The sequence below is a fragment of the Papio anubis genome, chromosome 18 (assembly GCF_008728515.1).
Source record: "Papio anubis isolate 15944 chromosome 18, Panubis1.0, whole genome shotgun sequence".
NCBI classification, from domain to species: Eukaryota; Metazoa; Chordata; class Mammalia; order Primates; family Cercopithecidae; genus Papio; species Papio anubis.
In genome coordinates, this window is record NC_044993.1 from 38702655 (window position 1) to 38773936 (window position 71282).

Consider the following 71282-nt stretch of genomic DNA (forward strand, 5'->3'; position numbering starts at 1 on the left):
GAAAAATAAACATTCACCAGCACACAAACACATTTACACCTTAAAAATAAAAGATTTAAGAAGCTAAGAGAAAGGTCCTTTACGGGAGCGCAGTACGGGTCCAGAGTACCCGAAGTCGGCTCGTGAGACTGGTGCCCACTTCGCGCGAACCGACCGTGTCACCAGCTAGACTGAAGGGCGCTCGCAAATTGGGGCGTCCTTATGAGCGCTCTCCTTTCCTGATCGCGAGATAGGGCAGGGATTGTGTATCTGCACCCCCCTCCTCCCCCATTACTCAGCCGAAGTTTAGTTTAGTTCTTCGGGCGCAGGACTTCGAGAACCTTGGAGCGAGGAGACCCAGAGGCGCGAGGGGAAAGAGCTAGGCTGAGCCGCGTACCGAGTCTCAGGTTCGCGGGCGCCTGAGCCCGGCAGAGGGATCGGGCTCCCGGCTCTGGGCCCTGGGGTGCGGGTAGGGAGGTTGCATCTCAGCTTCGGGGAGATGGTGATAGAGCGAAAAGTTTGGGCGAAGCGCTCGGCAAGTGCCCGAAAAGTGGAGGCGAGCTTCCGCGCCGCCAGGCAGCCTCGGACAGAACACCTTCCCACCGTCACCCCCCAACCCAGTTTCCCGGCTCTGGGCCGCCACCTCGTCCCCGAAGGTTGGGGCGCAGCTCCCCCCCCAGGGCGGGGTGCCCAGGGGTCCCGGGGCCTGGCCCAGTCCAGTGCCCCGTCCGGCCGGGCTGTGTCTCTCCAGGCCGGGGCGGGCTGCTGCGCTCAGGGTGAGCGGCAGCCCCTCCCCTCCCCCCGGCCGGAGCTGAACTCGCAGCCCAGGCCGGTCCCCGCTCTCCGCCCGCCCGGGGCTCTGCGGCGCCACCGCTGCCGCCGCCTCCCCGCGGAGTGACGCGCCCTGCAGCCAACCGGGGCAGCCGGGGGGGAGGTCCGGGAGGGGTCCTGGGCGGAGCCGGGCCGCCCCCTTATCCCACGGGCTCAGGGCTGCTTCTCCCGAAAACTTCAGCCCTAATTGTCCTGGGAATGTCCGAGGTAGAGAAAGGGAGCGAGGGAGCAAGCAAGAGGCTGGAGAATCAGGGCCCCTGGCGGGGAGGGGATGGGGTGGCGGGAGAACTGCCCCTCCCCCCGGCCACAAACCCATCAGGTTCCCAAACCTTTCCTGGATCCTCTTCTCCGCGCCCCCGCGAGCCCGGGATCCAGGGGATGGAGAACTCGGGGCTGAGGAGCGCCGAGCCAGGCGGGAGGGAGGCCGAGCCGTGGGCGGGAGGCGGACCGGCGTGGGGCTGGCTCTTCCCCACTCGCTTATTTTTTTTTTAATGGGGGTGGGGGTGGGCTGCTTTCTGGTAGCTCTTAAAGAAACGAAGAAACACTCACGAAACGGGACGCCCTCCCCCCAAATCCCGCCGCGGGACTCCCTCCCCCCGCGGGCCGGCGCGCCTCGCGCCCGAGTTGGGAAGTTCGCAGCGCGCCGCCAGCCTGAGTCCCCAGCCCCCGCCGCCCGGCCCCACCCCCCACCCGGGGCGGCTCAATTCCGGGGAGGGCATGCTAATTTGGGTCGGCCCAGCCCGGCATAGGGGGGCGAAGGAGGGAAGGGAGAGGGAGAGGAGAGAGAGAGCGGGGGGCGCCGGCCGGGGCGCCGGGCCCGCAGTGGAGAGGAGGCCGGCCCCCGGCGGCCTGGCCGCGGAGTCCCGGGCGGTCGCAAAGAGGGTTAACCCAGTGTCGGGCGGCGCGGCGTGCAGAGCCAGCCCCGCGGCCGGCTTATTGGGCCAGCGCGCGGAGAGACAGGGGTCTGCAGCAAATCACGAACTAATTGATTAAGGCGAGCGGGTTTGAATAGCGCTGGCCCGGTGCCAATCGCCTTTCAAAGAGCCCCTCTATGATTAATCGCAATGCATTATTGATAATCATAATTATAGCAGGACACATGCGCGCTGCGCCCGGGGCCGGGGAGCCGGGGAGGGGGCGGGCGGGCCGGCGGGCGGGGGGAGCCGCCGCCGCCGCCGCCGCTCGATTTCCGTAATTTTGAGAAGATTTTTTTTTAGTAATTTTTTATTCTGCCCCAGCTGATGTTTGAGCCAGCATGTCGCGGAGGAAGCAAGCGAAGCCTCAACATTTCCAATCCGACCCCGAAGTGGCCTCGCTCCCCCGGCGAGATGGTGAGTGCTCCGGCCCGCGCCGTGGACACACACACACACTCACATTCACGCACACTCGGACCCACGCACACGCGGCTGGCCCCCGCGCCCCCTACCTCGCCGCCGCCGCGGCCCCGATTGCTTCTTCCACTCGGCGTAATTTTTTTTTTCTTTTTAATTTTCAATTTGCCTTTGCTGGGCTTTCCCCCGCTGCCCCGGCGAAAGCGAGCACATCTCCCGGCAGGATCTTTCCGGAGTTGTTGGGTCCTCCCGGGGGAAGGAGGGCGGGCATGCCGGCCTGGCTTCTCCGTCCCGGCTTTCCCGGGGATCCCAGCCACCGCCGGGACCCGGGAGCCCCATAAGGCGTGGGTGCGGGCGGAGGTAGTCCCAGCCGGACCGCAAGGGGCCCCTGGCGCTCCCCGCGCCGCGCCCCGGGGCCCCCGGCCCGGCCTCCGCCTCCCGGCCCTGCTGCCAGCGGGAAGGAAGTTTACTTCGGGCGCTGGGCTGAACTCCGAGCGTGGGGGAGCTCGCTGCACCCCCCCTCCCCGCCCCACGCGCACACTCCCCGTCGGCCCGCGCTAGAACGGGGTGCCTTTGGAGGTTCAGAGCTGCAAGAAGATGGGGACTGGTGTCGGGGCGCCCGCGCCTGACCCGCTGGGGTCGCGGCCCGGGTGGAGAGTGCCGCCGGCCGCCAGTTGTTCCGGAGACGGTGCAAACGGACGGGGAAAGTGTCGGGGTCTGGCTCGCAAAGTTTATCTCCGCATCTCTTCCCCCAACAATTGCACCCTCTGCCCCCCAAAATCTTTACGGTCGGTATGCGCCCTCTGCGGATCGTGGTGCTCCCTACTTCCAGGGGGGTCGGGGAAGAAGTCGTAGGATAGTTTTTCAGGTTTGCGGGTGACCAGCCAGAGTGGAATCCCCCCTGAAACAGGGGCACTCGCTTTCTCCGATGGAGGCGACAACTGTGGGTCCCGAAGGGGCTGAACAAGTCCAGAACAAAGTTTGTGTGTGGGAGCTCTGGCAAAGAGTGGAAGATATCCGGGCAGGGAGTTGGGGTACAGAGGGAGGACACCTGGAATCCCTCCTTGCTCCTAAAGGTGTTTCACTGTACCGGCCTCAAAGCTCCCAGGCCTAGCGCCCGAGGCGATGCAGCCGCGCCCGGGCTCGGGTCCCCGGGTCGTCCCGGCGCGATGCTGGCCTCTCGGCTGCGGGAGAACGGACAAGGAGCAACCTCGGCGGGTTCTCAGCGGCTCTGGATGCCGCTCGGGATGCCCACGTCCTAGGCGGCATTTTGGGGTGTGGAGGAGGGAGCTGGGCCCCGACAGAGCTCCGAAGCGTGCCCCTGATCGGCACCTCAGCCCACTAAGCTGCGGCCGCCCGGGCCCCCAGGTCCCCGGCTCGTTTCCCAGAGGCCTGCCTCTCGGTAGAGCTGGGGCACAGTGAAGCGAAGGGACCCCCGCTCCCTTTACCCCTGCTGTCGGGAAAGGGGAGTCCTGACTTGGGGTTCCTGTAAAAAAAATGGGGGACTTGAAATCAATTAAGAAAATGCTTTACAATAACCCTCCTCCCGGCCCCCAGTATTTCCTCAAGCTTGAATCCTTACCCATGGCCTCTGCGATTTCTCAGTCCACTGAAAAGAGCCCCTGAACCCCGCTTTCCACCCCAAGCGAAAGCAAGCACGCGGGGTAGATCGAGGTGAGATGACCCAAGGCCGCAGCAGCTGCGTCGAGTATTTTTCCGGGTTTTCTCAGCTTAGTTTCTTCTGCTTCCCGCACCCACACCCATCTTTCCTAAAGTTTCTGGTGAGACCTTTTGCACCGGAAAACTGTTCAAGTTAACAGTTTGTACACAAAAAAAGCAAACTAGAGATAAGAGAGCATTTTCTAGTGTGTTTTGTACATTTGTACTGGTTTTCTACATTTTCAAAAAAAAAAAAAAGTCTCGGCCTTCTAGGAGAAATGATGCGTGCTAGATCTTTGCCTTTCGCCTTCTGTATCAGGAATTTTTAATAGTTAAGTCTTCTCATAAAGCAATAGTATAAAAGGAGTTCACTACCTGTTACCATTATTCTTTATTAGTACTAATTTTTTCAGTTTAGTTTATTTGAGCTTGGAGGTAAGTTAGTTAACTCCATCAAGTTTCCTTCCTTTCTCTTTTCTCTCCTTCTTTTGATTTCTCTTCCTTCCTTTCTTTTTTCTTCCCAAAAGCTGGTACATTGTCCTAAAGAAGCGGTAAACTGTTAGGGGCTCCCTAGGAAACACCCCCTCCCAGCCTTCTTTCCTCACCTCTCCCCACCCCCTCCTCTTTTTCTTCAGTAGTAATGGTTTTAGGTTATGACTGTTTTTACATGGTTGAACAATAAGTTTGGGAGAAGTTGCCTAGAGGGTAGATTTTGTAATAGGGTTTCAGGATTTAGTGTGTTGTAATAATATTAGTACACAAGTAATCCTCCCCCAACGCTGGACATACAGGAGGGCCTAACATACTCCAGTTCTTTTTATTTGGAAGTAGTTCTGAGATAAATGGCATTGAAAGTTCATGACATAACTCAAGGTTACCTTTTAAAAGTCACCTTTTCTGCAGCAAGTTCAGCAATCTCATTCTTCTCCCCACATATAACCCCTACTTCTAGGAGTAGCTGGGTTTTCTGTTTGGTTTTGTTTTTTAAGTAAAGAAACATTGTTACATTTTTAGATGGCAAGCCCCTTTTCAAACATTCTGATTACTTTTTCTTATGTCTTGAGATGGTCTTTGAAATATGACAAAGGAAATATGAAACATACCAAATTAAATCTAGTTCATGCACTTCTCGTTTACCAGCACCTCTAATTGTATGACTTCTACCCAGAGTGAGACCTAGAAAAGTTTGTAGACCCAAGTTACAGGAGCCCTGAAGAAGCGGCTCCCAAAGCTGAAAGCAGCGAGGGCTGCTTGGTGGTGTGTGTCTTGCCTGTGTGTGTTTGAGTGTGTGTGTGCTTACAAAGAAAACCCAGACCATGCTAAGAAGCCACACAGACAGCTTCATCTGAAGCAAGTGCAAACAAAAAACAAACACAAAAACCAAAACAAAAAAAAACGAGTATTTGGTCTATTTCAGGATGCTGGTATTTTATTTTACTTTAGTGTGCAGCTGCTATGCCAGAAACACTCTAAACTTGGTAATTTTTCTGCTTCTTATGAAACCAAGATTATGGCAAATATGACTTATCTCCTCAATGATATGCAACAAGTCTTGAATTACTTGCGGAAATATGACTGCTACTGGAAAGATTGTTTATCAAGTAAATAATTCCGAGGAAAGGGAATATTAGAATCTAATGATTTGATTTGTGGGTTCTTTACTATAAATTGGGATTTCAGTTGTGTGTTGTATGTGTGCGGGTTGGGGTTCTTCCTTTGGTGGCGTTTTTAAGATTCCTGTAATTTCTACATGGATGGCCCATTTAGACTCCATTCATTTATTTAAAAAGTATTTTGGTGCTCAGTTTTTTCAAGGAAAAGATAATATTGGAAGAATGAAACACCACGAATTGCAGCTAAAACACTAACAATCATATGAAGTATCATAAAAATTCCTTATTTATATTAATAATGAAACTCTATTATTTACCAAAGTAATTTGCTCATTTTGAGCAGCTTCATAGCAACACATTGATCTCTGGGCCCAAAAGGTTAGCGAGAACTATAATTAATTGCTTTTTTAAAAAATACCAACACCTGCAAGATAAGGCAGTTGGAAAGAATTCATGTTTAATCAGAGCTGTTTTAAGTTTGTCATAATGGAAGATTCTGAATGAGAAAATGCAAACCGGTGTTTTGTGATTTGCTTCAGGCCGCACATACTTTGTAAAATGTTAAAAAACAAACACACAAACGAGCAAAGTCTAGTTAGGCATGAGGGTACTATGTGTGAAAGTGAATATGTGATACTGAATGTTTGTAGTTTATTTTACGTCAAGTTTCCCCTAGAGTTCATTGGCACAAGTGCCAATGTATAGATTCTTCTTTGGGGGCTCTATTTCTTTCTTTATACTTTTGGAGGTAGCAAGTTGTCTTTACCAACAGAAACTTTCAGAAGGTAGAACTCCACATTTTTGTGGTGGAGATCTTACTGGGACAGAAATAGGCAGACTGGTTAAGTTTTTGAAATTGTCAAAAGCCAAACTCTGTGTAGGAACCAGAACAAATTCCTTCTGCAACCTCAGCTAGGTTTTTCTGAGACACTTCTTGGTGCAGATAGCACCAGAATATTCCAAAAATATTCTTAGATTATTAAAACTGAAGTAGTTTGGCGAAAGAGGTGGAAAGTTAACCGAAGAACTAACACTCCTCCCCCCAAAAAAGAAAAAAGTTTGTGTGCCAGGCTTTAGAAAACCTAGATGTGTCAAGCTGTTTTAACCTTTGCTAGCCTCCTCCCATGCAAAGGTGACAAGGTCCAGATCATAATATGTCCTTCAGTATCTTCCCAGTGACCCCCAAATTGAATCCTGCTAGTCACTTAGCAGGAAGTTAGTAGTTTATTTTAGTTTCACCTTATCAGCTTGACTTCTTTTCCTAACCTTATTCCCCTGTCACCCTCAGATGCCAGACCCCCGAAGGGGAAGATTGACAGGTAGTTCCCATAGCTCAGTTTTACCCTCAAACAACAGGGATTTAGTTTCTTGTGCCTTTGCCAATGTTTATGTAGTCAAAGTTTAGATCTTGCCTTAAGGAGTCTCTTTTTTACGCGTCACTGCAATAGGAAAGCCACAAAGAAGTTTTTGAACAAACCCTTGCAACTGGAACCCCATCTAGTGTTCAGTTTGATTCATCCATGGGAAAGACATTTCCCCCTTTCATTTATTGTGTACATTAGGTGGGCTTGGATCACTATTTTAAAAGCAATGCCTCGTCCATGTTATTTTTTCAGAGATTTCACTTGTATTCTTCCACTAGAGAATACGCTAATCCCGGTCAGAACGGTGAGTGAACTTGGAGGGTATCAGGAAATTTGTCATTTGGTGGCATATCACATCGAGGAAACTTTAGACATCACAGAAAATATGCACAGCATATGTCGTAGTGTTTAAAATTTCTTTGGAATCTTAAGTCGGACATTTGGATTCAGACTTTTCCCAGGTCGGTGCAGAAAAAAAAAAAAAAAAAAAAAAGATAAAAGACCAATCAATCAAATATGTTTGTGATAAGAAAAGGAACAGGCTGTTAAAATTAAGGACTCCAAAACCACTGTCATGAGCAATTCTATTAAGAAATGTAAATGCAATTTTAACATAATGGGAAGTACAGTGAAGTGTCTTTCTGCAGAGCTCCAAAAAAGAAAACTAAATCTGGTAGAGTAAGGTGGTTGTGTTTGTTTTTTGTTTTGTTTTTTTCCTTTCCTGGCTGGCTAAACCTTTCTGTGTGGGGCATAGTTTTATTTTTATTTTCTCAGTAGACAGATATGGTAGAACACTTGAATTTTCTGCTTCCGATTCTGCAGTTTGGTTCAGAGGATGAAAAACTGACAGATTTGAATTAGGCACCAAGTAACTAAAAAGTACAACAGGAACTAAAGCATCTAGGATTTTAATATAAATTTGGTGGAGGTATAAGATCACTCTTCTCCCCCCCCACCAAAAGGCCCAGAAAATTCCAAATATCTGTTTGTGTGTACATACTTAGAAAACCACTGCTTCTTAAATTTTGGTATCTGACTAGGGTTGCTTACAAAATTAATCTGCATGCAAAATCCATAGAAAAGGAACAGGAATGTTATTTTCACCATAGTACAAGGAACAAGGCAACTGTATTTACTATAATGGGGTCACCAGTTGCAATCCTGTGTAACAGATTACTGAGAGAGATACAAGATAGCAGACAATCAGAAAAATGAATTAGAACTGTTCGTGTGTGTGTGTGTGTGTGTGTGTGTGTGTGTGTATGAGAGAGAGAGAGAGAGAATGTGTGTGTGCGTGTGTATCTTACTACAACTTAAAATACTCCCTTTGGTAAAGAGTCCAACTAGTCCTCATGTTTTGTCTTTTTTTTTTTTTTTAAATAAAAGACTGTTTCCTTGGAGTTTTGTTCTTTATGCAGATAGATTTAAAGTTAAGAATTATTACAGTGTAGCGACACCTGCTTTTGAAATAAATCAAAATAGATACCAGTATTTTGGGGGCATGGGGGTGTTCATAAACATCAGGAAATTAAATTAGTTCACTCTACAGTGAGATCAAATGTCAGCTTATTAAAAATGTTGTGAAAACCTAAGCTAAAATATGGGCAACTTTTTAACACAGTCTCTTAAAAGCAGGCAGGCATTTATTTTTAAACATCTATATTTTCCATCCAGTTAGCACAATCCTAAATATAAAAATGTTCAGGTTGAAACACTTGAAAATTCTCAAGTGAGTCTTGAGGCAGCACAAATGCAGAATTCGAGTGCAGGAAAGTAATAATCAGCTAAATCCTATAAAGTAACCTGCCTTTTACTTTCTCTATTTATTATGAGAATATCAGATGTTTGCAAGTTATAAAGAATTAAAATCTCTTTTAATCGTGAGCACAGATGTGCTAAATATTTGAAGCAACTACATTGTAATGTGTACAATTGATGAAGTCAGTTTTCTGATTTCCCTTGCTAGTTATTTAGTTCTGAATCTGTCATTATTTGTCTAAGCCCAGCTGACCAAGCAAAACTGTGTTTTAAAGTGGCTTTATGTTTTGATAAATGTGAGCTGGTTGAAAAGTATTTTCCACTGAATGCAGAGCTTAATAGAACATGCTGACATAATAGTTTTAATGCATTTTGTTGAAAATGTGTGAACAAACAGAATAGCTTTTGTTCCTTCATAATTGGCTGTAAAAGTAGATGGAAACATAACCATTACATATGGAAATGTGCAAAGAGAAAGAAATAACATTTCTGTTGAATATATTAGGAATTGCATTTCCTAGTTTAAAATAAGCATCTGAAATGGATGCATCATTTAAAATTGGTTGTCAAAATAAGAAGCTTTAAAGAGAATTTTTTGTCACATTATTTTTGTCCCAAGTTAAGCAACATAACTTTAGCAAATTTCATCTAATATTTTGTTTATATGATTTTAAGGCAGGGGGAGAAGCAGAAAGTGCTTAAAACAGCACCTTCCATGTGCATAGGAATCCAGTGCCAATTAGGATGATTAAACATTAAATTAAAACCAAATCATTATTGGTATTTTCTGCTACAACTAAGATTTGTTTGGTGGTGTTAATGCATTTTGCACTATACCCTTGTGGAGATTAAAAGATGGGTATTAGGAAAGCTGGCTTGTTAAGTATAACTTAGCTACTCAAATAACACTCCCAGTGAATAAAGTGTGCGTACATTTGGCATACTTCACCAGGGATTCTAATCAACTTCGGCATCACTCAAGGCAAATAGAGTTAAGGAATTTCCAGAAGTTAGTATTTAGGTATTAATTTTATTTTCTGGAATGCAAAACTAGTCAAGTTTTTAAAAATATTTACTACAAAAAGGCAAACAGCTGACACTTTCCAATGGACTTTAAGTTTACTGAAAAAAGCAGCATTTTGATTTTACATTTATTCATATCTGCAATTACTTTGTTTTATGCAAGTTTTCTGGGAGATTCAATTTGGAAGTCATGGAAACTACCTATTATCTGATTCAGTTCTGCAGAAAAGCATGCAGGGAGGTAATCCTTGAATTAAACAGTTTTTTTTTTTTTTTTTCCACAGCCTTCTTAGATGACCACACACCATTTGTACAACAGAAGTTGGTGTTCCCCATGCTGGGCAAACAATGGGAAGCCATCCTGTCTTTGAATAGGATGTTAGCTTGGAGTTAGAGATTTTTCTGTTTAATTTACAAATGGATCTTAGTGAGAAGACATCTGAGCAACCAATGGAAACAAACATGAAATAAAGGGATTTTTATAATAAAAGGTTCAGGACAATCTGTTAAACAATTGATAACAGTTAAGAGCAAACTGTTTTTAAAGGCATTCAGACAAGGAGAGCTGCAAAGCATTTCAAACTCTAAACCAAGAATTATTTCTTAGGAGATGGGAGCACTTTTCAACTGCACATCCTTCTTGAAGTTGATGTTTAATCAGAAATGTAAATCTTGTGCCAGATTTTATAGACATAGAGAGCACTTTTGATGAAATATTTAGAGGCATAATGTTGCCATTCGGAGCACAGTGGCATATATTCTTTGATTAGTGGAATGGTAGCCGGAGTTACATCTTTAATTTTAAAAATAAACATGCCAGGGAGTGATATATAGGTGCCAGGCAAGCCTTGTAACGGATTATGATCATTGTGTTTCTCTTCATTGTGTGTGTTGCCATTCCTTTTGTGTTCAAGTGAGTTTTGAGGAGCGGTCTGGAGGATTTGTTACTGATGTGACTAAAGTGTGTTTGTCACGGATCAGACTTAGCGCAGGTTCGAGGTAGGGGCTTGAGGTGATTTTCAAGTTGTCAGTCTACAGCTTGATGATATGCATTTTTTTCCCCCCTTGTCAACAAATGATTGGAACCTGAATGACTACAAATTAGTTTAGTGACAGAACAAACTGTCACAGATATCTTTGAGTCGGTTGAAAATGAATAAGGTTGACAGAAACTCAAGAGCCTAATAAGTCCTCAGAATGGTTTGTGGACCCTCTCTGGACAAGTAGACAATAAGGTGTATAAAAGATTGGAAATCAATATTTTGCTATGGAATTTCATCATGCACCAGTGTTTCCCATTTGTAGTATTTTGTATTTTGATGAATTATCTGAAGGCCACGACTCTCTGAGATACCGGATGGATAGAATTCCTCCATACCCTTAAAAATTAATTATGGATGTTCTTAGGTAATATTGATTGGTTTTCAGGGGCTACAGTTTTGAGTTTTGCAGGTAAAAAACCATTGATTAGCCTTTTTTTTTTTTTTTTTTTTTTTTTAAGTCATAGGTGACTGTGTGTCCTGGCCCCTTTACTAACCCTGCACCTTTTTGACCTTTGTAGGAGACACAGAAAAGGGTCAACCGAGTCGCCCTACTAAGAGCAAGGATGCCCACGTCTGTGGCCGGTGCTGTGCCGAGTTCTTCGAATTATCAGATCTTCTGCTCCACAAGAAGAACTGTACTAAAAATCAATTAGTTTTAATCGTAAATGAAAATCCAGCCTCCCCACCTGAAACCTTCTCCCCCAGCCCCCCTCCCGATAATCCTGATGAACAAATGAGTGACACAGTTAACAAAACAGATCAAGTGGACTGCAGCGACCTTTCAGAACACAACGGACTTGACAGGGAAGAGTCCATGGAGGTGGAGGCCCCGGTTGCTAACAAAAGCGGCAGCGGCCCTTCCAGCGGCAGCCACAGCAGTACCGCCCCCAGCAGCAGCAGCAGCAGCAGCAGCGGCTCCTCCACAGGTACCTCAGCGATCACAACCTCTCTACCTCAACTCGGGGACCTGACAACACTGGGCAACTTCTCCGTGATCAACAGCAACGTCATCATCGAGAACCTCCAGAGCACCAAGGTGGCGGTGGCCCAGTTCTCCCAGGAAGCGAGGTGCGGCGGGGCCTCTGGGGGCAAGCTGGCCGTCCCAGCCCTCATGGAACAGCTCCTAGCTCTGCAGCAGCAGCAGATCCACCAGCTGCAATTGATCGAACAGATTCGTCACCAAATATTGCTGTTGGCTTCTCAGAACGCAGACTTGCCAACATCTTCTAGTCCTTCTCAAGGTACTTTACGAACATCTGCCAACCCCTTGTCCACGCTAAGTTCCCATTTATCTCAGCAGCTGGCAGCAGCAGCTGGATTGGCACAGAGCCTCGCCAGCCAATCTGCCAGCATTAGTGGTGTGAAACAGCTACCCCCAATCCAGCTACCTCAGAGCAGTTCTGGCAACACCATCATTCCATCCAACAGCGGCTCTTCTCCCAGTATGAACATATTGGCAGCGGCAGTTACCACCCCGTCCTCTGAAAAAGTGGCTTCAAGTGCTGGGGCCTCCCATGTCAGCAACCCAGCGGTCTCATCATCGTCCTCACCAGCTTTTGCAATAAGCAGTTTATTAAGTCCTGCGTCTAATCCACTTCTACCTCAGCCAGCCCCCGCTAACTCGGTTTTCCCCAGCCCTTTGCCCAACATCGGAACAACTGCAGAGGATTTAAACTCCTTGTCTGCCTTGGCCCAGCAAAGAAAAAGCAAGCCACCAAATGTCACTGCCTTTGAAGCGAAAAGTACTTCCGATGAGGCATTCTTCAAACACAAGTGCAGGTTCTGTGCGAAGGTCTTTGGGAGTGACAGTGCCTTGCAGATCCACTTGCGTTCCCATACCGGAGAGAGGCCGTTCAAGTGCAACATCTGCGGTAACAGGTTCTCCACCAAGGGGAATCTGAAAGTCCACTTTCAGCGCCACAAAGAGAAATACCCTCATATCCAGATGAACCCCTATCCTGTGCCTGAGCATTTGGACAATATCCCCACGAGTACTGGCATCCCATACGGCATGTCCATCCCTCCAGAGAAGCCAGTCACCAGCTGGCTAGACACCAAACCAGTCCTGCCTACTCTGACCACTTCAGTCGGCCTGCCGTTGCCCCCGACCCTCCCAAGCCTCATACCCTTCATCAAGACAGAAGAGCCAGCCCCCATCCCCATCAGCCATTCTGCCACCAGCCCCCCAGGCTCAGTCAAAAGTGACTCCGGGGGCCCTGAGCCGGCCACAAGAAACCTAGGTGGGCTCCCAGAGGAAGCCGAAGGGTCCACTCTGCCACCCTCCGGTGGCAAAAGTGAAGAGAGTGGCATGGTCACCAACTCAGTCCCAACGGCGAGCAGTAGCGCCCTGAGCTCCCCAGCAGCAGACTGCGGCCCCGTGGGCAGTGCCACCACTTTCACCAACCCTTTGTTGCCGCTCATGTCCGAGCAGTTCAAGGCCAAGTTTCCTTTTGGGGGACTCCTGGACTCAGCCCAGGCATCAGAGACGTCCAAGCTTCAGCAACTGGTAGAAAACATTGACAAGAAGGCCACTGACCCCAATGAGTGCATCATCTGCCACCGGGTTCTCAGCTGCCAGAGCGCCTTGAAAATGCACTACAGGACACACACTGGGGAGAGGCCCTTTAAGTGTAAGATCTGTGGCCGGGCTTTCACCACGAAAGGGAATCTTAAAACCCACTACAGTGTCCATCGTGCTATGCCCCCACTCAGAGTCCAGCATTCCTGCCCCATCTGCCAGAAGAAGTTCACGAACGCTGTGGTCCTGCAGCAGCACATCCGAATGCATATGGGAGGCCAGATCCCCAACACCCCAGTCCCCGACAGCTACCCTGAGTCCATGGAGTCCGACACAGGTTCCTTCGATGAGAAAAATTTTGATGACCTAGACAACTTCTCCGATGAAAACATGGAAGACTGTCCTGAGGGCAGCATCCCCGATACACCTAAGTCTGCAGACGCCTCCCAAGACAGCTTATCCTCTTCGCCTTTGCCCCTCGAGATGTCGAGCATCGCTGCTTTGGAAAATCAGATGAAGATGATCAATGCTGGCCTGGCAGAGCAGTTGCAGGCCAGCCTGAAGTCAGTGGAGAATGGGTCGGTCGAGGGGGATGTCCTGACCAATGATTCATCCTCAGTGGGTGGTGACATGGAGAGCCAAAGTGCTGGCAGCCCAGCCATCTCAGAGTCTACCTCTTCCATGCAGGCTCTGTCCCCGTCCAACAGCACCCAGGAGTTCCACAAGTCACCCAGCGTTGAGGAGAAACCACAGAGAGCGGTCCCAAGTGAGTTTGCCAATGGTTTGTCTCCCACCCCAGTGAATGGTGGGGCTTTGGATTTGACATCTAGTCACGCAGAGAAAATCATCAAAGAAGATTCTTTGGGGATCCTCTTCCCTTTTAGAGACCGGGGTAAATTTAAAAACACTGCTTGTGACATTTGTGGCAAAACATTTGCTTGTCAGAGTGCCTTGGACATTCACTATAGAAGTCATACCAAAGAGAGACCATTTATTTGCACAGTTTGCAATCGTGGCTTTTCCACAAAGGGTAATTTGAAGCAGCACATGTTGACACATCAGATGCGAGATCTGCCATCCCAGCTCTTTGAGCCCAGTTCCAACCTTGGCCCCAATCAGAACTCGGCGGTGATTCCCGCCAACTCGTTGTCATCTCTCATCAAAACAGAGGTCAACGGCTTCGTGCATATTTCTCCTCAGGACAGTAAGGACACCCCCACCAGTCACGTCCCGTCTGGGCCTCTGTCTTCCTCTGCCACATCCCCAGTTCTGCTCCCTGCTCTGCCCAGGAGAACTCCCAAGCAGCACTACTGCAACACATGTGGCAAAACCTTTTCCTCGTCGAGTGCCCTGCAGATTCACGAGAGAACTCACACTGGAGAGAAACCCTTTGCTTGCACTATTTGTGGAAGAGCTTTCACAACTAAAGGCAATCTTAAGGTATCTTGCTCTGTCTGCACCATACCCACTCCATCAACCCTGTCCCACTGCCATTGATTATCTATAGTGCATGCCCCCAGAGTCATCAGCCCAGATATTCAGGGAGAGAGCTCTTGCAAGGGAACCTGCTGCACATGGTTGACGGGGGAGAAACGAGGGTGCCTGGGAGGGTCAGGATCGTGGCAGGGACAAGGGCAAGCTGCAGCTCACTGAATGTCAGTGCACATTGAATAATTTGGTACCTAAGCGAAGGAGCGGCCTCTGTGTTGTCTTGCTAAGTGCACCAAATGAATTGCTTTACCTACCAAGGAAGACAGCCTGGCGTTGCCATGGGATATTGATTAAAGACCTCCATGTGGCCTGTGTGCTGGCTGTATCACTTAATAATTAGGGCTCTCGGCGTTTGCATCTATTTTTCATAACTATGCAGTCCAGCATGGTTTGTTTGTCTAAAAACAATAACGTCACTGCTCTGCTAATGGGCATTATGATAATTGATTATACAGCATTTCCTACTGATATGTGTTGGAAATAAAGCAAATATGCTTAAGTTCTAGAGCAACAGTTGAGTGCTCTTAGTATGTACATTTTTCTGTTGACAGAGTATTTCTCTGGAGATTGCTCCCAGTACTGTGAGATGAATAATTACTTTCTGGCTTTTCTCTCCATACGCAGGCCCTCCAATGGGCAGTCAGGGAGGGATACCTTCTTCCCATCTGAAAAGGACATTTATAGGGTAAAGGGTGTCAGATACAATACTTACCATTGCAATGAGAGTGGACATAACAATTCTAACCCTGAAAGGAGCTATCCGCCACTGCCTGGCTTGCTTGAGGCCATTATAAGCTAAATATGGGTAATAAAAAAAGAGTAAGTAAGGCATCTTTTCCCAGGAAGAGGGGAGACAGCCCAGGGCTGCAGAGAGTGAGCACGTTATTACTAGACAGGAGGAATGCATGGTTCCTGTTGCCTTCACTGTCTGTCACATGATGAGAATAGGCATTTAGGCCACTTGCTTTGTGGACATTTGGGATATGAGTTGAGACAGATTCAGCTATTAAGCTTCTCTCCCCCTCCTCTTTTCCCCCCTCCCTCTCTCTGTCTGCCTGTCCTCCCCATATCTCAGGTACACATGGGCACTCACATGTGGAATAGCACCCCTGCACGACGGGGTCGGCGGCTGTCTGTGGATGGCCCCATGACATTTCTAGGAGGCAATCCCGTCAAGTTCCCAGAAATGTTCCAGAAGGATTTGGCGGCAAGATCAGGAAGTGGGGATCCTTCCAGCTTCTGGAATCAGTATGCAGCAGCGCTCTCCAACGGGCTGGCGATGAAGGCCAACGAGATCTCCGTCATTCAGAATGGTGGCATCCCTCCAATTCCTGGAAGCCTCGGCAGTGGGAACAGCTCACCTATTAGTGGGCTGACAGGAAACCTGGAGAGGCTCCAGAACTCAGAGCCCAGTGCTCCCCTGGCCGGCCTGGAGAAAATGGCAAGCAGTGAGAACGGAACCAACTTCCGCTTCACCCGCTTCGTGGAGGACAGCAAGGAGATCGTCACGAGTTAAAGCAGCTCGGGCTGGAGACATAGCATTCATTCCTGTTCAGAACGCGACCTATGGTGGCCTCCTACTCCTTGCCCTCCCCCCCATCCCGCCCCTTCCTTCACGTTCCCCAGATCTATGAACTACAACATTATGAAGACATTCTTTTGTACCTTGTTCAACTTTAGAGTTCTAAGAAAGCTTATTTATTAGTGATATAACCTTGCTTTGCAAACAGAATGCAAGCGTTAACTTTGGTCTTCTGTATTTTGGACTAAATACTAATTGACTAGAGTGCTGTAAACTTGCTGTAACATTTATGGCAATTGCAAGTTGCCCTGCTAGGCAGTTGTAATCTGGCATTAACTTATTTTCTATATCCAGTTTAATATGAATCTGGTGTTGATGCAATGCCTCAGTGATGCATTAGATCTCTAATAAAGTCTGTATATACATGTACACTTTGATCCTGCTGGAAAATTTTATCAGCAAACACATTGTCTAATCTTTCAAAACAGGTTTAAGGAAAAGACTTAAAGTACAGACTGAACAGTGTGGGTCTTTGAAAGGTTTGGTTTTTTGATTTTTACTCTAAAATTCAACCTCTTTTTTTTTTTTTTGTAGATTTAACCATTTCCATTTTGAACTGCTATTTGTATCGTGCTTTTTACTTGAGTCGTCTTCAATGTTAATAAGTTTCTGTACAGTAATAAGCACGCAGAATTCTTTAGAGAAAAAGAAAACAAGTGTTGTTTTGGTAGTTGAAACTGAGACGTAACATTTTGCCTTGTAGGTATATTCACGATAGAAAATGTGTGCTGGAATTTCACAATGCTGCTAAGTATAGCATCTTGAACAACCTTCAGTGGAGAAAATGTAGATGCTCTTGTATATACAATAAGAAATATCACTTTCATTCAAATGTACATATGTTCCTTACAAGAGCAAATGCTTCTTGATCAAGAGAGCAGGTATAGTGTTTGTTTATTTTGTATTAGGTATGGAAGAAAAAAATTGGACTGTTACATGCACTTTCTTGGAAAGTTGAAAGGAAAGGGGGGGGTCCAATTTCTTTAACATTTAATACTTACTAACAACAGAGATACTGTAATTTTACTCAAGTAATCAAATACATTTTTTTTGCAACAGATAAAACAGAATACTGTGTCTGTGTTTTTAGAGTGCATTTCCCTTTAGCCAGGCCCCTAAATGCATTTTAACATTTCCCCAGGCAGCAGTCAATTGTGTATGTGAGTGTGTATCCCTCTTTAAATGAGGAATTGTAAAAGGCATAACAGAAATGGCTTTGCACGGGCCTGCGTTTTCTTTTATTTTGAAATTTGGAGGCCCTAGATATTTTCCCAGTATCCCATGACTTATTTAGGAATGGATTTTATAGACTCCACTACCCACCCCACCCCCAAGAAAAACAAAACAACGAAATGACACAAAAAGATGTTGGAGGTTTTATCCCAACAGGTAAGTTTCTTTTAAGCAAAATATTTATGCCGATTTAGATTTCACTTTTACTATTCTGGCTTTATTTCACTTAAAGCAGTCACGTTTTTTCAGACAGCTGAGAGCCACATTGCTGGGGAGTTCCTGATGCTGCTGGGTTATATAATCTGACTCAAACTGGGCCTCAACCCAGAGAGGTCAACATGTTCTTTATTTGATTGGTCTTTTAGGCATTTAAACGCACATGCATATTTGAAAGAAAAAGTCCATTAGAAAGGTTAGGTAGAGTCAGCTTGAATATTTCATCATGCAAATTCAAATGGATTCTTCCCCTCTCCCGGTTGTTCTGGGGTGGAGTAGGGGAACAGGCTTTCTTCCTCCTGAGCACTATTTTGAGGTGAGCAAACGACTGAAGGGAAAGCTGTGTCCAAAGGGGTCGCCTGATTTTTTTACTTTTAAAAAATTTTTTTTTAAGTTGTTTAATGCTGTGAACCGCGCATCTGGCGGTTGTGCCCAGGTAAGGTAGAAAGCGTCAGGCCACTTCCCGCAGAAGTTTCCACCAGGGCGCGGCCCACTCGGGGCCGCACTACCCCGACCCTGTCGTTAGACCTCTGTGCTGAGGGGTCGCCCTCAACCCCTGCTTGGCCTCCGGGTCCAGGTCCGGCGTTCCGGAAGGTGGGCGCTGACCTGGGCCGTGAGAGTTCAGGGGAGGGGATAGGAGCCCCCAAAGACAGAGAGGGAGGCGGTGGGGGGGAGGTGAGGGAAGGGGGTTGCGCGACGTCGTGAGTGATGCTGAGAATCACCCCGAAGGCTCCGCACCCGAACATTTAGAGGGGCAGATTTCTCGGTCTCCCCTCTCCTGTCCCGTCCCCTCTGCTCCAGGAGTGACCATTTTTCCCCAAGAGTGGGGACACGGATTGAAGGCCGGAGTTCCAGCCAGAAGCTCTAGTTCTGCGCGGGCCAGATGGAGCTGTTTCCGTTGCACAGACGACGTTCACACCTTCCCATCGCTGGGCTTGGCGAGGAGGGGCTGCCCCGGGCTGCGCGCTCTTTGCACCCAGGGACAGGGCCTGGGGACATCTGAGGGAAGTGATCCGGGGGGCTGCCGCCCACCGAGAGGGGCAGGCTTCGACAGTGCCCCCCTGCTCCACACGCCCGGCGACTCGCCGGCCCTCCCTGAAGGCGTCCAGGCGGCTGTCCCGCGACACCTTCCACCGAGCGTCCGCCAGCAGCTGGACCCCGCTCTCCAATGGTCGTCGCCGCCCGGTCCCCCGGGTTCCCACCCGCCAGACCAGGCGCGAAGGTCACCGCCTTGCACCACCTTGGGCTGCCCGTCCATTTCCAAGAGGCAGTCGGTGGGGAGAGGGGAGCGGGGGCGCTGTGTTCCCTTCCCTCTCATCACCACCCTCCCACCTTCCAGCGGTTTCTGAAAGTGAGTTAAGGGAAGCAAAAGTCACTCTTCTTTCCGGAGGCATCAGAAGCGTTTAGGAAAAGGTCGGAGGGTCTCTCTGTCTGTCTCTCCGTCTCTCTCTCTCTCTCTCTCTCTCTCTCTCTCTCTCTCCAACCCCCTCTTCTCCTCCTCTCTCTCTTTCTCTCTGTCTCCTTTTGTCCCTGCTTATCCATTTATTGATTATCTTTCTAATGTATTGATTATTACCTGCCCACTCATTCCCCTTTCCATCCGTTTCCGAAATAAGAAATCGCCCTCTGCCCTGCTTCTCCTCCCAGTGTGAAACATACACTCAGCCTTTGGGCTCGGCCCGCAGAACAGAACTGGATTTACATTTATAAAGCAACAGGGTTGAGGTGAAGGCAGCCTAGGGGCACGCACCCCTGCCTCACCTACTCCCTGACCCTTGCCCCGCTATGCCTCACTAGAGGTGCCTCGTGGTGGTATTGGAATCACCGAGAACCGAATTCACTGAATTAAGGAAGGATTGTGGCTGCAACTAAGTTCACAGAATTTTTTAACTAAAAATACTCACTTTGGTGACAGTTTCCCCAGCTTTTTTTAAGAAGGGGGAATTGTAAAAATACAGAACAGCCCAGAGAAGAACTTAAGAAACTCCTTGTGCCTATCACTCAAAATTTACAAACGTTAGGAACTTGTAGTTTATTCGAGGTGTTTTTGTTGTTGTTGCTGTTCCCCCACCTCTCCCCAGGAACTGCGTTTCCTGTTCTTCCTCTCTGCCTGGGTAGCGGTCATTCTCTCATTCTCTTCTCTCTCTTTCCTTTCTTATATTTCGTCGTCCTTTTTCTTTTTTCCTTCTCCCACCATCTCCACTACCCTTCCTTTTCCACCCATCCCCCACGGGCTTCCTTCTTTCTGGAAAATATACTTGAAAGAGCAGTTTGGTGATTGACAGGGACCTGGGGAGGGAAAAAAGAGAGAGAGAAAGAGAGAACCAATGACAGACCCAAGCTGCCCGAGATGACCCCTCCCCCCCCGGGTCTGGTTGGGGGAAGGATGGGTAGCGTAAGGGAGGGGTCCTGCAGATCAACTGGAGATACCTGAAGCTGACTTTGCGCTTTGAGTTTTCACATCCCAATCTTCACAGGCCAGGTCTATTCAAATGGCTTTTTAGGGAGTGGCAGGAGGGCTTTTTTGTTTTTTTAATTATAAGAGAAAAAGGTCTTCAAACAGAAAATTCTAAATGATTTGCAGTTGACATAAATTTCTAGCAGTAGATTATTTGCTTATTATTTTTGGCATGTCGTGAATGTCAAGAATGAGAGAACCAAAAAAAAAAAAAAAAAAGCTCCCACTCTGTTAAAACTTAGCAGTCCTGTTAGAAAAATAAAGCAATGGATTCTTTACTAGGAGTTACACACTATACCCCAAATGAAACAAATGTCAGAGGGGGTAACAAAGTGGAAAAAGTGTAAAGTGAATTTCAAAGGGCTCCATAGTAAAGCGCAATCTGAGATTCACAGAGAAGTAGAGACGGATAAGACAGGAATTAGGTCATCTCGTCCAGACCCCAGGAAATATGTCTAGATCAAAGCCTGCTCTGTTAGAATAAACAAAACGGGACCCATTGGGCCCTACCAATATTTTCATGTCCGTGCTAAGAGCTGCTAATCTAACCAGCTCTATTTGATGAAAGGGGGTAAAAATTACAACTGTAAAAATGACGACGTAATAAATGTCCTCTCAACTCTTAAAGGAAGATAAAGATTTAGATTGGAGCTAAAAAGTAACAAGATCCAGGCCCAGATCAACACAAACTTCCTGGAATTTTAGCAGTAAGTAAATTATCTAATCCTAGCCATTGTTCCCTCCCTGCTGCCACCCTCACGCCCACCCATCCCGTGCACCCCATGCAATTGAGTATGCCAGATGATTTACATTAAAAATTTGTTAAATTTTAACTGCAGTCTGAGGACATTGCAGGAGGCCTTTGGGGTTCACTTCTTTTGCATTCCTTAAAGACCCACCGGTTTTCTGTCCCCTACCAACCCCAACGTGGCCTGCCCCCCAGGCAGTTGTTGGGGTAGCAGGCTGGACTTCTTTGTGTGGATGCTTTAGTTAAGCCCAGTCTTAAAATTTGGGCTCTCTTTCCACTGTGAAGGGCAGATGGACAGAGGCCTGGCGTGTGTGTCCCATCAGCCTGGCTTGGGGTCCACACAGTTCGGCAGCTCGTTGATACTTTGGCAGCTAAGCTCAAGTACTGTGTAAGTACTAGGTAAGGCTTTCTTTCACCACTGACTTGATGGCCTTCAACCAACAACCAGGGAACATTCAATAGATAGAAACATCTACAAAAAAGGACAGGAAATCCCAGAGAAGGAAAATTGGCCCAGGCTAAATCCCGGGTTGTAGTAGTTTCTTACTGAGCCGGGCTTCCTCTTAACTGTTTAAACATAGGACTTGGCTCCTCTCATGTTTCTGTGTCCATCTGAGCTCAAGTTGAACAAAGACTAGTGGGCTGCGTGTCAACCTGGCTCCAGTGCTTTCTGAAGCTAGGGACTACGACAAAGGAGGTGGTGAGTGTGACTGGCTTTTCTGAAGGCCACCAGGAACAGACCATTTTCTGTGTGTGGCCCCTGGCTGCTCACCTAGCCAAGGGCAATTCCAGGATCTGCTTTTTACTTACATTCTGCAGAGGGCTTTGAAGACAAGTGAAACTGCATTGGAGGCCACACACAAGTCAATCCTTCCTTATGAGACCCAGACTGGGACCTAGTCCAGCTGCACCAGGCATAGCTGAATCCTGACACAGTACAGTCTGTTAGGTCATGGATGACATCATCTTGTCATCACAACTACGTTCAGGATGAGGTCCTGGAAGTCACTTGGAAACATGGGTAAACATGTACACATGGTAGACCCCTGCTCCTGAGATTAGGGCCAGACAAAACATAACTATACTAATCAGCCTGCAGACCTGCTTCTGTATTCACAATTTGGAATTCTCCGTGTCTCATCTAGCTTGTGATCATAACAATCCCTTTAACAGATGACAAAACTAAGGCCCTGAGAGCAAAGAAGGAACATTTGGACACCAGGAGACCTGGAGCTATCACTAGCCTGAATGCTAACTTTGGGCATTTGGCAATCATTGCCTGATCCATGGTACCATTCCCCAAACTGTACCATGAGAGGTTAGACTTCCATCAATAGGCTCCAGTAGCTTCCTTCAAACTCGTGCCATGTTTATAACTACATTAGTGGAATCTCATCTTTACTTTCACTTATTTAATAATTTAAGCTAACTCCCCTTTTAAAACTTAAGTATATTTATTTCAAAAGGAATGGGAAACATTACATTCATTTATCTCCAGTAGTCTTTCTAATCCTGTGCCAGAGAAACCCTTATAGCGCAGAATGGCTTTACACTGGTGATGTGCCCCAAATTCTAAGTAATCTGAACAGATCCTGCTGCTTCATTCATCAACACCCTTTCTGGGTTCTCTTCTAACCAGCTGTCTCTTGTTTCAGACAAGCATGAGGTCTGTAGGTCTTAAAGAGTTTTATTTAAGCCCCATCTCCCCCTGCCCATATCTGTCAATACACACCTTTGACCTGGCCCAGAGTTTTCCAACTGCAGGATGTGACCCATTAGTGCAATAAGAAATCAGTAGAATGTATCATCACTAGAACTATTTTTTTTTAATGTAATAGGACAGAAAATATCAGAGTATATCACATGTAGTAAGGGTAAGTGGTGTCTTGTGAAGCTTTTGTTTCAGTTATATATATGTGTGCACTGGGCATGGTGCCATTCTTAGCGTGAGTTGACATCCCAAAAGTTTGAGCCGGGCATGATGGCTCAGGCTTGTAATCCCAGAACTTTGGGAGGCCAAGGAGGGCGGATCACCTGAGGTCAGGAGTTCGAGACCAGCCTGGCCAATGTGGTGAAACCTCATCTCTACTAAAAATACAAAAATTAGCCAGGTGTGGTGGTGAGCACCTGTAATCTCAGCTACTCGGGAGGCTGAGGCAGGAGAATGGCTTGAACCTGGGAGGCAGAGGTTGCAGTGAGCCGAGATTGTGCCATTGCACTCCAGCCTGAGCGACAGAGCAAGACTCTGTCTCAAAAAAAAAAAAAAAAAAAAAAAAACACAACAACTTTGAAACAGGCCAGGCGCAGTGGCTCATGCTCTGTAATCCCAGCACTTTGGGAGGCCAATTGCCTGTGGGCAGGCAATGTGGGCAGAATGTGGGCAGATTGCCTGAATCCAGGAGTTTGAGTTTGAGACCAGCCTAGAGAACATGGTGAAACCCTGTCTCTACAAATAATACAAAAATTAGCCTAGTGTGGTGGCATGTGCCTGTAGCCTCAGCTACTCAGGAGGCTGAGGTGGGAGGATCCATTGAGTCTGGGAGACAGAAGGTGCAGTGGGCCAAGATTGCACCACTGTACTCCAGCCTGGGTAACAGAGCAAGACTCTGTCTCAAAAAAAAAATTTTTTTTTAAAGTTTGAAACATAAAGAAATGAGAAATATTTGAGATGATGGATATGCTAATTACCCCGCTGTGATGACTATACATTATATGTATCAAAACATCACTATGTACTCCATACATACAACTATTATTTATCATTTAAAGAATAAAAGCTACAATAATATTAATTACACATAATTCTTGGTTTAAAAAAGTTTGAAAGCTATTGACAAAGACTCTGAAAGATATGGTTATTCTCTCTGTTTCTCAGCTGAAACACAGAACCAGGATCCTCAAGAGAGTGGACTGACACTCAGGTTTTTGAGGATGGAGAGAGCAGGGGTGAAGACACAGGAAGACGAAGTGGGTTCCTGAGTCTCTTTGCCATCACTCATCCACTGTGCAGTTTTCTAGCTGCTGCTTCTGCGAGGAAAGAGGCCAGCCCTGGCTCCTGGCGCTGGCTTGTGTGTGTTCTCCCCTCGTAGGCTGCTTCCACATGGAGGATTTTAATAGCAGTTCGTCGTCAAGGGGATTTCTCCTTAAACACACACTTGAGTGCAGAAGGGGAAACAAAAACCTTGAGCAGGAAAGCTTAATGACTGCAGCAAGCAGCACTGTCTCTTTAAGATCCCTCCCCCATTGGTAATTGGGCCCAGCTCTTGGGTAACTAAGATAACATCCCTCCCAAATCCTGCCATTTCTAGGCATCCTTAGTCACTGTGTTAACTGTAGGGTTTAGCATAGCCTAATAGTATAAAGTACCAAGAAGTCATTCCTAGAAAAGTCCTTTTAGAAATGCTGCTCTGATAGAGAGGTTGTCTGAGGACTTCAACAAAGATAAGATTCCACCTCTAACACACACACACACACACACACACACACCCTTATTTACCTAAATGTCCAGAGCTAGGAGTGGCCAGTGAGGAACTTCTTTGGATATATAGAGGTTGGTCTGAGTTGAAGCCTGAGTCAGTTAGAATTACCCCTCTCAATCTGGGAGCAGAAGTGACTTGCCCAAGGTCAACTTATGAGTTGAAGATAAGATATAGTATCTCATTCTTGATTCTCAATTCAATACTTCCTGTTTAAATGACAATAATAACAATTAAAAAAAAAAACCACACCCTAGTAGTTCCTTTATTGGCATCAGCTCTTCAGCCTCTTCGATCCATGCCCTTTGCCAGGTAACTTACAGTCCCTCCCCACTTCCCTGCCTCTTTGGGTTTGACTATGTGACTTGCTTTGGTCAGGAGAGTGAGGTCGATGCTATGGTATGCCAGTTCTGAGCCAAACCTCAAGAAGCCTGCATGCACCTCTGAGAAGCACATGGCATGAGAAGCACATGCCGGCTGCTCTCAGGAAAAGAGTGGAGCAGAGCCATCCCCAGCCAACCCCAGCCAACCCCAACTACAGTGTAGCTGGAGTGAACCCAGCTACACAGAGTCTACCCACGGCTCTGTAGGAATGAATGGTGCTTGTTTTAAGCCACTAGCTTGGGAGCGATTCCGTACTTGGCGTCATCGGGACACAGTTAACCATTTCAATAAGATGTATTTAGTAATGACAGTAAAATGTGTGCAATGATAACCGTGTCAGACATGGCTTTAGATGCTTTATTTGAATTAACTCATTTAATCCCTGTAACTACGACAAAAGGTAGATGTTATCATTGACCCCATTCTATGGATAAGGAAACTAAGGCGCAGAGAGGTTAAGTGAAATGTCTAAGGTCACCCACCTGGTAAGCAACAAGAATGTGAACCCAGACCGCCTGGCCATAGAGCACACATGCTGGTTCTTCATCACTATGCTGCTATTTTGCCCTATCTCAAGTCTCCCCAAGAAACCTGTTGACAGTCCCTCCGTAACTAAACCCCAAGTCTGGAATTATGAAAGAAAGAAAGCTCACCCTGCACCTTCCCCACTCTGATGTTCTTAACTTTCTCTACTTTATATACAGGTCTCCAGAAGAAGAATCCTCAGCAATTTACAGGCAAGAGATTTGCTCTCTAAACCCCTCCTTCTGCCAGAAGAGCTCTCCTACCCAGAGTCCCTCATGCTCAGCATGCAGTGCAGACAGAAATAGCAGCAATCTACATGAATTGAGGATCCACGCACTCATTTCAAGATCTTCCTTCAGTGAGCAATGAATGCTTCATGCATGTGATCCTCACTACCTACCCTACAAAGACCTTGCTAATGCTTAGAGATCAAATTATTCGTGTATCTTTTCAGTAGAGGAAATGATCTATCCACCTAACAGTGTGTGGGCTTGTATCCCCTCCTTCTTTTTCCCTCTCATGGGAAAACAAATCAACTGTTTTTCCTTTTCCTTCTCACAGACCGCAAGTCACACTGTCTTTCACCGAGGAGGAAAAGTTGCATCTGAGTTATCGCTGTGAAGAAATGGTTTGCAGGCATGAGCAGCTGGCATCTTTTTGTCTCTATGTGAAGAGGATCAATGCAGTTCATGTTTTCTTGTTCGCACAAAGCTAGATTTGAAAATCCCTGGAAAATCAAGGAAATGTTTAGAGAAGTTGTTAAAATTTGGGGAAACTTAGGAAATGTGAGAGGAAGTTCAGGTTTTCATAGTCTGGATGTGCTGTGGGAGAAGTGAGAAGGGGTGGGAAGATGGGTAGGGGGAGCTTCCTTCTTTTCTAGGCGCTCATCCCCTGATCGGTCAATGTGTTGGTTTCCTAGGGCTGCTGTAACAAATAAAGCAATAGAAATGTATTCTCTCACTGTTGGGAGGCGAGAAGTCTGAAATCAAGGTGCTGGCAGAGCAGTGATCTCCTTCATGCCTGTAGGGGAGAATCTGTTCCATGCCTTTCTTTTTTTTTTTTTTTTTTTTTTTGAGATGGAGTCTGGCTCTGTGGCCCAGGCTGGAGTGCAGTGGTGCGATCTCGGTTCACTGCAAGCTCCGCCTCCCAGGTTCACACCATTCTCCTGCCTCAGCCTCCCGAGTAGCTGGGACTACAGACGCCCGCCACCAAGCCCGGCTAATTTTTTTTTTTTTTTTTTTTGTATTTTTAGTAGAGACGGGGTTTCACCATGTTAGCCAGGATAGTCTCTATCTCCTGAGCTCGTGATCCTCCCGTCTCACCTCCCAAAGTGCTGGGATTACAGGCGTGAGCCACCGCGCCCGGCTGTTCCATGCCTTTCTTTTAGCTTCTGGTGTCGCTGGCAGTCCTTGGCACTCCTTGACTTGCAGACACACTCCAGTCTCTGTCCTCACCATCGCATGACAATCTCCACCTCATCTCCGTCTGTGTCTGTACCTGTCTCTGTGTCTCTTCTCTTCTTAGAAGGACATCAGCCATACTGAATTAGTGCCTACTCCACGGACTTAATCTCATCTTGATTACATCTGCAAAGACCCTATTTCCAAATCAGATTCCTACCAGGTTAGAGAGAAGCTGTCACAATAGCTCAGGTGAGGCACGATGAGGACCTAAGAAGAAAAGGAAGTTTGAAAGGAGCTTTGGGTATTTTTATTGTTTTTTTAAATCAGAGTTCACAGTTCAGAAAGACCGTGGCTCTCAGAGCTACAAGGGTGCCCAGAGCCCTCAGGCCACAAATCGGAGACTCACAGACTGCTGGGCTCACAGGTGTGTTTTAGTTGGCTCGGGCAGCATAGTTAACAAATTTGAAAGTGTTGCCAATGTTTAAAAGTCAGGAGGTCTCCTATAAAAGTTCAAATTTCCAGATTTTATTTTTTTTCGAATGTCAGGTGATCTAGTGTTCTTGCCTTTTCACATTTCAACAACGGGCTGGCACAAAGGCGTGACCATCCCCTTTGGAGGGAACAAATCTGCTCTCCACCTTTTCTTCATTCCCACCCAGCCATCTCACTCATCCACCCGCCTGATGACCTGTGTCAGTTTTGACTTCTTGCAAGGGAGGAAAGGAAGGCCGAGAGACAAAGACTTTGCTTCCGTGATGAGTGCAATCACAGATGAGTCCAGCAGGGGCAGGTTGGCGTGGAATGGCCCCAACTCAGACACCTTCAAGGTAAAGAGACAAAGATACCAAAGAAGGCAATGCAAGGCCTACAGGTAATTTCAAGAGAAGGGCTCCACCCAGAAGCCAACCTTTGGGTTCAGACAGGACCCCGGATTTCCTGCAGAATTTCTTGCCGAAGATGCTAGAGAGAGAAAGGGAGAAAAATAACACAAGGGGGAGAGGGAGTTTTGCTGATGATCCTGTGGATGCTGAGGCTTTGTGCTTTAAAGGGAATTTCACATTCTGTTTTTATCAACTGTACAGTGCAGAGCAGATGGCACCACCATTCCCTCTTCACAGGTGGGGTAATGTGGGTCTAGAGGATTTACTGTGACCTCTCTGAGGTTTGATAGTACGTGATAGGGAGCTATTTAAATTCAGGATGTCTCCCTGTGAGCCCAATGCTCTTTCCAATGAAACACCCACTTTTTTTTTTTTTTGAGGTAGGATCTTGCTCAGTTGGCCAGGCTGGAGTGCAGTGGCACAGTCATAGCTCACTGCAGTTTCAACCCCCAGGCTTAAGTCATCCTCCCACCTCAGCCTCCTGAGTAGCTAGGACTACAGGCATGCACCACTATGCCCTGCTAAATTTTTAAAAATTTTTTGTGGAGACAGGCTATGTTTCCCAGGCTGATCTTGAACTCCTAGACTTAAGTTTTCCCCACACAGCCTCCCAAATTGCTGGGATTACAGGCATGAGCCACTGTGCCTGGCCAACACTCACTATTTTAAAAGTTGTATTTGTTCTCTGGCCACAAGGCTCTACCTCATTTGTGTCTGAAGTTTCAACTCAGGCCTGGTCACAACGAAAGCTAAAAAGGTTAGCTTCCCCCAGAAGGGACTGAGTTATCTAAAGAGAACAATCTCTAATTAACCACTTACCCAGACCCTCCCTCCCACCTTCCCTCTGCCCTCTCCTGCTTCCTTCTTTCAGCAAATAGTAAACTATTAAACACCTCCTAAGTGCCAGGCGGTTTGGTAAGCACCAGGATTGCCCTCTGGTGCTCACAAAGCAGTGGTGATCCCTGTGTGAGCTCACAGAGTGCAGTGAAGTGTTCTAGACGTACAGAACACTAAAGCGAAGCCACATAAAGGGAAAGGGGCCCAGGAAGGCCTTCTCAGGCCCTGGGAATGTGCCTGACTGACCAAGTGGAGTTCATTCATTTATTCAGCAAATACTTAGTGAGCATCTACTCTGCACTGGGCACTGTTCTAGGTGCTGAGGTTCATCAGTGCCCAAAGCAAAATAAATATCTGCCCTCAGGTTGCTTATACTCTTGCGAAATGACTGGAAGAGTAATTTACGTGACTTTAGGCAGATCCTTTTCTAAAAGCTATTGCGTTGCCCAAGTGGATTATAGATCCTCATAACAGCAATAACTGCTGTAGATATATTTACATTCTGTATTATTAGCGCACAGAGCAAGGCAAGAGTCAATGCGGTGAGACGTAGACCAAACAACAAATGGCCATGAACAAGCTAAATAAGTGACCTCATTTCCTGAGGCTTCTGCTTCTGGAAGTCTGGAGAACCAGAAAGTCCTACTGCTGTAGAAGTTCTAGATGCAGAAAGAATCCTTTTCACAAGAGCGTAACCGAGACAGTCACAGGCTGCATCCAAAACCTGAAAAAAGCAGCCCCCATCATGGTTCCGGGGGGATTATTCCTCCCCAGGCAAGGTCCACTTCTTGTCTAAGTTACTTCCAACCAGGTAAGGAGCAAAGAGCAGATTTTTTCCACAATAAATGTCTTTATGATGATACGGGAAAACAAAACAAAACAAAACAACAACAACAAAAATAAGTAGCCGTCCATGCCCCCAAATAAACAAAGAAAAAGAAAAAAGAAAGGTAGCAATCCTTATCTATGAGTCCTCATTCATCACGTAGAGTAAATCTGAGAACACCGATGAGTAGGTGGACTTGACCATCACAGGGAGAAGGGGCCACTCAGGGAGCACGCAGAAGTCACGCTTTGCTTCTGCTCTCAAGCCTTGTGGCATCCTACTTTAGTACCCTTTCATAAAATAGAGTGCTGATAGAAATTCGGACTTTAATTCTAGTTCCCTTTAACAGAATGTAGCAATTTGGGAGAAAACAGAGTGTTTATTCTTGAATTAGTGATGGTCGTTAGAAATAATAGTTATCGGCTTCAAAGGACAGAGAGATAAAGTTAGGAGCCGTGGTCAGTTGAAAGAAACATTTCTTGATTAGAGAGCTACAGCATACGCACGGGGCTTGGATAAACGTGGTCTTTTTCTGACCACTGAAAGAAAAGAAGCAAGACCTGTCCTAAAATTACCAAAAGCTGTTGCAATAAAAAAAAAAAAAAAAAAGTCCATGTTAACTAGAGAAAAAGAGAGAGACATTTTACAGAGTAAAGGAAGATCACATAGATGACCACGCCAAGGAGACGTGTAAAGTGTTGCAAAGTATCATGGGGAAGAGGAAAAGGGCCATGAGTAAGATTCATGATTGTTACGGGTTAGTGAAAGAAATCTCCACTGATTCCACAGTGTTTGCATTTCTCTGTTTTTTAAAATATGAAATACTATACAACATAGTAAATATGTATGCTTAGTTGCATTAATAAAGAACATTCCCTGTCTTTTAAAAATAATCTAAATGAGCTGGGCACGGTGGCTCATGCCTGTAATCCCAGCACTTTGGGAGGCCAAGGCGAGCGGATCACCTGAGATCAGGAGTTCAAGACCAGCCTGACCAACATGGAGAAACCGCGTCTCTACTAAAAATTCAAAATTAGCCAGGCATGGTGGTGCATGCCTGTAATCCCAGCTACTTGGGAAGCTGAGGCAGGAGAATCACTTGAACCTGGAAGGTTGAGGTTGTGGTGAATTGAGATCGCGCCCTTGCACTTCAGCCTGGGCAAGAAGAGTGAAACTCCATCTCAAAAAAACAAAAAACAAAAAATCAAAATGCTAAAACAAATTTCAGGGTCTATCGCCCACTTGAATGAACCTTTCTAGAACCAATAAGTTCAGATTTCAAGGTTTCAATTCAGGCACTACAGTTCACCCAGAAAGGTTAAACATAGGAATAACCTGTGGCCTCCTAATTCCAGAGCAAAAGTCAAAGTACGATCAGGTATTTTGTTACTCTCTGATCATTTATCACTAAAAATCACACAGCTTCCATTTTCTTCTCTGTCAAAGCTTTATTGTGGTACATTGTGCTGGTCTAAATCAATGTTTCTCGGATTTTCACGTATATTTAAATGACATAGAATGCTATTGTCGAAATGCAGATTCTAATCCAGTAGAGCTGGGGAGGGGCCTGAGATTCTGCATTTTGACAGGCTCCCAGGTGCTGCTGCTGCTGTCGCTGCAGGCATGTGGACCACAGAGTTAGTTCACTCATCACCTCTGTTCCAGCCAAGCCCACAATGTTTGAGTAAGGGAATATTCTGGAACTATGATCCTCAAAATTTCCAGTGCATCCCTCACCTTGGAAACTTGTTGTAAAATGCAAATTCCAGGGCCTTGGCCCCAAAGATTCTGATTCGCTGCTGCCACCTCTCTATGTGGGTAGACCTGAGCCTGGCGGCATCAGGACCATGCAGTCAGGGTCCTGCCATCTTCTCAACCTGGCCTCCAGCTTTTCTTGCAAATCTCCAGCTTTGATGGACTTTCTTCTCTTCTCTGAATGTGACATGCTTGCTCTGTATATTTGAACTTAAAAAAATCAAATCAAACCTGGAAAATTGCCCCCAAATCTTCCCAGCTTCCTGGTGACTCTATCTTCTTCTTTTTTTTTTTTCTTTCTGAGATGGGGTCTTGTTCTGTCACCCAGGCTGGAATACAGTGGTGCAATCATAGCTCAGCTCACTACAGCCTTGACCTCCCAGGCTCAAGTGATCCTCCCATCTCAGCCTCCCAAGTAGGTAGGACTACAAACATGCACCACCGCGCCCGGCTAACTTTTGTAGAGACAGAGGCTGGTCTCCAACTCCTGGGCTCAAGCCACCTGCGTGCCTTGGATCCCCCAAAGTGTGGAGATTACAGGCATGAGCCACTGCATCCCTGGCTTCCTTTTGTTCTTCAGTTCTCAGCTCAAATGTCACCTCCTCAAAGGGACCTTCCCTGACCACCCAGGCTAAAGTAGTGCTGTCTCCCATAATCTCTCTTTTTTTTACCCCGTAGTCTCTCTACTGCCTTCACAACCCCTATTACTCTCTGGAATGATCTCATCTGTGTGTTTGTTTATTGATTCACTGTCTGTCTTCCATGGGAGCAGGGGCTCCACTTGCCTTGTTCCCCTCACTGAATTCCCAGTGCCTCACACTGTGCCAGAGAATTGAATGAATGAAAGGATGCGTGAGTCCATCCAGGTTGGGAAGCAAGGTGTAGAATAAAATAAACAATGTCATGAGCCCTGGCCTTAGAAACTTCAGACTGCAGAGTGAAGCAGATGTGAGGGTTTAATGAGGAAAAGGATCAGATGAGTAGGAAAGGAATTGCTTTGCTTCCTTCAGGGTGTGGAAGAAAATTAAATTAGGAATAGAGGATGGCAGCGTGTTGCAGCTTTCTTGTTCATGTGCTGTATAATACAACACTCTTTGTCCTTTTTGTGTGTCTGATTTTGAAATCATAAAAATACGTGCTCATGGTAGATGATTGGGGAAAACAGAAAAAATTAAATAAGAAAACATTGATGGCGTTGTCCTACCACCCACAGAGAGCTATGGTTTTCATTTTTGTGTTTTTCCTTTTAAAATACTTTCTGTATTTTCAGATTTGTCTATCTTACAGAATTCATATAGGGCACATATAATTCCATGTTCTGCTTTTCTCTCCTGCCTATAGTATCTTTACAAACATGTTTTTAAATGATTGCTTAATATTCCATTATGTGGATGGAAATACATCATTAATTTTATTTATTTTACTCTATGTTCAGAAAAGCATTCTAACTTTGTGCTAGCTCTCTTTTAAGTGGAATAGAAACATCTAATAAATGAATTTTCCCCTTGTTCAGAGTAGTGGTTCTCAGCTGGGGATAATTTTGCCCTCCAAGAGACATTTGGTCACGTCCAGAGACATTTTTGGTTGTCACAACTGGGGAGAGGAGGGTTGCTATTGGCATCCAGTGGGCAGAGGGCAGGGTTGCTACTAAACATCCCACAGCACACAGGACAGCCCCCTAACAAAGAATTACCCAGCCCAAATGTCAATAGTGCCGAGGTTGAGAAACTCACTATCTAGAACAGTATCAGGGTTAATATTCAACATCCACTTAAAATTCAAATTAGCCCGCTACCATTAAAAGTACAGGACTTTGCCCTGGGATTCTGCATTAGAATCATGTCTCAGTTAATTAGAAGCCTAGTTACTAGAATCTAGAATAACTGAGTTACTAGAATCTAGAATAACTGATATTTTACCTGCATAATTCTTATTTTATTAGAAATTTTAACATATCAGTTATTCCAGTGAAACTGGAAAGTGAAACTAGAGATTATATTTTTAAAATTAAGTTGCAGGAATGGACTTACCGGTTCTGGAATTCATCCTCGATTGTGTCCATACTTTCATGTGAACATTGCTGCATAGAAAGGGTGTGAAGCCAGTCCCAGGCTGTTAGTTGATTGAGCTCAGTAGAAAGCACTTTATAAGACACAGAAGTGATTTGGCCATTAGAGAAATTAGATCTCTAAATTCAAGAAGGAGTTTTGATGAGCGCTTAGTTAAGTGTGGATGTTTGGAATCGTGTTCCCTGAGCCTTTCCTTGAGTGGAGGTTTCACAACTGTATAGCTTTTGCAATATGCGAATTTGTTGGGGAATTCCACATTTAGTGAGCAAAATCGCTGAAACCAGCCCCCTTCCCTTCTGTTGAGAAATGTGCTCATCCCTTTTATCCCAGACTTAGATCTTTGGGACTTTACCCGACCTTTGCACAGAGACAATTGGTATTGAGACAATTTGTTATGATATACATCCTGCGTGATCCAAATACCACTAGTTAAATCCAGAACAAAGAGAATGTATGTAGCACCTTTTCTCCCATCAGATTCTTGCTGGAGTTTATTGTCAATAGAAGAGGAGTTTACCTTGGAAATGTTTGGAATTGTGTTTCAGATATTTAGAAGATTAAACAAAAAGTCTTCCCAAATGGATGCTGGGTAAGAGATACAAAACTCAACAGAATCAGGAATTGCTGCCTGAGCTGTAACAATGGAAATGCAATCTTTAGTTAACAGGGACTCAGAGTTTAGGGAGGGTGAGCGTGGGCTAAGGTCAGTGATTCACGCCTTGAGATCGATTCGTGCCTCTGACTAGATCATCTCTGTGTGCTGTGCTTGTTGGCAACTTTGCCTTCTGCAGTATTTTATGGGGCTCATCTGCAGAGCTTCAGACTGGCAGGGAGGGGTCAGTGGAGCCTCACTTGCTCTCGGATCATCTTCTGAGGGAAGGCATTTTCCCTTCTCCTCATCTCCTCTCCCCAGGATTGGCTGAAAACAAGAAGTTTTTCTGGGCTCTAATCCACAGCATTGGCTAATGACACAGACTGTATCATTTGGGAGGCCTGAGAGAAGAGGGGGGAGCTGGGGAACAGAGACGGAGTCCTGAGACTGGAAGACAATTTAAAATAAGCAATCTTGGGCTGCAAGAGAATATGTTGGCTATAAAATAAGTGCAAGAATAAAAGAGATGGATGAGAAGTCAATTCTCAGGTGCAGTATTTTATTTTTTCTGCTTTTAGTCGGCAACCTTTGATTTCCAAATATTCATTTTCTTTGTAATTTTCCATTAACACATTGATTCAGATGCTGAAAATGATATCGCTAATGCTTAAGATTTGCAAGGCTGTAGAAAGGCAAGCACATTTCTCACTGGCAGAATATATGTATGCAGACATAAAAAAGTACCGAAGCATGCAAGTGGCCACACAAGAACGTACTTTCTCAAAACACACATGCACATACAGTCCAACTGAGGAAACCCCAACTGGAGAGGACTGTAAACCTAGGCAGTGTGACAAATGGGATTTGCTCATAGTCAATTGAATCCCAGATTCAAACAGTTTGGACTACAGTTGGCTTGTTGTGGTATAGGTATTAAGAATAAGTGGTTGAAGGGAATAAACTTCAAAATGTGGACAAATGTGCTTCCAGCTTCAGAATTTCTCAAAATAGTGACTCCAACTCAAGTAGAAATCTCCAAGTCAAATCTTGATTCAACAATTCATCTTTGATTCAACAATTACTTAGGCAGCGTCTATCTGCCTGCCAGATACCATGGCGAAACCGTGTGAATATGATATTAACATTGCCCTCAAGAATTAGAAGTCTAAGTGGGGCATAAGACAACTTACAAATAGTCGTCAAGTAAGTCATCAAGCCCTGGTTCAAACTGACTTTGCAATTCTAAGAGCATTAGAATTGGTTCCTAAGATTTCTTTCAAATAGTTCCATTAATGAAATAGGCCTCCCAGTAGAACAGAAAGTCCAGGTTGTGGTTAACACTTTACCTACCCATTAATAATGGCGTCTGTTATTGGATTCTTTGTTAAAAACAAAAGGGGCTTTCTTATCAATGGAGTTGAGTGTAATACGATTCTAGAATTTTTAGCCCTAGAACAATTTGCATCACACTAAGGGAAACTGAGGTGTAGAAAGGGTAAGTGATCTGGCCAAGGTCACATAGCCTGTTATTTGAAAGAGTTAGGAGCAGAATGCAAGGTTGTAGATTTTGAGTTTTCTATGATCTTCCTGTTCTCGCATGCCTCATTCATAGTAGAACCCATGCCTAGAAATCAAGTCAAACAAAGATATTTGCTGTACTGGGTTTATATGCTGAAAGATGTATCCTGATCCAGGCAGGAAAGACAGAAGAAGATTCTATTGAAATAAACCATGTAAAGTGCACAGCAGAATGTCTGCCACATAAGAAAGTTCAATGAACTTAAACTACTATCCTCATCTTCATCATCATCATTACTATCATCATTTTGTGTCTTACTTTAAGCAAATTCAATCTACAAAAACCTCTACTTTAGACCAGGTGTGGTGGTCCATGCCTGAAGTCCCAGCACTCTGATAGGCCGAGGAGGAAGGATCACTTGAATTCAAGAGCTAGAGACCAGCCTGGGAAACATTGTGAGACCTGTGTCTACTGAAAACAAGCAACAACAACAACAAAAAAGTTAGCCAGGTGTGGTTGCACACCCCTGCAGTCCCAGCTACATGGGAGGCTGAGGCAGGAGGATAACTTGAGTTTAGGAGTTTGAGGCTGCAGTAAGTTATAATCCAGCCACTGCATTCCACCCTGGATGACATAGTGAGGACCTGTCTCTTAATAAAAAAGGAAAAGAAAACCTCTATTTAAAGAACTAGTAAATTTACTTCTTATAAAGATTCTTCACTTTACAAAGGCATCTTTAATAGTTTAAATTTTGATCTGCTCTCCGAAAAATTTATGCAAGTGTAATACGTACCTTGTCAGGTAAAAGAAAATACATTTACTCTCAACTCGCCTACATATTTGCATATAGCATGAGAAATGTTAATTAGATTTTCATTTGTATTGGCTGCATGACAGTGATAATAAAAGATGTCCATAAAGTCTAGAAATATAGCTATTATGAGTTGTTTTTATGACTGAAGATGTCTTTGACCACATCATTAAATATTTGTCTGTTTCCAGACTTCATGGGTACCCTGTAGAGCATAAACATAGTAAACAAGAATAAATTGCTTAAAACTTTGGAGGAATTCCTAATGTTTTGTGTGCTTGGTTTTTTAAAAAAACACACTTTTTTTAATGAGGGAATCTCTGTGATAATAAACAAAACCCCAAAAATTTACAGAGAAAGAAATCATTTTGACTTTATTACTCAATATTGGTTCTATAAACCATGACCAAATTATGACAAACTCTGACTCAAAGGAGGATTGAGTTATTTTGTTTGAGTTAGTTTAATATGTTCAGAACTGGGCAATTTTTTTTTTGTTTTTTGTTTTTCTAAACTTTGTCCTTCTCCGAAGTTTTACAATTAAATCATCAGGGCTAATTTTTCTTAGGCATTTCTGAGGTCTACAATATGGAGAATTTTATCCCATAGAGTTTTTCTTTTAGTCTCCTTCCTCAGGTTCATGCTGGAACTAAAAACAATTTTAAGGATAATGCTTTAAAATAAAACCCTAAAAAAACGCACACACACACACGGAACAGATTACTTTCTAGTTTGGCTCCTAATATGATCAGGGGATTATCTGTAGGTATGGAAATATGGGGCTATTTCTCAGTTTTCTGTGCTCAAATTAAACTGGTTTCCAGCTTCTGCGATGACAAAATCATAGCCTGGGTGACCATCTGCTTGGTCAATAAGTGGCCAGCATTGGCCTGAGTCAGCTAATTGTGCATAATTGGGATTATGTCGAAGGAATGGCAGTCCCCTCTCCAGACAAAGAAAATCACGTTTGTGCTGTTTCAGGTGACCACTGATCTCTCCTGGCCAGTGACAGCAGAAACTTGGGTTGTTGCAAAGTCTGTCTCTGCAGACGGCCAGGACAGTAGGGATGATCAATTCTGGGATAAGCGCAAGACAACAGACAGTGGGGGAGGGGAAAAAAGGAGAAAGGGGCTGGAAAATAAGAACAACACCAGGGGAAAAAATCTAGTACTGGAAAAATTATTGTCACCCAGCTTCTAGATCCTGAAATACAGGCACATTTAGTGTCTGATTCCTGTATTTGTACTGCAGAATCTGCAATGATTTTGCAATGGTTCTGAAATGAATCAAGTCAGATACCTTGGGGGCCAAGCAGGAGCATGACAGGCAACCCTCAGCAAGCAGGTGACTGGTTGTTGTTTTGGAGCAGCACTCTTCACCCGGGGTCTTGGGGAGAGACTGTGCTCCCGTGGCACCAGAGCAAGGGCCTGGAGCTGTGGCAGGAACAGCAGCAGCACACTGGGGACAATGGCTGTCCGTGGTAAGCAGGTGGAAGGCTGGAATAAAAATCCTGTTCCCCAGCCATGATATTATAGTGGAAGAGGAATAGGGTGTTTCAGCATTCCCTAAACCCCTTTTAGAGAGAATGTCAAAGGCACTGTGGTTGACGCAGTGACAGCAGCACTGTAAATTCTGGAAAGAAAAAAGTTGGTGCAGCCGCAGCCCAAGGTCCCTCAAACTCAGCACCATTGTCGTTTGGGGTTGGACATTATTTGTTTTGGAGGCTGGTCTGTGCCTTGTAAAATACTTAGCAGCATCCCTGGCCTCTACCCACTAAACACCCGTTGCACCCCTTCTACCTCCTCCCTGCCTTCCAGGTAGTGGCAACCCAAAACCAGAAAGAGCCTTGCCAGCACTTGGATTACCTGGGGAGTCACACCTTCCTTGACCTGGCATGGTGTGTGTGCCCGTGTTCACATGTGAGGGTTTACATGTGGCTGTCCATGTTCTACTGACTACCCGAGAATGTTCCAGGAGTCAACCAGCTCTTGTTTTAAATCAGTCCAAATGCATGGGTGCAAAGGCCACAGGTGGAGCCAGAGGGTGTACAAAGAGGCTGCCCATCTCAAGTCGTCAGAGAAATTGCTGTGGCTGAGACAAGAGCCTGTGGCTTCCAGGCTGACCCTACGGACAAATCGCTCCCAGATCCACCTACTCACCCGATACCTATTAGGTGATGGTCACTAGTTCTCAGGACACAGAGAGAAGAAAGCTAAACAAAGTTGCACCCCTTAGGGGACATACATTCCAGAAAGTGGAGGCGGCACGGAAATGTATGGGTAATTTCAGGGAGCATGGCCTTCCTCTGGCTTAGAATCCTCCAGAAGCTATGAAGCTCCAGCTCTGGGGTCCCTGCCCACCAAACTCCCTCTAAGACCCGGGAAGGATCTTGGCAACATGTTCATATATTTTTATGAAATTTGCAAAAGTATGATCATTTTTCTTGAAGAGCGCCTCTCCTCCAAATTGCATAAGCCACAGACCCCAGAAAACCAGAATCTCTCCCTGATTTTCAGCTTCCTGTACATTATAGAATCGGGTCCTACTCGAAATGTATCAAGAAGGAGAATGAGAAACACACATCCACTTTTAATTCACTGACAATGCAGCATAAAGAATACAACATCATCACAAAATAATGAGAAAATAAATTGCAGCTGGCCCATTGCATTGGGTGGTTACTAGGGTGCTGAGTGCAGGGACATGGTTGCTCATATTCACACACCCTAAAGTTGAGGAAGCAGTAGGAATCCGGACCTCCTCACTAGAGGGATGGGGAGGGAAGCTGCAGTCTCTGGTTGGGAGGGGAGGAGCAGCTGGCCAAAGGCCCTTTTGTAGAAACTGGCCATGCTGTTGCTCTGGGCGGGAGGCTCCAGCCTGGAGCTCAGGGCCTGCCCCTGGCTTTCTTCTGGCCATTGTGAGCCTGTATTGATCAGGCCGGGAAGCAATAGGGCTGCAGCAGCTGAAGCTCTAGGGTGGGCCGCATTGATTGGGCCCCCGCCCCGGGATATTTATAGGATGCGCCGGTCTAGCAAATAATCGGGGAGAGCTTGTTTAACGAGGGTTCAGGGTGCTCTTCGCTAGCTGGTTAACTTTAAGTATTGGAAATGGAATTGATGCGCACATAATAATATTATGATTCATACAAACCACTTCTCAGGCAACTCAATATATTTCATTACCTCCTTTCTAGCAAATGTATTGATTTCTGTTTTGCGGTTTTATAACACAATTTCAAGGCTGTTGTGGGCTTAATGAGCCGTGTTCTTATGATGTTTAAAAAGATTTGAAGCTATTGTTGAAATAAATATTATGGATCACCCCCTCCTGAGGCCCCCTTCCCTCTCCCGGCTCTCCTCGCTCCTCGCCCCCACCCCCATCCTGGCCCCTCCCTGGCCCGGGAGAAGTCGTCCGCAGAAAGCCGGGGGCTGCAGCTTCGCGGCCCTTTGTGGCCCAGATCAAAGGACCCGAGCGCCACAAAGGCGGCCCCACTCCGGCCGCGCGGCCACACACAGCCGCACCTGCAGCGCGGCCAAATGTCATTGTCGCTTCTGCGGGGCGAGCGCGGGGGACGCACCTCGGAGACGGCAGATGACTCTAATAACGCTTGATGGGAATTGATGGGAAAGGAGGCGCGCGGTGCCCAGGGCTTTTTATTAGCTGCCTCGACTTCTCAAGCAGCAGCCCGAACGTCTGCACCTGTGCACCCCCTTTCTCTCGGCCTTTATGGAAGTTGACAGATTTTATTAACTTTAAGGAAGAACTTTCCAGCGTGCTCAGGGCCGCAGTTTATTTTGTATTCATGCGAAACGGAAACCGAAAAACCCACGTTTACATATTTACCGGCCTCCATGACCTCCCTCTGGGGCTCCACAAGTCACGCTGCAGATTAATTTTGTCATAAAATTGACTGGTGTGCTAAGGGACGTTGGGGGTTCGGGGGATGTTGTTGGATGTGAGGTTTTTTTGTTTTGTTTTGTTTTCCGATGGGAGAAAGCTATATTCAATTATCTAATATCTCCAAGGAACCCCCCAAAGACTTTCCAAATCGTGCAGAAATTGGAATTCTTTTTAAGAGCGTTTGCTCGTGGGGAGAGAGCATTTGTAGGCAACCCAAGTAGGCTCCGCGCACAGCAAGGTTTCCCAAATCTTTTTGATGACCTAGAAACAAAAGCAGGCACCAGAAGCATCTTCGAACTTTGTGAGAATTGATGCCCCCTGGAGATTTGGGGATGGGGGGTCCATGCACATGTCCTGCTCAGCTGTTGGGGCTAAGTCCCAACACATTGAAAGAACAAATTATGATTCATGTAAAAAAATGATATGCTTGGTCAGGGAAATATTGTTACATAACCCAACACAGTTGTATAATTTCCACACTCTCACTATTAGGAAGAGCCTAACTGGGCAGAGGATTAAGATTTTGCTTATATTCATAGCTATCCATGGCTCTCCGAGTGCTTCCAGGTTTTATGTCTCATGACAAATGGAAGTCCACGGCTATGAAAATTCATGTGATATTAATGGCCAAGTGTTGAAAATTCAGCCGCAGAGTCAGCTGGGTACACTGCTTATTAGCTTAAAAGCACAAAGCTTTCTGGAGCTTCTTTTTGTGAGCCAGATAAACTTCAGATGAACTGAGGATCATTTTGCAGGAAACTCTGAAGTTGAGTAATAATAGAAAGTAGTTAGTAGAATATTACACTTTTCATTTGGGCAAACAGATGGGATGCCTGCTTTTAGATTTAATCAGGGGCTGACAGACAGGTAGGACGCCGGCATATTTTAGTTGGAGTCTCTTTCTTTTCAGGAAAGAATGAAACTACTTAATATTCAGTGTATCCTCCCCCCGTCACCCACCCAGCCCCACTATTCCACAGTACCTCATGATCTCTCACGCCTTTTTCTCATTTCTGATGACATTACAAAGTACAAAGGTCATCTAACTGCAAGCAAATCCATTTCTTAACATATCTTTCACTCTATTCTTCTCTTACAAAAAAAAGTTATAGAGGTGTGCAGGTATGTGTGTATGTGTGTGTGTGTATATATATATGTATATAGTTAGAAAAATAAAACAAGGGTTGTTAAATCACTGAGAGCACAACCAAATCTCCATTTACATAGACACAGACGTAAATAAACGATTTAACAATTTGGAGTCATGAGTCCCTGACCTCATGCTTTCTCAACTAACCTTTTCAAAAGATTTTGATATCAATTGTTTCTCTTTTTTCCCCAGAAGCATAATACATGGTAACCTTAGCATGCACAATCTGTTTCAACAGAGGGATACAGACAAGTGCAACCAATGGTGGATTTTAATGTCATGGTAGAGCTTATATTACCTTGCTCGAAACAAAATCTTCCCCCACCCCCTTCAAATGCAAGTCCCTTGACACCCCCTTTGGAGATCATTTGTTATGCAGAGTTTCGTGAGGCAATCAAAATTAATTCACAGTGATCTTTTCACCCAGAGCCTCCAGCTTCTAATAATGGTCTTTCTCAACAGGTGTTCATTGTGGCAGTCTGACTTCAAATTGCCAGACTAAAGGTTTTATTCTTCAGTCATTTCTTTTTTAATCTCGAACTTGTAATTTACTAATCTGCAGCAGCTGCCAAGAAGGGCACAGCTGCTTACTGAGAAGGGAAGTGTACCTCCGAGGAGGCGAGGGCAGGGAAGAACGTCACCTCCAGAAGGGGAGGAGGAAGAAATTGAAATTCATGGCCTGGAGACGAGGTACAGTCCTGGGACTGGAGACCTAACATTGTCTCCACAATACCTTTCTCTAAGGCTGGTCCAAAATTGATGATACCTGGTTCAGATTCCTTTGGAAGGCTTCAGAAATAGTCTGGATTGTGCACAAGTGCGTAGAGAAGGGATTTTTAATAACAGAAACCACAACCACCAGAAAAATACTATGCAGAAGAAAGGGACTTTTAGAAACTTGTATTTGTCCATTGGGCCAGTTTAACTAGCTCTTGCTAACGCGCTGTCTTTATCGACTTTCAAATCTGCCTCCTTTTAAGGTAACTTTAAAGAGAGATGGGAGGAATTAAGTTTTACTGTATAGATTCTTGGATTTCATGGCTCATCAGTATCATGTTGGCTGAGGGCGTGTGAGAAAGCATGAATCTAGGCTCCTGATTTCCAAATTGCTACAACTGCAGATTCCAGAGCCCCAGCTCCAGAGCTTCTGTTGTGGTGGATCTTGGCACAGGGCCTAGGAATATGCATTTTAACAAGCACCATGAGGTTCTGATGCATGTGTTTTGGTTTAGTGGGTAACCCACAGAGAAAACTGAGAGGCCTTGATTCCCTTTGATCACAGTTAGTTGCTCCACTTGACTCAGTAATCCTGTCTCTACAATGGGTTCTTGCTCTTCAGTCTCTTCTCAATCACGTGGTTCTCAGAATTCAGCCTCTGAGCAGGTAGGTACACGTGGGCAGGGCACAGTTCTAGGTAACAGGTGGCTTTCTTCCTAAGGAGATAACATACATATCTTGTACAGAGGGTAGATGAGATCATCAAGAAGTGACCACCTTTGCCATGCAGTGATTCTTGGCCTCTGGTTTCTTTTGCAAATGATGCCTGCAGCTTGTTTATGAACTCTGGGCTGATCTCTGAGGCTATCTCCTGGCAGAGAGAGAAATAGGGACTTCGGACAAAGATTGAAACTGAAGCAAATCCTACCTGACATGTGGAGACCTGGGGCCCACTGAGGGTTAAAAGAACATTTGGAAGCATCACTTGTAGCCTTCAGCCTTGTCTTAGACTAGAAGCCAGCTTTCCACAAGGGGTCAGAAAAGAAGGAGAGTGAAGCTCAGATTCCTGTCTGGCCCTAGACTTGTAGAAAGAAAATTTGGATTCTTTCTGTATTTAGGAGTACACATAGACACAAGCAGCTTCAGAGTCAAATCGGAAGTCACATGAGAATCCCAAACTATAGTGGAGAGTCTTGAAATGCTAAGCTCTCAAGGATTTATTGGAGACCTCATTGTCTTGTTGGCCACCCCTCCCTTGAGGCCATGCCTCCATGGAAAAATTGTCATTTGAGAGACAGGGTGTCCGACTAACAGGGCTCAGGATATGATTTCTCCTTGGCCTTTTAGCTTGGTTGTTCCCTTATGAAGGGCTCTCCTGGATCCCTTCAAAACCTAATTATGGCTGTAAAAACTGTGCAGAGAGCGAAGCAGTGCATATGTGGATGTTGGGCGGCGTCTGCTCTGGCACATTTGTTCACAGGTGGGCCAGCCAAGCAGCTCGGCACTGATGGACATTGATTTTGTAATATGTGAGCAACTACATTGGTTCCGTTCTCATAGACTCTTTTGTTTTGGAGGGAGGGAGTGAGAAGATTTCTTGAGCTCCAAAGACCGGATAAGCCTCTCTCTTGCCAGTAGCCTAGGGATACAAAATTATTTTGTTTCCCAGTCTCATTTTTGTGTAGTACAAAGCAACCCCCATATATTTCAAATCGGAAAGGATGCTCACCAGCTTCTCTAAGAAAACGTGTCTTTATTCTTGTCCTCAGTGGGGGTCGTCCTAGGGTCGACATTGCCTAAGGGCACCGCAAAGAGGTTTCTAAGTGGGAATTGCCATGCCAACTGCCATGCGGCTTTCAGGACTTGGGTACTGAATCTTCACCCCAGTGTGACCTGGGGTGGTATTATTTTCTAATTTCCTGCTCAACAGGATGTATTTGTGCAACTTATTAATACAGAAATACATGCTTTATTATTATATCCCAACCCCAGGCATGGAAGGTACCAGAAAAGATTACCTTCACTTAACAAATGATGAAGCTGAGGCCCAGAGAGGAGAAGACTCTTGCTCGAGATCACACAGCAAATTTGAGACAGAGTGTATTGCTCAGTGGGTAGGAGTCATCTTTGACCTATGCATCAGAAATTTGAATCTGTTGAACTACGAAACACTGGTGGAGCTAATAGACACTAAGAAAATAATTACACAAAACTATTTATAGTCGTGATAAATAATGTAGAGACAGACTCCAAGGTGTTACGTAAGGACTTGCCCAAGCACAAGGAGAGGATGGACCCATTAGGTCAGGGTGGGTGTATCAGGCAGGTTAGGTTAGGTTTTGCTGTGTAACAAATAGCCCTCAATCCTCATGGGGTTAACAGGAGCTATTTATTTCTCTCTCAGGTGGGTCAGAAGGGACATTCTGCTTCTTACATTCACTCAGAAACAGCCTGAGAGGGGCTTCATCTCAACCCTGCTTCCACAGTCACAGGGGAAATAAAAGCATGTTTCTTCCTATAGGCAACACACATCACTTCTGTCCACATTTCATCCCCAGTTGAAGTCACACGGCCACACCCAACTCGAAGGAGAATGGGAATGGGCAATCCCCCATGTGCCTAGAAGGAGGAGATGCAGAATGCCTATTGCATAGATTTAGAGAAGGCTTCTCTGGTTTAGCTGAGATCTGAATTGTGTGAAAGAGTTAACTAGCGACAGGCTAACATGAAGAAAGAGTGGAGGAGGGGTTAGGAAGTGGTGACAGCCCATAGACAGGGGAATCCTAGCCTAATGGAAGAGCAGAAGGTAGCCCAAGGAACCAGAACCCAGACTGCAATGGCCCCCATCCCAATAAGGCACAGTCAGCATAACAGCCAGGTGTGGTGGCTCATGCCTATAATCTCAGGATTTGGGGAGGCCAAGGTGAAAAGATCGCTTGAGCTCAGGAGTTCAAGACCAGCCTGGGAAACATGGCAAAACCCCATTTCTACAAAAAATACAAAAATTAGCTGGGCATGGTGGTGTGTGCCTGTGGTCCCAGCTACTCAAGAGGCTGAGGAGAGAGGATCTCTTGAGTCCACGAAGTCGAAGCTGCAGTGAGCCATGATTGTGCCACTGTACTTTGGCCTGGGCAACAGAGTGAGACCCTGTCTGTGAATTAATTAATTAATTGGAATTATTTTTAAAAAATTTAAAAATGGAAGCCAGCATAAGACTGTTAGTCTATATGCCTGGGGCGGGAGAGAAGCCATGATGAGTTTTTTATTTCATTTTAAAGGTTTCAGTGTTTAATGTTTATTAAATTTAATCTCTACAGCTAAGCAGGATAATAGATGAGTTAATGGAACTCAGACCACATTTAAGAGCATGTGTATTGGGCAATCCCAATTAAACCACAAGCCAAACAACTTCTAGCATTTCCCATGTTTGTACTTTCTTCATTTTCACCTTTGCCCAAGTCATCTGGTTTGACATGGACACCATTGCGTGGGCAGTGATGGAATAGTGTCCTGAGAGTGAGACCAGAGAATCTTCAACAAATACATTGGCGACCCCATCTTTGCCAGCGGTCACATTACCCAAGTCTCCAACCTGCCTCTCTTGATCCTTGGCCCACTGTGGTTTTTGTTTAAAGGATTAAAGTAAGGACCTGCCCTGGTACAGCCTGGTGTATTATCTCCAAACTGATGAACACGAAGTCTGTGCTGGCATTCAGTCAATCCTGTAATGCATTCTGACACCAAAAATGGTCCATTTTCCTTCTGCCCAAAGTGGATGGTGCCCTGCACTGGGCTCTGGCCCTTCAACGTGCACATGACCTTTATCATTAGGACTCCAGGGGCCACACTCTGGTCTGGGCTCTGAGAGGTGCGAGGGAGACAGGAGACACTGCAAGAGATGGCAGCACATGCTGAGTTTCAATTGATGAGCCCGTAACACAGATCACTTTGGCTTCAATATAGGAACAGGTAGGTAAAGAGAGGGGCTGCAGCAGTGGACACTTGTGTATTCCATCAGACTCAGGAGGTGGGGATAATGCCCACTATATTAGAAGGAAACTGTGAGCCAGAGAAGGTTAAAGGACTTTGCCCAAGGGTTGCAGCTAGCAAGTACTACAGCCAGGATTCGAACCCTCTGTCTCAAACTCCAACCTTGCATGGTCCTCGTTGTATTCACCAGTGGCCTCCCTGCTGATGCTGGAAGAATCTTCAGCATCCTGCCTTCTTCCTTAGCACCTCCCAGGGCCGGACTCACATTTGCAAGGCCCACTTGAATTTCATCGAATGAAATCTCTGGCCAAAGCAAGTTATTACATCCAGATTCCCAACTGCTGAGGGGCTCCTTTGTGCCAAGTGTCTAAGAAAACTTTCAAAAGATGATATTTGTGTGTCAACAAGGGTGAAGTGTTGGGGACCTCAAAGAGAAGTTTCAGAAATAGCTGCTGGAGAAAGCCGAGAAGCTTTTCCCGTCCTGAGCACCCTTTTCCCGATTAGCATACAAAAACATTTTTAAAGGAATAACCTTTACTAATAAAATGCTGTAATCTCAATAAGACATTTCAGCAGGGGAATTATTAGATATTAATTCATGCCTAGTTGCACTGACAGCTCTCGGCCATCAACGTTAGCCTAATAGCACACTAGGTGAGAATTAATATGCCATAATTCATGCTCTGTCATGCATTATTGCTTAAATAAGATACATGAAGAATAACCTATTCCGGTGAAATAACTGGGATCCTTAGAGTTCTCCTGGCCAAGTTATAAATAGTTATGTTAGGATCCAGAATTTTTTTCTATTACTAAATTTGAAATAAATTGTAGATATGTATCTTCATCTGTAATTACCGTGAACATTTTTCTTAAGTACTAACATTAAGTTCAGTCATATTCCATGTTTTAAAATTGAACTTAAGCAAAATCACATAATTTTCTTGAGACCAAAATAGAAATTTCTTTCCCCCATATATAATTGTATCTGGTACTCTGGCATACTATCGCTCACAGAAGCTATGACTTAGGAGCAGCAGAATGGGCCCAACTTAGAAAGGTACAAAATAGAAATGGGGGAGTGGCAGGGGCCTGGAGGACATTCCATTTGTGTTAATGAAGAGTTTGTGTCTCTCTGGATAATTATAGTTACTCATGAGTGCCTACGGTTTTCCTAGCAAGTGGGGAGTGGGGAAGTGGGAGGCAATCCCTGTCCTGCAGAAGCTTCGAGCCTCCTGGAAGGAACTGGATTGATGTAAATGACACAGTAACCTTGTCCTCATCAGGTAGCAGGTGAAAAAATGTCAAGACATGAAGAGGAAGACCATGAAGAGGAAGAGTGAACTGAAAGAATTCTGTAGACAAAGCAGTAGACTTACAGAGTTATGAGCTAAATTGGAAAAGGAATGATTCATGCATTGATCATATTTTTATTTGATTTTTTTAGAGATGGGGTCTTGCTCTGTCACCTAGGTTGGAGTGCAGTGGTGCAGTCATGGCTCACTGCACCCTTGATCTCCCAGGCTCAAGCCATCCTTCTCTATAGCTGGGGGCCACAGGCATCACTACCACACCTGGCTAATTTATTTTAGTTTCTGTATAGATGGGGTCTCCCTATGTTGCCCAGGTTGGATCCTATATTATTGAACACCTACTCTATGCCAGTCTCTGTGTTGGACACTTAGCACACAAAGAAGCTGGCAGTCCGGTGAGGGACATGGACACTTACCTGCGATGCCACAGGATGCAAGCCAAAGCCAGGCGATGCCAGAGCTCAGAAGAAAGCTATGCCTATCTCAGACTGGTGATGGGTAAGTTGATCATAGAGAGCTTCCTGGAAGAGGTGATACCTGAGATGAATCTTAAAGGACGAGGAGAAATGAGCCAGGTGACAGATATCAATAGAGAAATGGCAAACAGAAGCCAGATAGTGGCAGATCTCGCAGACCACGGTAAAGGGCTTGCATGTTGTCCCAATGTGATTAATTTTTTCCTTCAGATCCAGCTCCTGGAATTTTGATACCAACATCTCCATTGCAGAAGAAGTCAGGGCTAAAAGTCAGAATTTCAGAGTTATCCGCATTTGAAACCTAGAACATCAGAGTTTCAAGGGTTATTAGAAATTGTCTTACCCATCCTTAAAATACCCTTCTCCATTTAAAAATGGAGAAGCTGAGTTCCAGGAAGGGGAAAGACCTTGTCAAGATTACAACAGGTCTCTGGGATCCTTTTCCAGATGATTTCGTCCTTTTAGTAGAAGATTTTCTATGTGAATGATCAAATAAGGGAACTAACTACGTAAGCAGAGGAGGGTTAGCCTAACTGGAGGAATGAATGGCTTACAACAATGTTTTCTAGACTTCAGGCATTCTCAATCGGCATATATAAATTTTACCATGATCAATGACTTGATATTTTTACTGACTCCATTTTTTTTTGCTTTAATGTATTATTCAAAAGAAAACGCTTATATCACTTCCATAAACGGAAGTTGACCTTCTGTTGCTATATAAAGATGCAAACTTGAAAATTAACTCCATGAACGTCATCCTAAAATTCTAGCCAGATATGGTTGCTCACCTGAGGCCTACTCTCTCCTTTTTAAACAGAAAGATCATCAAATTTTGGAGAGGTGCTAAAGATATATTAGCACCAAATTGAGGCTTTTTGCTTGTTTTTATACGATTGGAAGAAAACAGAAAAGAGAATATTTTTTTTTTTTACTGTGTGATCAAGGTTATTAAGTAACGTCCCCCAGTATCATCTAAAATATGTCATGCTTTAAAAAATACTGGACTAGAAGAGATGAAATAAAATGTGTTGTTACCACATGCCCCAAAAATAGGATATTGCAAGGATTTACTGATGTAAAAGAATGAGAAAATGCCAAACTGGCATATATTTGTTGAAAACTTTATTAAATAATCAGTCAAACCTATTTTAAGAAACTCTTTACAAGAACACTTTCAGTTTTGCTCCTCTGGGAATGAGGGTAGTCCCCTGCCCTGCACCCTGGGATGGTCATGAGGCTTAAATGAGAATGTCATATGTCCAAGGGCTGTGCTTGTACCAATGAGCTGTCTCCAGAAATTTCTGGATCATTTCTCCCACCACAGGAAAGAAACAGGGCACAGTCCCAGAGCAACACCTTCTGGGAAGTGAAGTCTTCTTGTGATGTGTGGGACATCTTGAGGGCACAGCACAATCCAAGCTTGATTTAGGGCCAACCAGGTATCTGTCAACTCCGAAGTGCATGCCCTTGGAGGGACTCCTGGTCTTTTATCTTCCATAGGTCCTAGTTTGGGTTCTCCAAAAGCAGAACCTAAGACAGGGGCTGAGGTGCAGGCATTTTGTTGAGCAATGATCCCAGGAAGCAGGAATGAAGGAGAAGGGAGAAGAGAAAAGGGAAGGAGGGGAAAGAAAAAGTGATTTGGTGACTGCGTGAGTTTGAAGAATAACACAGAATTCACCTTAGTACTATCCTGCCCACAGAATGAAACTAAGATTATATGCACACTCCCATGCCCATTGGTGGAGGGTGGCCTTGGGTGTGGAGAGATGCCACAGGCACACTGGCATTGGATGTGGAACTGTCTACCACCCTAGTGCTGAAATCAGGTGGGCCAAGGGGACATGGCTCAGAGCACAAAAATCATTGCCTCCCTCTCCAACTGTGACAAATCTGGGGGCTATGGAAGTCAAAGGTAAGTTGCAACCCAAGAAGCAAACTTCTTTTTTTTTCTTTCTTTCTTTTTTTTTGAAGACAGAGTCTTGCTCTGTCACCCAGTCTGGAGTGTAATGGCGAGATCTCTGCTCACCACAACCTCCGCCTACCAGGTTCAAGCGATTCTCCTGCCTCAGCCTCCCAAGTAACTGGGATTGCAGGCACCCACCACCACACCAGGCTAATATTTGTATTTTTAGTAGAAATGGGGTTTCACCATGTTGGCCAGGCTGGTCTCAAACTTCTGACCTCAGGTGATCCATCCACCTTGGCCTCCCAAAGTGCTGGGTTTATAGGCGTGCACCACTGCGCCTGGCAGCAAAGTTTTGTATCTTATTCTTAATGGTGGTGAAGGAAGGTGGTTGATGGAATGGATGGAGTCTTGCCTTAGAGTACTCTGACCTCTCTCCACACCCCACCAGGCCTTTCTCAAGGAAGCTGTCTCACCCTTCATCTTCTGGGGACATGCTCCAGTTGGAGAAACCTTTCTTTGGCCTGCCAGGACTCCACTGTCTATTTCAAGCTAACATTGATTTCTTATTTCCTTTGCTATATACCCAGGTGGAGAGGGCTCTTTAGGGCTACTGACTTTAGGGCTCAGTGGCCTCTTTCCACTTGTAATTTGGGATTTGAGTAAGTTGGTCTTGGTGGGGAGTGGAAGGAAAGGAGAGGAAATTGATAAAAGGCCACGGTCAGGACTCAAGGAGGAGCTACTTGTGCACCAGCTTCATTGTCTGTGCCTTTGAACCTCCCCCTGATCGTGGCCCTCTGAGCTTCTGAATGTTTAAAGCAAGGCACAGGTGGAAACTGCATGAGGTGAGGGGTGGGGGCAGGTTCCCTTTGCAAGTCTCCCTGCCCGCTTCTCTTCCCTCCCAGCATGTCTGAAAAGGATGTGGAAATGTCAATTGTCTCCTGGCTCTGTTACTTTGCTAACCCAATCAATCCATATGAAAAGCACAGATTAAATTGACTGATCCTCATATATTTAATGATTGCTGCTATTTGACCAGGATGTGTTTCTCAGGAAGTGCCTGTCACAAGCTATCGATGGTCTTTTAATCCCAAGTTACTTAGTGTTGGGCTTACTTTCTCCCCAAGATGGCCAGTCTCGGGTGATTCCTCAGCTTACACAGCAAAAAGCAAGATGCCAAATGGCTCTTCTTGATATTGGATGACTGGGTTTACTTCCTGGGATATGGATTTGTCAGCAGACACAGCTTCTTGCACATATAATTCCATGACTTCCCACTTTACCTTTGAAATTTCTAAGAAGGTGTCTGCTAATCAGAAAGGATGCTATGAGATTCTTAGATTAAAAAAAAAAATTCTCTAGATTTGTCACTATTTGCAATGCTATTATGTGTGTTATGATAATATTAGTTAGTATTTTTGAAGTCTTTGTTTTACATGTTTTATTTGATTTTATAGTCACAGAAAACCAAAAAGGTTGATATTTTTATTATCTCTATTTGGAGATGAGGATACTGAGGTTAAGAGGTCAAGGAACATTCCTGAGGTCACACAGCTAGCTCGTGGTGGAACTAGAATAGCGACCGTGCTAAACGGCTGCGCATACTGAGGGATTCACCACTGCACGAAGATAATAAAACTCACCTACACTACTGACTGCTATGTGTGATGGCTACAAGCCCTGTGATGAGATCTGATCAAGATGCCAGGTTTCATAATATGGCAGTTACAGTCTCCTTTATTCCTGAGGTTTTTCTCTCTCTCTCTCTTTTTTTTTTTCAAACAGGGTCTCACTCTATGTCCAGGCTGGAGTGGTGCATTGGTACAATCACAGGTCACTGAAGCCTCCACCTCCCCGGGCTCAGGTGATCCTCTCACCTTAGCCTCCCAAGTAACTGGGACTACAGGGACAAGCCACTAAGCGCAGTTAACTTTTGTTATTTTTTTGTTTTGTTTTGTAGGGATGGGGTTTCACCATGTTGTTTAGGCTCGTCTCAAACTCCTGGGCTTAAGTGATCCCCTGCCTCGGCCTCCCAAAGCACTGGAATTAGAGGAGTGAGCCACTACATGCAGCCTCTCTGTCTGTTTGCAGCCTTTGTAATACAGAATTCCCAAGAAGGCCTGATTCCTGGTGAATGCCTTAATTAATAATATTGTAGGAACACTTGTTTTAGTCTGTTCAGGCTGCCATAAAGTACCATAGCCTGGGTGGCTTAACAACAGAAATTTATTTCTCACAGTTCTGGAGGTTGGAAAATCCAAGTTCAAGGGACTAGAAGGTTCAGCGTCTGGTGACAGCCCAATTCCTGGTGCACAGATGGTGCCTTCTCCTGTGTTCTCACAGGGTAGAAGGAGTGAGGGGACTCTCTGGGGTCTTATTTATAAGGGCACTAATCCCATTCATAAGGACCCCATTCTCATGATTTAACACCTCCCAAAGGCCCCACCTCCGAACACCATCACTTTGGGGTGTAAGATTACAACACAGGAATTTTTGGGATACACAAACATTGAGTTCATTGCCAACACTTAATTGCACCATGTATATTTCTACCTTCTCTCCCCATCCAATCCACCCACTTTCTGTCTCCTTCTCTCTCTCTGCAACTGAGTCTGGTAGCACACCTTCTTACTCTCAATGTTTTAAAGACCTGTCTCATATATTCACTGAACAACAATTTACCAAGCACCCACCCCATGCTGACACTGTGCTAGGAAAAAGAAACACATGGTTCCTGCTCCCAGGAAATCACAGTCTAGTTTAGGCGAATGTATAAAAACAGTTGCGGTAGAATGTAGGTCCTGTGGCAGAGACCTGGGGTGCTGTGGTGGCACTGAGGCAGCACGCTTCATCTGGGCCACATGGAGAAGGCCTCCTGGGGGAAGTAGTGTTCGCACTAAGTCTTGAAGAGGGGGTGGCAATAGGCAGATGGAGAAAAGTTTGCATTTAAGGACAATTGGTTTATTTGGAAGCATGGTTCGTTCCTTTAAGAAGTTTAGAATGGCGGCTGGGCACAGTGACTGGCTCACACCTGTAATCCCAATGCTTTGGGACGCCAAGGCCAGATGATTTCTTTTTTCTGTTTGTTTGTTTAGATGGAGTCTCGCTCTGTCACCCAGGCTGGAGTGTAGTGGTGCGATCTTGGCTCACTGCAAGCTCTACCTCCCGGATTCATGCCATTCTCCTGCCTCAGCCTCCCGAGTAGCTGGGACTACAGGCACCCGCCACCACACCCAGCTAATTTTTTGTATTTTTAGTAGAAACAGGGATTCACCGAGTTAGCCAGGATGGTCTCGATCTCCTGACCTCATGATCCGCCCTCCTCTGCCTCGCAAAGTGCTGGGATTACAGGCGTGAGCCTCCGCGCCCGGCCGGCCAGATGATTTCTTGACCCCAGGAGTTCAAGACCAGCCTGTGCAACACAGCAATACCCCATCCTTACAAAAGATTAAAAAACTAGCTGAGCATACTGGCATGCACTTGTAATCCTAGATACTCAGAAGGCTGAGGTGGGAGAATTGCTTGAGCCCAGGAGTTTGAGGCCATAGTGAGCTATGATTGTGCCACTGCACTCCAGCCTGGGTGACAGAGCTCTGTTTCTAAAAAAAATATTAGTTGGTGCACAGTGGCAAGACATGGTGGGAGGCTGGGTAAAGAAGGAGGGAGTGGGGAGCTCTAGGAAACAAGACTGGCAGGTTAAGCGCATTGGACTTCCATCCAATCCAGAGATCCATGGAAGAATTGTGGGCATGGCAGTGAGTGAGAGAAAGCATACAGCTCATAGCTGAGCATGTGGCTTCAGCCATGGAGGTTCAAGGCTGGACTCTCACTCAAGAGCTGTGTCACCTTGAGTTAGTGTGTGTCACACCTCACTAAGCCTCCAAGTCCTTATTTGTCAAGTAACAAAGGCATCTCAGAGGGTAGCTGCAAACACTAAAGGAGATAGAGAAGGCGACTTAGTACCAGCGTTGGAAACATAGTTAGTGCTAAATAAACAGCAGCTGCTTCCATGAGCAGATTTGCATTTTAGAAATTTTGTACTGGAAGGGATGTATTAGAAGAAATCCAGGCTGGAAGTGGGGAGATAAATTAGGATCCCAATAGGACAAACAGGCATGAAATGGCAGGAGCCCGAGTGAAGGCATCGACAGCGAATGGAGATTCTGTAATAGTCTGTTCTCACACTGCTAGGAAGAACTGTCCGAGACTTGGTAATTTATGATGAAAAGAGGTTTAATTCACTCCCAGTTCTGCATAGCTGGAGAGGCCTCAGGAAACTTACAGTCATGGCACAAGGCAGAGGAGAAAAAAGACACCTTCTTCACAGGGTGGCAGGAAAAAGAAGTGTGGAGCAAAGCGGGGGAAGCCCCTTATAAAACCATCAGATCTCGTGAGAACTCACTCACTATCATAAGAATAGCATGGGGGTAACTGCTCCTGTGATTCAATTACCTCCCACCAGGTCTCTCCCAGGACATGTGGAGATTATGGAAACTACAATTCAAGATGGGATTTGCGTGGGAACATAGCTAAACCATATCAGTTACTAAGGAGGAGACATGAAGCAATGGAGATGTTAAGGGGTCAAAGTGGCCGTCAGTGGTGAGAAATGGATGAGGGAGATGGAGGCATCTAGGGTGACTTCCTCATTTCTGGTCACTCCCTGAGACAGTTATTATGGAAAAAGGCACAGTCTAGGGAGCAACATGAAGAGTTCTGACTGGGAGGTGTTGGGTTTGAGGCACCTAACGGCTCCTCTGGGATGCTGCCTGAAGACAGATCTGGACTCCTGAGAACCTCCTCCTCCCTAAAGGATTGAAAACTCCTCCTGGCCTGGGGCACAATTTGTTCTTCTTTTGTACCTTCCAGAGAATGTCCCTCAGGGCTGGGTCTATCCTGTAAGGAGACCCTTTAAGGAACCGATGGCCACCTCCTGCAAGAAGCTTCTCTGATCATTTACCAGCTCAGAGCTCTCTCTCTCTCCCTTGGGCTCTTACCACGTGGCTTCTTCTTTAGGGGCCATTTTGCAGGTGTTACCCATGGGCATGTTTGATACTCCTGTGCCTTGTCTCCACTAGATTATAAACTCCTGGGTGGGGGAACGATTCCTTTTCTCTCACATTCCTCCAACCCTAGCGCAAGGCTGGGATCTGTCAGCTGCCAACTGGCTTACTGATGGGTGAATTCTGTCCCCGAGAGAAAACTCTGAGGCTTTCTGCTTTGTCTTCTGCATCTACAAAAATAGAGAATTTGCCCTTAATCCATGTGGAAGGGAACATCCGACCAGGAATGAGAGCCATGGAAAAGATCCTGAGACATCTGCCCTGAGCTCACAGGACCAGCATTGTTAACATGGTAGCTGACAGCATGGAGGTCCCCAAGACCTCCCCAAGGGAGCTCTCAGAGGCAGATGCATTTGTAGCTCAGCCCTGACTCCTGGTTTGTAAACACACAGTTGTAGAGTCCCAGTTTCTGAGAAGGTGAAGACCATGTAAGAGCTGCTTCCTTTTATGGCTTTATCCCGCGCTTTCTTACCCTGACCTTCCATACATCATTCTTGACTCCTCCCACCCCACATTTCTGCCTTCTGTATTTGATCTATGGACTATAAGTAGATATAATGAAATGCCAAGTTTCTTTAAAAAGAATCCTCTCTCCCCTGCTCACTGCCAACACCAAAGATTTGACCTGGGGATCGTCCAGTAGCAGACAATAATGCTCTGCTCGCTTGTATTGGGCTGGGGCATGTTGCCTGCCTAAAGTCTTGAAGACCTGGAGTCCCTGTTTGCTACGTGGTTTCGCTAACCATTTCTCTTAACCTGTATTTATTTTCATTTTGCTCACAGGAAGCCACAAATAACTTGTTTAAAGGTAACATGAAAAACTGAGCAAAGTGGCTCCCTTCCCTTCCCTAGCTCCTGCTTCAGCAAAGAGACAAATCTGGAGTAAGAAGGATGTTGGTCTTGGTCCTTTCTGGCTTGCAAATGTGACCCCATCAGGTCGCATGGAAGAGCTCTGTTCCTTTACTTGTGGGGAAGGTGAGCTCCAGGGTCCCATGAGCCTAGACTGTCTGCTCCTTTCTAACCCAGGACTTTAACCTTCTTCATTAATCAAATTAATCAAAGGGTTACAAGGTCATCTCACATTTCCCTTATCAGGGCTTCCACCTTCCCTTCTGTAAAATAATGGATTAGATCAGGGGTTCCTATTGGAAGAGTTTACATATCGAAACTGACAAGCAAGAGAAGGTTGGCAAATTCTACAGCCCTCTTTCTTCTGGCTTAATTTAGAGGTGGCTCCAGGAGCAATGCTCTGAGGTTCCATGGAAGTCGTGATCTTGCTCTGCTCCCAGCCCACCTCTCCTGCAAAGTCTAACCAGACCATTAGCTGCAGGCCACTCCCTCACCCCTACCTGTGCCTATACAATTCTCTGTCTGTGAGAGAGTTTCTCAACCTTGACACTATATTTTGAACCAGATAGTTCTTAATTCCTTGTTGTGGAGGCTGTCCTATGCATTGCAAGATGTTTAGTAGCATCCCTGGCCTCTACCCACCAGATGCCAGTAGCAGCTCTCCCTAGTTGTGACATCTCCAGACATTGCTGAATGTCCCCTGGGCAGGGGGACTGCTAAATCACCCCTGGTTGAGAATCATGGTCTATAACATTATTGAATCAGGCTGTACTTATTATTTGTCTCTTGCAGCAACTCTGGGCCCAGACTGTGATTATTCATTTCTGTGGCACAGAGTAAGCCCCTGGAATTAATGACACTGGTGAGAGACAGTAGGTGTCTGGATCAGATGAACTTTTTGTACTTCTTGCACCATATTCATCCTTTTATTAATAAATATTTGTTAATCACTGGTAGGTGCCTGGTACCTCTGTTCTGAGGGCACACTACAGAATGTGGCAGTCAAGGGCAAGGACCTTGTGGAACTTTCTCAAAGTCCAGTAGGGATAGGGTGGTGGCAGGAGATATGCAATGAATAAATAAGCAAGATAATTTCTAGCAATAATTAGCCCCATGAAGAAAATGTTTAAAGGGCCACGGATAGAGAGTGATTAGGCTGCAGCTGTCTCAGACTAGGTGGTTATACGGGTCAGCTCTCTTGGAAGGTGTCATGTGGGCTGTTGCTAAAACTTAGGATGGCAGAGGTGCTTGTAAAATATTCACCTTTGCTATTCATCCATTTCCTAGTACCTGGCACTTAGTAGGTGTTCAGTAAATGTTTGTAGGTGGGGTGAATGCTGTCTCTTTTCTGTGCAAGGGAGTGCTGCCGATACCCATTGCCCTTTGAATTCTAGTGTAAGTTCTAGAAACATCAGCCAAAAGGGTGTGAGTGTACAATGTCTGTGGGCAAAGTCTGAATCAACCCCTGAATCATCCTGTCTCCATTAGGTTCTGTTTTTACAAAAGAGAGTTTCTTTGAAATAGACGGGACAGTAATCGCCTCTCCAAATCAATCCTTTAATCATACGTCAATCATCGTAGTTATTTAAAACCTGAAAGCGCATCTATACACTCTGGCCATTTCCCGGCCCAGGTGTGAACCCCAGGAACGGCTGCGGGAAATATTCGAGCTTCCCACTCAGTCATCTACCTCGCGATCAAATGCGCTCTGAGGATGGGGTAACAAGACTATTGTGCTTGGATAAGAAGATCCCCATCCCGGCCCCCACCCCGCAGCAGGGGGGAAGGAAAAAGAGCTTAATCATTAATAACACTAACTTGCATTTCTAGAGCCTTGAAAATGAGAAATTTGCCCTTTTTTCCCTGGGAGTAAATTGGGTCAGAGTGTTCCCAGAATTTACATTTCAATTAAAAATACAATAATAACACATTGTGCTAATAGTGAATGATTCCGACTCAGGGGAAGATGACACCGCCCGCTACTTTGTTAATGAAAAGCCCCCTTCATTCGGACGGGCCACACATCAGCGGTAACAAATCCCCTGTCTAGTTCTGGGTCTCGGGCCGGGTGGAATGGGCAGGGAGGGGTGGGGCTGGGGGAGGTAAGTGAGTCACCACCGCCCTGCCGGGGCTTCCAGGAGAGGCAGGCGAAACAGGCTGCCCAAAGCTGGCCTTTGGTTCTACCCCCAAGTCCAGCTTTCAAAACTAAACCTGACTATGCTTTGACATCAAAGCTTTAAAAAATTAAATCAATTGAGATTTTTTGGGTTTGTTTTTGTTGTTTTTATTTCAGCTATTGCTGATGGCATCGGAGAGCTGCCATGGACCCCTCCCCCAGGCCTTTGTGAGTGGATTTAACTTTAAAAACATCTCCCGTTAGCCTCTGAGTCTGGAATCTGATAGAAACTTCAGCCCAGGGCTGCAGGCAACCTGAGTGCCTGGTCTTGCTGCTTCTTTGAGAAAAAGCCACTTGTCTGCCCAGGATCGTCATGGTGAAGCTAAGGCCGTGGCTGTTTTTGAGAAGGCCCCTGCCACACTGGTTTTTAGAGTTGGTCTACGAATCCCCCAGGCTTGTGTCCTTATCCAGATGTAGATGATCTGGGAAAGTAAAAGCAAAGAGGGCCTCAGCAGGAGGGCCCCTCGGAGGCTGCTGCCTCCAAGCGGGAAGGGGGTTTGCCTCAACAGAAACAGGTGGAAGATTTTTGCTCACAGATTGTTTCTGAAAATAAATAATCCAGTTTAGTTCTGTTCTCATTAAAAAATAAACTTATTTTCTATTTTTTACTTTTTCACAATGGGGTCTCGCTATGTTGCCTGGGCTGGTCTCAATCTCCCGGGCTCAAGCAATGCTCCCTCCTCAACCTCCCAAAGGGCTGGGATTACAGGCGTGAGCCATCGTGCCTGGCCAAAAAACAAACTTTATGTGTGGAAGAAAGACTATCACTCAGCACTCTCTCTCCGGGGAAGGGAGGACTTCAACAGCGTGTGTACATGCAGTGGGCTGGCAGCCTTCAGGGAACCATGGATGTCGGGATACAGACCCCAAATCAAATCAGGTGATGCAACAGAACCCTGGCAGGCCTGGCGTCCCTATTTTTCCCATGGGCTAGGCCAAGTAAAGTAAGGGGAACATCCCAGGATACGTTAAATGCAGGCAGCAAATGCAGCTGGTGCCTTCCATTGTGCATTATTAAAAATCTTTTAGTAAATTAAAAAATGTGTCTATATAAAGAATGAAGATGAAACGCCTCAAGTTCCTAAGATATTGGAAACTAGAAATGCACTCTCCTCCAAAAAACAGGCCAGGCATGGTGGCTCACACCGGTGATTCCAGCACCTTGGGAGGCTGAGGTTGGTGGATCGTTTGAAGTCAGGAGTTCGACACTAGCCTGGCCAACATGGTGAAACCCCTTATCTACTAAAAATACAAAAATTAGCTGGGCATGGTGGCCCGCACCTGTAATCCCAGCTACTAGGGAGACTGAGGCAGGAGAATTGCTTGAACCTGGGAGGCAGAGGTTCCAGTGAGTTGAGATCGTGCCACTACACTCCAGTCTGGGCGACAGAGCAAGACTCCATCTCAAACAAACAAACAAGCAAACAAACAAAAAAACTAACAGTGAGTGCCTTGCACGTCTTCTGCAGCCCAACTGACATGGGATGGGCCAGGAACTGGCCTTGACTGCAGGCTCCTCTTCACCTCTGTAAGAGAACTGCAGAGCTCCCCTATCCTGAGCCTGGGCCTCTCTCTCTCAGTTTCTGAATCACTGAAGGAAGACAAAGGTCACCGAGGTTCAGGTCCTCAAGTCTGAGGTCTCATCATTATCAGAGTGTAATTAGCACTCTCAGATAGTAACACTCAGTTTGCTATACTTCTCGTTTTACCCCAAAAGTTAGGCCGAGGTACCCTGAGTAGAGATGATACAGGAAGGTGGCATTAACTAACGTTGGTCGATTATTTCTCTTTCATCATCCTTAAGAATCCAAGCCCCCACACTGACCCTGGCCCTGAGAACCCAGCCACACCTCACCATCTGATAATATTTGAGGAGCCAGATTTTGACTCTTTCTGTCTTTCTGATCACCTGCCTGGGTGAATGCTAGCTTGTCTTTGATGCCTCTCTTGTGTTTTCCAATCTCGTTTTTAAATAAATATCAGGTCCCAGGCTCAGAGCTTTGAACAGGCAACAATATCCAGTGAAAATTAAAACAAATTGTTTTGTGCTAATTGAATTATTTTTAATTCATTGCAAGTATGATGTCAAAATGTACACAATTGTTGTTTCATATATAGCTTAATAGTGCAAGGCTCATAGTGAACGAGGCTTATCATAAACAGCAGGCCCCTGGGGTTGACCCACTCAACCCCAGAATGTTAGTTCCCTGAAACAACCACTGTCAACTTTTATAACTGTTCCTTCTGTATTTTTTCCCTCTGTACTTTTAAATGATATGCTGATACTACTCTCTCCTGATTTTCTGGACATCACAGGTAGATATTATTAATTTCCCACTATGAATGAGTGGTTGTGTCTTTCTCATATGTATCTCCCCTCTTTCCAACTCCCCACCAAAAGTTTATTGCATTTTATTTTAGTATTAAATCCAGATTTAGTGTTTTATTATGATGAATGGGGCAGAGACCATTCCCAGCTTAGTTGAGTAGTGTTTTAGGATGTCATTCTTTCCTGGTCTCTGCCTCCTTTTGCTGGGCTTTCTTTGACTGTCTGGGTGACTCTTCCCACACCCTCCAGGAGCTCTGTACAAAGGCCTTCAATCCAATTTTACACCCGGCCACCCCTGTCAGTTAAGCTGTCAGCTCCATTTTTTCCTGGAGACATCCCTCCTGGAGTTGTTCATCCTATGACCCCATCCGATCTCAACGCTCCCCAGGCCTACAACACAGCTGTCATCAGGGACTTCCCTCGGCTGTTGTTCTGTGCAGGAGCCCTACAATCGGGACCCATGTCTTCAGTTTTCTTGATTTACTCCTTTGTTTTGGTGGAGCATATCCTCTGATATATTCCCCATAAAGGGTATGTTGGAGGGAAATTTTCAATATGTTACATACCTAAAAATAAGAATTATTAATAGATTATATTGGATTGATAGTTTGGCTGTGTATAAAATTCAAGAGTCAAGGTAATTTTCTCTCCAAATTTTATAGCCACTATTCTAGTGGCTTCCAGTGTTGCTGAGGAAAACTCCATTGCCTCACTGATTCTCAGTTTCTTATGTATGTGACCTGGGTTTTTGCTGTTGTTGTTGTTACTGTTTAATTTTGATCTTTGTTTTCTCTTTGGAAGATTTTGGGCTTTTTGCTCTATTCCTGGTGCTCTGAAATTTCATTGGGATACTCCTTGGTGTATGGTTGTTCATTTATTCTGTTAGGTGCTCAGTGAACTCTTTCAATCAGAACACCAAAGTCTGTACTTTCTGGGAAGTTTTCTTGCATTATTTCTTTAATAATTTTCTCTCCTCTGTAGCTTTCTTTCTTTTCTTTTCTTTTCTTTTTCCTTTTTGGTCTCTGGACTGGAATATCTATTTTTCAGATGGCAAACCTAAATGAATCCACTAATTTTCTTATCCTTTCTCTGCTCTCCTCCATCATTTTTGGCCTTTTTTTCTTAATTTCTGGGGGTTCCTTTTTATAGTTTTGTGTTTCTATTTCATGGATGGAATATCTTTTCTTATCTGAATTATAACAGAAGCTGCCCACACAATGTCCTTTTGGGGTTCTTACCATTTTAGTGCACACAGGCCAACTTCTCATCACCTAAGGAGAGTGTGACACCCGCATAATAAAACACCAAGAATTGGTCACTGTTGTTAGTTGCATTTTCAACTTTTACAGTGTTATACAATTATTTTGATAGTGGAAGGACTGATTTCATTATCAACCTCCCCAAATAATAAATATTCCATCTTCTGGGAAGCAAGAGGAGTGGTCCCTGGCTGGAGATGGTGGGAGAGGGACTCCGATTCTAATTCAGACTTTCTGTCAATCCACCTGACTTTAGACCTACCTTAACTCTCATCTCTCCAGAAGCCTTTCCAGGGTGTCATGGATCAGAACTGCTCAATTCTTTGCTTCTTTTTTCCCAGGCCTACATGTCAGTTAATCTTAATCCATTTTCTCACTAGCCTCCAAAATTTTGTTGCTATCTACCATTTGCTCTCTGCTCCTATTCTGTTCTTTTTGGCACTGTGGATTTATGCCTTTTTGTTTTTTATTTCTTAACTGTCATTGTATGAGGTTTTGGGAATGCATAGAGTAAAGCATTTGTGGCTAATCCACAGCGAACTTCCCTTGGGCTTATTTTTATGGTTATTGTCTACTGATGAGGTGCAATATTCATCTTCCAGTTTGGGCAACAATAAAAAGTTTTCTTTAAAATAAATACTTTCTTTTTCTACAAAAGTGAGTCAATTCATTTAAAATATTAAATATATTGTGGAATATGGCCAAAATCACGATGGTACGAAGAAAATGACAGGAATTTGGGATTTACGGAATTAGAACCTAGTATTCTCTTGCTGCGGCAGATAAGGGAACCCTCTGTGGGGCTTTCTTCCCTGGAATGGCCACTGACTCTGATGCTGAGGTGCTCACTGAATTCATAATCAGAGATGGCAACAATGTCCCGTAAGTCAAGGTCAGAGTAGGCCTGGGAATGTGTGACCCCTAAAGACTGACTAACTTCAAGACTAACTTCAGGATGGGCCCATGGGGAAGGGAGTTGAAGTTGGGAGCACAGCCAATATGTGGTTTCTGGCCACTTGTGATAGGTCACTGCCTGGTCATCTGGCCTGAGGTCAGTGTGGTTCCTGTAGCAGTGTGACTCAATGTGATCCTCTGACTGGGGAAATGAGGCATGTGCCCAGGGCCCTGCTAACAATACTCCTGGACACATTCAAGCATCAGAGTGGACTACAGAGGTTGATGCAGGGGCTGTTTCTGAGTGGACCTGGTACTTCTTCGTCAACCATGCTGATGACCCAGGCAGCTGAACAGTGGAGATGGAGCATTCTCATGGTGTCCACCTCCCAGGAGCCACTTCATTTTTACCAACGTCTCAGGCACACTGGGCTGTATCTGCTACCTCTACCGGCAGAGAATCCCAGCCAAGTGAAGTGGGCCGATGTCCTCACTCAGTTATTGCACTTCCATACTTCAGCAGGGTGGAAAGGGGGGATTTCCATCCTGTGTCGAGTAGATATCCAGAAGTAGGGGCTGGCTGGGGATCTGCTTGTGCTGTTTGGGCATGTGGTGGTGTGAATAAAGGGCATTGATGAGTCTTTGTGTCTAATGAAAAGAAATCATTCCTGCAGCTCCAGAGGTTCTGGCTGCAGATTGCCTGGGGGTTATTTGTTCATTTAAGTGAATGAAGTAATGGACAGTGCAGATGTCTGAAAATTGCCAGGTTTGTTCTCTTTTTGCTTACCTGGCCCTCCTGGGTACCATTACTCTTCAGCACCCACTGCAAGGGCGATTTTGCCAATTTATCTCTGTTAGGTTAAACCGATCCACTCCCAGGCTGGGTAATGGGAATGGAGAGAGAAGGAGGTTTCCTTGGTCTTTAGGCACAAGCTGGGGAGCCAAGAAGGAAGCCTAGTCCTGGGACTCTGGTTCTCCTTTGAGGGTATGCAGTTGTCAAAGCAGAGAAGGTTCCAGTTGGAAAGGAGCTTAGAGGCTAGGGTGGAAAGGAGAGGCTGAGTGGATGTGACTTTGGGTTGTTTTTATTTCAAGATAGCAGCTTCATTGTTATCTGTTTTACTTTTTCATTTATTTATTTATTGTTTTTTTGAGACAGAGTCTCACTCTGTCACGCAGGCTGGAGTGCAGTGTCATGAGCTCAGATCGTTGCAACCTCTGCCTCCCAGGTTCAAGCGATTCTCCTGCCTCAGCCTCCCGAGCAGGCATGTGCTGCCACACCCAGCTAATTTTTGTATTTTTAGTAGAGATGGGGTTTCACCATGTTGGCCAAGATGGTCTGCCTCTATCTCTTGACCTCGTGATCCGCCTACCTCAGCCTCCCAAAGTGCTGGGATTATAGACGTGAGCCACCGCGCCCAGCCACCTGCTTTACATTTTAAGTTTCTGAAAAGGATTTTGATAGATATAGTTGCTATACATTAATTTGAAAACCATTGCCCTGACCCAACCTGCTCCCTGTACAGAGCAGATATCTGATGCTTTGAGAGATCAGTGTTGTCATACCTTGAGCCTGGTTTTTGTCTAATATGAAGATACAAAGTGTGTCCAGTTGTATTTTGCAAAAATGGCAATAGTAACAGTTCAGGTCTAACATGCTCTTTCCACATTGTGTCACTCACTGTCAAAATATGGAGGCTATTTCTCTCCCCTTGAACCTGGGCAGGCCTTTTGACTGCCTCAGCGAATAGAAGGTGGTGTGAGTGACGCATGACTTCTGTGGCTAAGTCAGAAAAAGGGCTATGACTTCTTCCTGGCTCACTTGCTCTTTTTCTCTGTCTCTTTGAATATTGTGCCTTTAAAGCCCTGAGCTGACGTGTACAAAGTCTGGTTACTGTTAAGCCACCATGCTGCAGAGACCAGCCAGGGATCGAGAGGCTCCAGCAGCCCCGGCTTTCCCAGCTCCAACTAGCTGAGCCCATGCACCACGCAAGTGAGTGTGGAAGGCAGCAGGATAATTCCAGCTCCAGCCAGTCTGATTGCAACCCTTGCCCACCCACCCACCTCCCATGCAAGAACTACCCAGTTGAGCCCAGTCAACCCCTAGGTGCATTGAGAGAGAATGATAAGTCATTGTCATTGCTTTAAGGAGCATTTTGTGGTGCTTTGTTAAGCAGAAAGAGACAGCCAGAACATTAGCAAGTACACCATGGTGAGATGGGATGATCCAACATCTTCACCTTCCGGAGGAAGATCTAAGATTTTCCCTCTTCTTCATTTTCTCCTCTCACATCTGAAAGATCTGTCCCATAGGGGTCAGTTCAGTCTAGAGCGTTGGACTTGATGAATACATTTCTTCTATGTCTTTGCTTGTTTCAAAGGGAAAGAGTCTGGCTGGGCTGGATATTAAAGCTATCATCAGAGTCAGTGTATTTCGTTGGGTTGTATGAAGGCTGGCTCACCTTCAGCCTGTAAACTTTTTTGCTTGATAGGGGTCTATTGATTACTTGTTACCTTCCTGCCACTGTGCTGCTCATCCCAGGAAAGGAAAAGTAGGTGGAGCCCAAAATCTACCTTCAAGGGGCTTTTCATCTTACAGAGGAGATGAAGATCACAAGGACTAACTTGAAAAGAGGTGTAATGGAATGAAATAAATAGAAAGACAAGCCTGGTGATGTGCAAACTTGGAGTAAAAGATAAGTTTTACTTGGGGCTTTTGGGAAGACTTGAATCTGGCTTTAGGGCCGGATAGAAATTTGCTTGGGAAAAGGGCAGGCAGACAGAGAAAGCCTGAATGAAGCTTAGGTATGGAACTGTGTTTGGGGGATTGGGAAGAAAAAGTATGGAAAAGGATTAAAAGTGGCAGATGAGATTAGCTGGGGAGAGAAAAGGACTATAAAACCCAGGAAGAAATGCAGTTACTACATCAAAACTAAGCATTTGATTTGTTCAAAGACATTATGGACAATCAGCTGAGGTTGACAGCCTGGGAGAGCAAAGGCCTAGGCAATGCACAGGGGCCGATGTGCCCAGGGGAGATGCCCAACCTCCTGATAATCAGCAAAATAGAAAGAAAAACAGGTGGGTTTCATTTGATTCCCATAAGATTGTAAAAAAAAAAAAAACCTAGAAAAGTTGAATAATACCAAATGTTGATAATGATGTGGGCACATTATATGACCAGTCATGGACTGCTGGTGGCCTATGAATCGACATGGCCACCCTGGACAGTAATCTGGTTTCAAGTATGAAACTGAATATATGTAGACCTTGAAATCTTTTCATCTTGGCTCTGACCTCACCCCTAGGCAAACTGTTCTAGATATACCAGGGGCCAGTTGCTGTGGCTCATGCCTATAATCCAGCACTTTGGGAGGCTGAGGCAGGTGGATCAACTGAGGTCAGGAGTTTGAGACAAGCCTGGCCAACATAGTGAAACCCCGACTCTACTAAAAATACAAAAATTAGCCAGGCATGGTGGCACACGCCTGTAATCCCAGCTACTCGGGAGACTGAGGCAGGAGGATCGCTTGAATCCAGGAGACGGAGGTTGCAGTGAGGTAAGATAGCACCACTGCACTCCAGCCTGGGTGACGGAGTGAGACTCTCTCTGTCTCTCTCTCTTTCTCTCTCTCTCTCTCTCTCTCTCTCTATATATATATATATACACACACACATACACATACACACACACACACACATACACACACACACATATATATACACACACACACATATATATATACCAGGATACTCACTGCAGCAGTTTCTGAGGCAGGGAGCTGGGGGTGATCTGGTTATCCATCCCTAGAGCAACTCAAAGATGAAAATTCTGTGGAGATGTGCATTTAGAAGTAGAATAGATCCATCTTAAAGACACGGAGTTTAGTGGAAAGTCAGAAACAAAGAGTTCTACGGCTCTATAATTTATATTAATGTAGGACATAGACACAGAAAACACTCTGCATTTTACTAGGAAACATATTCGAGAGAATATTTATCAAACATATGACTAGGGTGCCTAAGAAGAGGTGAGGGAGGATCCAGGGGATCAGAGATTTAAAATAAAATAAAATAAAATAAAATAAAATAGAATGATGAAAATAGTGCACTGGGCACATTGGCTCACATCTGTAATGCCAGCACTATGGGAGGCCAAGGCAGGTGGATTGCTTGAGCTCAGGAGTTTGAGACCAGCCTGGGCAACGTGGCAAAACCCCTTCTCTACAAAAAATACAAAAATTAATCAGGCATGGTGGCTCATGCCTGTGGTTCCAGCTACTTGGGAGACTGAGATGGAAGGATTGCTTGAGCCCAGGAGGTTGAGGCTGCAGAGAACAGAGATTGCACCACTGCACTCCAGCTTGGGCAACAGAGTGAAACCCCGTCACAAAAAAAGAAAAAAAAAATTGGTGGACCACTTACCTAGGAGTGGGCTGTCTCAAATCTTGGCACCTGAAGTTAGAAAAACATAAAATGGTAAGAAAATGATTAAACACACACACAGCACCAGGCAGAAAGGTGGGAGGTCAGTAAGTGTGGTTTTTGTTTTGTTTTGTTCTGTTTTGTTTTTTAAAGGAGGTCTCGCTCTGTTGCCCAGCTGTAGTGCGCTGGCTTGGCTCTCTGCAACCTCCACCTCCCAGGTTCAAGCAATTCTCCTGCCTCAGCCTCCCCAGTAGCTGGGATTACAGGTGTGCGCCACCCCACCAGGTTAATTTTTGTTTTTAGTAGAGACAGTGTTTTGCCATGAGCCAGGCTGTTCTTGAACTCCCAACCTCAGGTTATCCGCCTGCCTCGGGTTCCCAAAGTGCTGGGATTATAAGCATGAGCCACTGTACCTGGCCAATAAGTGTGTTCTGAATGAGTAAAGACAGTCACGTGGTGTTCAGGTCATTTCAGGGCTTTTGTCATTTTAGGGCCCTGCAAGATGAGAACTTGGGCTCATCAGAGAAAGGTGGAACCATTTGCTGTGTGCTCATTTGAAGGCTCAAGGCTTACAACATGTTTGGCAAAGATTTCCATCCAGTCTGGTTAAAATGACTTGGTGCCTCTAGGGGGAAGCAAGTATTATCTGAAAAAATTCACTTACATGAAACTGCTCCTCCTCTGACAGGGGTGGAAAAATGAAGCCTTCCTGTAATTGTATGTAAATTGGGCTTCTAAAGTGCTTGAAAAGTTTGGAGTCTTGAGTAGGCTAAATGTCACCCCCTGCAAGTTTCTTCACCCTCTTAATTTGCTTAGTAAATCTCTTTTTTTCAGAGTGTGAATTACAGTAAAAGTGGTTTATCTCTTTGGCATTCTGTCAACCAGCCCTGGGGTGCAGGACCATGGAAATGATAATGGATGCTATTGGTGGTGACCCCAGGCTTTCCCAGGATGTGGCAGGCTTCTGAGTCATCTTAGAAAGTTGAAATGAATTTCTGCAGAGTTTTAGCTTTGAATAAATGTTATATAAACTGAGCCTCAGAGAACTGGCTATTTGTGTGTGATGGTACACTTGGAAACTATTCAAGCAAGGATTTGACTGGCCAAAATACTCATCTCCACTAATCACTCATGGTTAGAAATGAAAGTGAAGGAAGGGTATGCTCGCTTTGTGTGTTTTCTGTTATGGCTCAGTCACCTTGTGGTAGATTCGAGGTGGCCACAGATTCTTGTCACTTTCCCCCCTGAGAGGTGGAGTTTATTTTTCTGCCCCTTTGAAAGTGGGCTGCCTCTGACTGCTGTAACCCTAGACGGTGATAGAAGTGACAGAATGCCAGGCCTAGATTTAAGAGGGCTGGCGATTTCCACCTTGGCTGTATTGTAACACACAGTCTGTAACACCACACTCATGGTGGTGGGCCCAACCACCTGCCAGGAAGTCAGAGCTGGCCTCATGGAGAGACTACATGGAGAGAGGGAAGGCCCAGCCTGCCAGCCATCTCTGCCCATGTGCCGGGCATAGGAGAAAAGTCATCTTAGACGATGGCTGCATCTGTCTGAGAGATCCCAAACAAGAAGAGTAGAATGGTAACCATAATAACTGGCTGGTGCTTTAAGCTACTAGATTTCGTGATTTGTTAGGCAAACAATAGGAACTGAAACAATACTATTTTTTCCCATTAATTTTTTGTGGATACATAGTAGATGTATGTACTTCTGGGGTACACAAGATGTTTTGATAAAGGCCTGCAATGTGAAATAAGCTCATCATGGAGAATGGGGTATTCATCCCCTGAAGCATTTCTTCTTTGAGTGACAAACAATCCAATTACACTCTAAGTTACTATTGATGAAACAATACTTGGTTTTGTTTTCAACTGAGAAGCTATCAAAAAATACATTAATTCATATAAAAACAATCGATAACTCCCTTACGTAAGTAGAATTTTTATTAATGTTTTTCAATTTCTTAAAAATATTTTATTTTGGTAAAACTCACATAGCATAAAATTTACAATTTTAACAATTCTTATGTGTATAATTCAGTGGCATGAAGTACAATCACATTGTTGTGGAATCACCACCATTCTCTGTCTCAGAACTTTCTTAGCATCCCAAATCGAAACTCTGTACCAATTAATACAAACTGCCCATTCTTCCTTCCCCAGTCCCTAGCATCCAGCATTCTACTTTCTGTCTCTATGAATTTGACTACTCTAGGGGGATAATCCTTGTGGTTTTAACCTCTGTTTTGTAAAACACCTTATCCACAGTGATAATGTTATGTACTGACTGAGTCATGTGATGCCCAGATATCTGATCAAACATTATTCTGGGTGTTTCTGAGAGGCTGTTTTTGGATGAGATTAACATTTAAACCTGTAGACTGAATCAAGCAGATTGCCCCTCCGTAATATGGGTGGGCCTCATCCGATCAGTTGAAGGCCTGAATAGAACAAAAGTCTGACCCTCTGCTGAGTAAGAGAAAATTCTCTGGTCTGACAGCCTTCAAAGTAGAGCACCAGACCTTCCTGGTTCTATAGAAGCTTCCAGTCCTTGGACTGGAACATCAGCTCTGCAGATTTTGGACTTGCCAGCTTCCATAATCATGTGAACTAATTCCTTATAACAAATAAACTATTTTTACATTTATATCTACATTCATATATTACCTATGGGTTCTGTTTCTCTAAAGAACTCTGATATACCCCCTATGGCCTGTATTGAGATTTTTCACTGCAATATGGCAATTTGGAAACCAAGTTAGATCTAATGTTTCCACCTAACATTTGTTGCTATTACTCATTTATGCCATATTCAGACACAGATGTCTGCAGGGGCTTCCTTGGTAAGAAAGGAAGAAGCTGTTTTCTTGAAGGTGACTAGGAGAAATCAATGGGTAGTGTAGTATGTCTTTGCAATAGTTTCAGCTGAAACATCTGCTTCCCAGTAATGACTCAAATTCTCCGTGTTTAGGCCACCTACTAGACTAACCAGAACCAGACACATGGAGAAGGTAAAGTAAAGCAAAAGTGAAAGGCTAACAGTCAAAGATGGACTTGTGTGTTCAGATTTAGAGACACTACATTTATCTAATAGTCATTAACAGCTTCCTTCCAAGTCTTACTCCCCTTTGTAGGCAAGCAAAGAATTGGTAAGTTAGCCAGTGAAGCCCAAGGGAGCTCTATCACCATCTTACCCTTCAAGGAACTGGAAAATGCTGCTTGCTAAACTACACTGAAATATTTTTATCTTCATATCTGCCTACACAGGTAGTATTTTCTCCCTGTCTGCATTCATACTTGGTAAAGTTTTGCTTTGAAATACAGGAAAAGGGATCAACAAATGTGATCTGTTCCACACCCTTGTAATTGAACTCTCTTGTGTTTTTCACAAATGGTTCATGTGTGTTCATCTCTGGATTAGTGAGGCTCAGGCCAGGAAAGCAGAATCCAGCCTAAATACAATAACGAAACGAATTTAATGTAGGGGTTGTTTACACAGGTGATAGAAGAGGGAGAAGCTAAGCAGGGGACAGTGTGAAAATCAGATTAGAAATTGCAGGAAGCCACTTCTGCCTCTAGGTCAAAGGGAGGAGGTGGATCGAGAGTCCAAGATGGAAGCTGGAATCACAGTGGGCTGTCAGATTCTAATTCCAGAATCTGGAATTAGGGAGGGCAGTGAATCCCTTCCTGGGACCTCTCCTAAGGCAGAAGGGAAGAAGAAGTGCACTGGCTCCTTTGATTCCTACTGCTTTCCCACTTCCACCAGGATCTCCCATTGGCTGAACCCAACTGGAGACCAAGTGACACGGAAACCTGGGATGCAGCCTGCAGAAATCAGTCCTCCTAGCATCCACAGCAGAGGATGGGTGAAACTGGCAAACAGTTTCCTAAGCTAAGACTGAGCCCCAAACAGGTATGCGATTCACACATGAAAACCAAAACAACAACAACAAAACCTTTTTAAAATCAGTATTTCGTAGACAATTTGAAAGAGTCAGACTTTGGTGTAAACCTTGGTTTCTTCATTTGCTAGCTGCATGACATTGGGTGAATTTTTTAATCTCTCTGAATCTCAGTTGTAAATAAGAATAATTATAGTACATTTCTCAAAAAAAGTTAGGAGATAGTGTGAGGAAAAGACCAGGCTTTAAGTATGGTTTTTAACATTTTACTTGAAGTCTACATGCAGAAAGAAATAAGGGCTCCCAGGTTGAGCTGGGGGCTTTCCCACCTTAGTTCTTAACATATACATCTTACCAGTTTTCTTTTATGTATAAATGCAAGCTTTACATTTATAGAGAATACCTTAATACAATGGATTAAGTATATAATGATCCATTATACATGTATTTATACACAAACACAAATAATTTTAGACATAAATACAATTCATAAATATGATATCCTCCACCTCCGCCCCACATACCCCTTTCAGAAAAATACAATCCGTAAATATAATATCCTCCACCCCCACCCCTCACATGCCTTCCAGAAAATGCTTTAGAATCCCTAGGAAAAAAAGAATCTTGTATTCACAAGTAAACAAACTTCAAAAGGATTTGAAAAGACATTCAAACATATATTTTGAAAATAAAGGGAGTCACAGTAAATGAGATCAAATATACATTTGAAAAGAAATTCAAATGTCCCTTTAAAAAAAAAAGAAGAGTCCTTTGCTTAGTTCAGAAGAACAAAGGGGAAGAAGACCCTACAGGGTCCTGAGGGTTGTTCAAAGAGGTGAAATTGTAAAGATATTATATGTTGGTTAAGTGTTTCCATTTTTCTAATGTGTGACATGAAGCTCTGTTGATTGTAGAAAGGCTAATTTTCATATCAGAAGATTAAATCAGGTACAACACCCTTAGTATAGGGTCTGTAATGGAAAAAAAAAAGTGCTTTAAAATGCTA

At 45.0% G+C, this 71282-nt stretch overlaps 2 protein-coding genes and 1 long non-coding RNA gene across 3 annotated transcripts; 2 read left to right on the forward strand and 1 right to left on the reverse strand.

The window, feature by feature from the left end:
• Positions 1–1658: 1658 nt before the first annotated feature.
• On the forward strand, positions 1659–17257 carry SALL1 (spalt like transcription factor 1). Its single transcript, XM_003919469.4, has 3 exons — positions 1659–2141; positions 11120–14559; positions 15686–17257. The coding sequence occupies exons 1-3, from the start codon at positions 2066–2068 to the stop codon at positions 16124–16126; spliced, it is 3957 nt and encodes a 1318-aa protein (XP_003919518.1). The 5' UTR covers positions 1659–2065; the 3' UTR covers positions 16127–17257.
• Positions 6164–15832, reverse strand: LOC116271290. Its single transcript, XR_004179782.1, has 3 exons — positions 15704–15832; positions 15323–15405; positions 6164–7228 (listed from the first exon to the last, which is right to left on the reverse strand). It is a non-coding gene; the product is annotated as an uncharacterized LOC116271290 (long non-coding RNA).
• A 287-nt stretch (positions 17258–17544) lies between the features above and the next one.
• On the forward strand, positions 17545–26212 carry LOC103880430. Its single transcript, XM_021931571.2, has 4 exons — positions 17545–17581; positions 18078–18235; positions 18322–18992; positions 25412–26212. The coding sequence occupies exons 1-3, from the start codon at positions 17545–17547 to the stop codon at positions 18988–18990; spliced, it is 864 nt and encodes a 287-aa protein (XP_021787263.2). The 3' UTR covers positions 18991–18992; positions 25412–26212.
• Positions 26213–71282: the final 45070 nt, after the last annotated feature.

Coding starts and splice junctions, on each gene's coding strand:
- SALL1 (XM_003919469.4), top strand. CDS start 2,066: ATGTCGCGGAGGAAGCAAGCGAAGCCTCAACATTTCCAATCCGACCCC. Junction 2,142..11,119: donor CTCGCTCCCCCGGCGAGATG/GTGAGTGCTCCG, acceptor TGACCTTTGTAG/GAGACACAGAAAAGGGTCAA. Junction 14,560..15,685: donor CAACTAAAGGCAATCTTAAG/GTATCTTGCTCT, acceptor CCCATATCTCAG/GTACACATGGGCACTCACAT.
- LOC103880430 (XM_021931571.2), top strand. CDS start 17,545: ATGACACAAAAAGATGTTGGAGGTTTTATCCCAACAG. Junction 17,582..18,077: donor TGGAGGTTTTATCCCAACAG/GTAAGTTTCTTT, acceptor GGTTGTGCCCAG/GTAAGGTAGAAAGCGTCAGG. Junction 18,236..18,321: donor CAGGTCCGGCGTTCCGGAAG/GTGGGCGCTGAC, acceptor GGGGGAGGTGAG/GGAAGGGGGTTGCGCGACGT.